This window comes from Mustelus asterias, unplaced genomic scaffold (genome assembly GCF_964213995.1).
Source record: "Mustelus asterias unplaced genomic scaffold, sMusAst1.hap1.1 HAP1_SCAFFOLD_2362, whole genome shotgun sequence".
Lineage (NCBI taxonomy): Eukaryota > Metazoa > Chordata > Chondrichthyes > Carcharhiniformes > Triakidae > Mustelus > Mustelus asterias.
Genome location: NW_027592307.1, coordinates 1 through 57,860, shown reverse-complemented (window position 1 = coordinate 57,860; position 57,860 = coordinate 1). Strand labels below are relative to the sequence as shown.

The following is a 57,860-nucleotide window of genomic DNA, read 5'->3' as shown; positions in this document are numbered from 1 at the left end:
GGCAGAAAGAGACAGAGCATCAATAAACTGGACACCACACTACACACCCCCAGGACAAACACACCCTCATCCCACTCCCGCAGCCTCCTGGCCCCTCCCCGGGGGGGGGGGCGCGGGGGAAGGGAGGGGGTGAGACCACCTCCCCCGCTGTCCTGACTCAGCCCCCTCGCCGCAGCAGCCGGGTTATTGGCAGCAGGAAGCCGCCTCGATCTCCCCCTTTCTATCGCCTTCCCCCCCAGTCACAAACCAGTAGCGAGAGGGGGGGGGGGGAGCAGAGCGGGCCAAAGGGGGGGGGGGGGCGAGAGCAGGGCCTTGGACTTTTTCGGTGAAATGTACGGAAAGTTGGCGCCAACTCCCTTGCACAGGGGACCTGTGAATGAGGCGGGCATGGGAGGGGGGTGTCAGACATGGGGAGGGCGCGGGGGTTGGGGGTATTAGGACAGCTCCCCGCGCAGTGTGTCAGAGGTTCACAGCATGGAAACAGGCCCTTCGGCCCAACTTGTCCATGCCACCCTTTTTTTTTTAAACCCCTAAGCTCGTCCCAATTGCCCGCGTTTGGCCCATATCCCTCTATACCCATCGTACCCATGTAACTGTCTAAACACTTTTTAAAAGACAAAATTGTACCCGCCTCTACTACTGCCTCTGGCAGCTCGTTCCAGACACTCACCACCCCCTGTGTGAAAAACTGCCCCTCTGGACCCTTTTGTATCTCTCCCCTCTCACCCTAAATCTATGCCCTCTAGTTTTAGACTCCCCTACCTTTGGGAAAAGATATTGACTATCTAGCTGATCTGTGCCCCTCATTATTTTATAGACCTCTATAAGGTCACCCCTCAGCCTCCTACGCTCCAGAGAAAAAAGTCCCAGTCTATCCAATCTCTCCTTATAACCCAAACCATCAAGTCCCGGTAGCATCCTAGTGAATCCTTTCTGCACTCTTTCTAGTTTAATAATATCCTTTCTATAATAGGGTGACCAGAACTGTACACAGTATTCCAAGTGTGGCCTTACCAATGTCTTGTACAACTTCAACAAGACGTCCCAACTCCTGTATTCAATGTTCTGACCAATGGAACCAAGCATGCCGAATGCCTTCTTCACCACTCTGTCCACCTGTGACTCCACTTTCAAGGAGCTATGAACCTGTACCCCGAGATCTCTTTGTTCTGTAACTCTCCCCAACGCCCGACCATTAACTGAGTAAGTCCTGCCCTGGTTCAATCTACCAAAATGCATCACCTCGCATTTATCTAAATTAAACTCCATCTGCCATTCGTCAGCCCACTGGCCCAATTGATCAAGATCCCGTTGCAATCCGAGATAACCTTCTTCACTGTCCACTATGCCACCAATCTTGGTGTCATAGAACATAGAACAGTACAGCACAGTACAGGCCCTTCGGCCCACGATGTTGGGCCGAACCTTTTCCGAAACCAAGATCAAGCTATCCCACTCCCTATCATCCTGGTGTGCTCCATGTGCCTATCCAATAACCGCTTGAAAGTTCCTAAAGTGTCTGACTCCACTATCACAGCAGGCAGTCCATTCCACACCCCAACCACTCTCTGAGTAAAGAACCCACCTCGTACATCCCTCCCATATCTCCCACCATGAACCTTCTGGTTATGCCCCCTAGTAACAGCTTCATCCACCCGAGGAAATAGTCTCTGAACGTCCACTCTATCTATCCCCCTCATCATCTTATAAACCTCTATTAAGTCGCCTCTCAACCTCCTCCGCTCTAAAGAGAAAAGCCCTAGCTCCCTCAACCTTTCCTCATCAGACCTACCCTCCAAACCAGGCAGCATCCTGGTAAATCTCCTCTGCACTCTTTCCAGTGCTTCCACATCCTTCTTATAGTGAGGTGACCAGAACTGCACACAATATTCCAAATGTGGTCTCACTAAAGTCCTGTACAGTTGCAGCATAACCCCACGGCTCTTAAACTCCAACCCCCTGTTAATAAAAGCTAACACACAAGAGGCCTTCTTCACGGCTCTATCCACTTGAGTGGCAACCTTCAGAGATCCGTGGACATGAACCCCAAGATCTCTCTGTTCCTCCACATTCATCAGAACTCTACCTTTGACCCTGTAATCCACATTTAAATTTGTCCTACCAAAATGAATCACCTCGCACTTATCAGGGTTAAACACCATCTGCCGTTTTTCGGCCCAGCTCTGCATCCTATCTATGTCTCTTTGCAGCCTACAACAGCCCTCCACCTCATCCACTACTCCACCAATCTTGGTGTCATCGGCAAATTTACTGATCCACCCTTCAGCCCCCTCCTCCAAGTCATTTATAAAAATCACAAAGAGCAGAGGACCCAACACTGATCCCTGTGGTACACCGCTGGTAACTAGTCTCCAGTGTGAAAATTTTCCATCCACCACCACCCTCTGTCTTCTACGAGATAGCCAGTTACTTATCCAATCGGCCAAATTTCCCTCTATCCCACACCTCCTTACCTTCTTCATGAGCCGACCATGGGGAACCTTATCAAACGGCTTCTAAAATCCATGTATATGACATCAACTGCTCTTCCTTCATCGACACACTTAGTTACCTCCTCAAAAAATTCTATCAAATTCGTGAGGCAAGACTTACCCTTCACAAATCCGTGTTGATTATCCCGGATTAAGCTGCATCTTTCTAAATGGTCGTAAATTCTATCCCTCGTCATCTGCAAACTTACTAACCATGCCTCCTATATTCTCATCCAAATCATGAAGATAAATGACAAATAACAGTGGGCCCAGCACTGATCCCCGAGGCACACCGCTGGTCACAGGCCTCCAGTTTGAAAAACAACCCTCTACAACAACCCTCTGGCTTCTTTCATCAAGCCAATTTTGCATCAATTTAGATATCTCACCCTGGATCCCGTGAGATTTAATCTTACGCAACAACCTACCATGCGGTACCTTGTCAAAGGCAACAAAGAACAAAGAATATTACAGCACAGGAACAGGCTCTTCGGCCCTCCAAGCCTGCACCGACCATGCTGCCCTGACTGAACTAAAACTCCCTACCCTTCCGGGGACAATATCCCTCTATTCCCATCCTATTCACGTATTTGTCAAGACGCCCCTTAAAACTCACTACCGTATCTGCTTCCACTCCCTCCCTCAGCAGCGAGTTCCAGGTACCCACCACCCTCTGTGTAAAAAATCTGCCTCGTACATCTCCTTTAAACCTTGCCCCTCGCACCTTAAACCTATGCACCCTAGTAATTGACTCTTCCACCCTGGGGAAAAAGCTTCTGACTATCCACTATCCATGCCCCTCATAATCTTCTAGACTTCTATCAGGTCGCCCCTCAACCTCCTTCGTTCCAGTGAGAACAAACCAAGTTTCTCCAACCTCTCCTCATAGCTAATGCCCTCCATACCAGGCAACATCCTGGTAAATCTTTTCTGTAACCCTCTCCAAAGCCTCCACATCCTTCTGGGAGTGCGGTGACCAGAATTGAACACTATATTCCAAGTGCGGCCTAACTAAGGTTCTATAAAGCTGCAACGTGACTTGCCAATTTCTAAACTCAATACCCCGGCCGATGAAGGCAAGCATGCCGTATGCCTTCTTGACTACCTTCTCCACCTGCGTTGCCACTTTCAGTGACCTGTGTACCTGTACACCCAGATCCCTCTGCCTATCAATACTCTTAAGGGTTCTGCCATTTACTGTATATTTCCGATCTGTATTAGACCTACCAAAATGCATTATCTCACAAGGCCTGGCTAAAGTCCATGTAGACAACATCAACTGCACTGCCCTCATCTCCCTTCTTGGTTCCCCCTTCAAAGAACTCAATAAAATTTGAGACACATGATATTCCACTCACAAAGCCATGCTGACTGTCCCTAATCAGTCCCTGCGTCTCTAAATGCCTCTCGATCCTGTCTCTCAAAATACCTTCCAACAACTTACCCACCACAGATGTGAGGCTCACCGGCCTGTAGTTCCCAGGCTCTTCCCCGCGGCCCTTTTTAAACAAAGTGTGAGGGGAGACGGTGGGAGTGGGGGCTCCCCCTGGGCTGGGGGTGAGTTGCAAGTGACCAGCCTGGGTGGAGGGGAGGGTTGTGAGACAGCGATTCCCCCAGGCGGAGGGCAAATTCCTGACGGGATTGGGGCGAGTTGGGGTGGGAGGGGAGGCTGGAACAGAGATCCCTGGTCGGGCGGGTGCTGGGGAAAGGGACAAGTTGACAGAGGTTCCCCTGGAGCAGGGGGTGGGGGGGGGGGAAGAGACGACACATCCCAGTGACACGGGGGTTGCTGAGGATGGAGGAAGGGTTCACGGGGAGTCCCGGTGTGTGCGTGCTGGGGGCAGGGAGGGGGAGGCTCAGGATTGAGGGGCCGGGGGGGAGGGGGACAGCGGGCGGACGCGCGCTGCTTTTACGTACATTGTTAATTTTGACTGTGAACTCCTTCTCGCGAACATGCTTCTTCACCTTGGTGAACTGGGACGAGGCCAGGTCCTCGTCGATGGTCAGGCTCCCGGGGGTCGGGACTGGGGAGTCCCCAGGACTGCCCATCAGTGAGGGGGGGCACGGGGCGTCCCCCACAACCACGGCGGACTCGCACGGAGCGCGCCCCGGAGTCGGCCAGCTGCCGGTCAGCACCGTCTGGCACAGAATGTCCAGCCGATTGATGAGGACACGGTCCTGTGGAGGAAGAAAGTATCGTCAGAGAGAGGTAGGCGGATAGTGCGGGGGTGGGGGGGGGGGGGGGGGGGGGGGAGAACGTAATGGTGGGTGATCGTGATACAGCGAGAGAGAGAGAGAGAGACAGCGAGAGAGAGAGAGAGAGAGAGAGACAGCGAGAGAGAGAGAGACAGCGAGAGAGAGAGAGAGAGAGACAGCGAGAGAGAGAGAGACAGAGAGCGAGAGCGAGAGACAGAGAGCAAGAGCGAGAGCGAGAGACAGAGAGCGAGAGCGAGAGACAGAGAGCGAGAGAGCGAGAGACAGAGAGCGAGAGCGAGAGACAGAGAGCGAGAGAGCGAGAGAGCGAGAGAGCGAGAGAGCGAGAGCGAGAGAGCGAGAGCGAGAGAGCGAGAGCGAGAGAGCGAGAGCGAGAGAGAGCGAGAGAGCGAGAGAGCGAGAGCGAGAGACAGAGAGCGAGAGCGAGAGACAGAGAGCGAGAGAGCGAGAGAGCGAGAGAGCGAGAGCGAGAGAGCGAGAGAGCGAGAGAGCGAGAGAGCGAGAGCGAGAGAGCGAGAGCGAGAGAGAGCGAGAGAGAGAGAGAGCGAGAGAGCGAGAGCGAGAGAGCGAGAGAGCGAGAGCGAGAGAGCGAGAGCGAGAGAGCGAGAGCGAGAGAGCGAGAGCGAGAGAGCGAGAGCGAGAGAGCGAGAGAGCGAGAGAGCGAGAGAGAGAGAGCGAGAGCGAGAGAGCGAGAGCGAGAGAGCGAGAGCGAGAGAGCGAGAGCGAGAGAGCGAGAGCGAGAGAGCGAGAGCGAGAGAGCGAGAGCGAGAGACAGAGAGCGAGAGACAGAGAGCGAGAGCGAGAGACAGAGAGAGCGAGAGCGAGAGAGCGAGAGCGAGAGAGAGCGAGAGCGAGAGAGCGAGAGAGCGAGAGAGCGAGAGAGCGAGAGAGCGAGAGAGCGAGAGAGCGAGAGAGCGAGAGCGAGAGAGCGAGAGCGAGAGCGAGAGCGAGAGAGCGAGAGCGAGAGAGCGAGAGCGAGAGAGCGAGAGCGAGAGAGCGAGAGCGAGAGAGCGAGAGCGAGAGAGCGAGAGAGCGAGAGCGAGAGAGCGAGAGCGAGAGAGCGAGAGCGAGAGAGCGAGAGACAGAGAGCGAGAGACAGAGAGCGAGAGACAGAGAGCGAGAGACAGAGAGCGAGAGACAGAGAGCGAGAGACAGAGAGCGAGAGACAGAGAGCGAGAGACAGAGAGCGAGAGCGAGAGAGCGAGAGACAGAGAGCGAGAGAGCGAGAGCGAGAGAGCGAGAGACAGAGAGCGAGAGACAGAGAGCGAGAGCGAGAGAGCGAGAGACAGAGAGCGAGAGACAGAGAGCGAGAGACAGAGAGCGAGAGACAGAGAGCGAGAGACAGAGAGCGAGAGACAGAGAGCGAGAGCGAGAGACAGAGAGCGAGAGCGAGAGACAGAGAGCGAGAGCGAGAGAGCGAGAGACAGAGAGCGAGAGACAGAGAGCGAGAGACAGAGAGCGAGAGACAGAGAGCGAGAGCGAGAGACAGAGAGCGAGAGCGAGAGACAGAGAGCGAGAGCGAGAGCGAGAGAGCGAGAGACAGAGAGCGAGAGCGAGAGAGCGAGAGACAGAGAGCGAGAGACAGAGAGCGAGAGACAGAGAGCGAGAGCGAGAGACAGAGAGCGAGAGCGAGAGACAGAGAGCGAGAGCGAGAGACAGAGAGCGAGAGCGAGAGACAGAGAGCGAGAGCGAGAGCGAGAGACAGAGAGCGAGAGCGAGAGCGAGAGCGAGAGACAGAGAGCGAGAGCGAGAGACAGAGAGCGAGAGCGAGAGACAGAGAGCGAGAGACAGAGAGCGAGAGCGAGAGACAGAGAGCGAGAGCGAGAGACAGAGAGCGAGAGCGAGAGACAGAGAGCGAGAGCGAGAGACAGAGAGCGAGAGCGAGAGCGAGAGCCAGAGAGCGAGAGCCAGAGCCAGAGAGCGAGAGCGAGAGCGAGAGCCAGAGAGCGAGAGCGAGAGCCAGAGAGCGAGAGCCAGAGAGCGAGAGCCAGAGAGCGAGAGCGAGAGCCAGAGAGCGAGAGCCAGAGAGCGAGAGCCAGAGAGCGAGAGCGAGAGCCAGAGAGCGAGAGCGAGAGCCAGAGAGCGAGAGCGAGAGCCAGAGAGCGAGAGCCAGAGAGCGAGAGCGAGAGCCAGAGAGCGAGAGCGAGAGCGAGAGCCAGAGAGCGAGAGCGAGAGCCAGAGAGCGAGAGCCAGAGAGCGAGAGCCAGAGAGCGAGAGCGAGAGCGAGAGCCAGAGAGCGAGAGCCAGAGAGCGAGAGCGAGAGCGAGAGCCAGAGAGCGAGAGCGAGAGAGAGAGCCAGAGAGCGAGAGCCAGAGAGCGAGAGCGAGAGCCAGAGAGCGAGAGCGAGAGCCAGAGAGCGAGAGCCAGAGAGCGAGAGCCAGAGAGAGAGCCAGAGAGCGAGAGCGAGAGCCAGAGAGCGAGAGCGAGAGCCAGAGAGCGAGAGCGAGAGCCAGAGAGCGAGAGCGAGAGCCAGAGCGAGAGCCAGAGAGCGAGAGCGAGAGCCAGAGAGCGAGAGCGAGAGCGAGAGCCAGAGAGCGAGAGCCAGAGAGCGAGAGCGAGAGCCAGAGAGCGAGAGCGAGAGCCAGAGAGCGAGAGCGAGAGCCAGAGAGCGAGAGCGAGAGCCAGAGAGCGAGAGCGAGAGCCAGAGAGCGAGAGCGAGAGCCAGAGAGCGAGAGCGAGAGCCAGAGAGCGAGAGCCAGAGAGCGAGAGCGAGAGCCAGAGAGCGAGAGCCAGAGAGCGAGAGACAGAGAGCGAGAGCGAGAGCGAGAGACAGAGAGCGAGAGCGAGAGACAGAGAGCGAGAGCGAGAGACAGAGAGCGAGAGCGAGAGACAGAGAGCGAGAGCGAGAGACAGAGAGCGAGAGACAGAGAGCGAGAGCGAGAGACAGAGAGCGAGAGCGAGAGACAGAGAGCGAGAGCGAGAGACAGAGAGCGAGAGCGAGAGACAGAGAGCGAGAGCGAGAGACAGAGAGCGAGAGCGAGAGACAGAGAGCGAGAGCGAGAGACAGAGAGCGAGAGCGAGAGCGAGAGCCAGAGAGCGAGAGCGAGAGCCAGAGAGCGAGAGCGAGAGCCAGAGAGCGAGAGCGAGAGCCAGAGAGCGAGAGCCAGAGAGCGAGAGCGAGAGCCAGAGAGCGAGAGCGAGAGCCAGAGAGCGAGAGCCAGAGAGAGAGCCAGAGAGCGAGAGCGAGAGCGAGAGCGAGAGCCAGAGAGCGAGAGCGAGAGCCAGAGAGCGAGAGCGAGAGCGAGAGCCAGAGAGCGAGAGCGAGAGCCAGAGAGCGAGAGCGAGAGCCAGAGAGCGAGAGCGAGAGCGAGAGACAGAGAGCGAGAGCGAGAGACAGAGAGCGAGAGCGAGAGACAGAGAGCGAGAGCGAGAGACAGAGAGCGAGAGCGAGAGACAGAGAGCGAGAGCGAGAGACAGAGAGCGAGAGCGAGAGACAGAGAGCGAGAGCGAGAGACAGAGAGCGAGAGCGAGAGCCAGAGAGCGAGAGCGAGAGCCAGAGAGCGAGAGCGAGAGCCAGAGAGCGAGAGCCAGAGAGCGAGAGCGAGAGCCAGAGAGCGAGAGCGAGAGCCAGAGAGCGAGAGCGAGAGCCAGAGAGCGAGAGCGAGAGCCAGAGAGCGAGAGCGAGAGCCAGAGAGAGAGCCAGAGAGCGAGAGCGAGAGCCAGAGAGCGAGAGCGAGAGCCAGAGAGCGAGAGCAAGAGCCAGAGAGCGAGAGCGAGAGCCAGAGAGCGAGAGCGAGAGCCAGAGAGAGAGCCAGAGAGCGAGAGCGAGAGCCAGAGAGCGAGAGCGAGAGCCAGAGAGCGAGAGCCAGAGCGAGAGCCAGAGAGCGAGAGCGAGAGCCAGAGAGCGAGAGCGAGAGCCAGAGAGCGAGAGCCAGAGAGCGAGAGCGAGAGCCAGAGAGCGAGAGCGAGAGCCAGAGAGCGAGAGCGAGAGCCAGAGAGCGAGAGCGAGAGCCAGAGAGCGAGAGCGAGAGCCAGAGAGCGAGAGCGAGAGCCAGAGAGAGAGCCAGAGAGCGAGAGCGAGAGCCAGAGAGCGAGAGCCAGAGAGCGAGAGCGAGAGCCAGAGAGCGAGAGCCAGAGAGAGAGCCAGAGCCAGAGAGCGAGAGCGAGAGCCAGAGAGCGAGAGCGAGAGCCAGAGAGCGAGAGCCAGAGAGCGAGAGCGAGAGCCAGAGAGCGAGAGCGAGAGCCAGAGAGCGAGAGCCAGAGAGCGAGAGCGAGAGCCAGAGAGCGAGAGCCAGAGAGCGAGAGCGAGAGCCAGACAGCGAGAGCGAGAGGCAGACAGCGAGAGCGAGAGACAGAGAGCGAGAGCGAGAGACAGAGAGCGAGAGCGAGAGACAGAGAGCGAGAGCGAGAGACAGAGAGCGAGAGCGAGAGCCAGAGAGCGAGAGCGAGAGCCAGAGAGCGAGAGCCAGAGAGCGAGAGCCAGAGAGCGAGAGCGAGAGCCAGAGAGCGAGAGCGAGAGCCAGAGAGCGAGAGCGAGAGCCAGAGAGCGAGAGCGAGAGCCAGAGAGCGAGAGCGAGAGCCAGAGAGAGAGCCAGAGAGCGAGAGCGAGAGCCAGAGAGCGAGAGCGAGAGCCAGAGAGCGAGAGCGAGAGCCAGAGAGCGAGAGCGAGAGCCAGAGAGCGAGAGCGAGAGCCAGAGAGCGAGAGCGAGAGCCAGAGAGCGAGAGCCAGAGAGCGAGAGCGAGAGCCAGAGAGCGAGAGCGAGAGCCAGAGAGCGAGAGCGAGAGCCAGAGAGCGAGAGCCAGAGAGAGAGCCAGAGAGCGAGAGCGAGAGCCAGAGAGCGAGAGCCAGAGAGCGAGAGCGAGAGCCAGAGAGCGAGAGCGAGAGCCAGAGAGAGAGCCAGAGAGCGAGAGCGAGAGCCAGAGAGCGAGAGCGAGAGCCAGAGAGCGAGAGCCAGAGAGCGAGAGCGAGAGCCAGAGAGCGAGAGCGAGAGCCAGAGAGCGAGAGCGAGAGCCAGAGAGCGAGAGCCAGAGAGCGAGAGCGAGAGCGAGAGCCAGAGAGCGAGAGCGAGAGCGAGAGCGAGAGAGCGAGAGCCAGAGAGCGAGAGCGAGAGCCAGAGAGCGAGAGCGAGAGCCAGAGAGAGAGCCAGAGAGCGAGAGCGAGAGCCAGAGAGCGAGAGCGAGAGCCAGAGAGCGAGAGCCAGAGAGCGAGAGCGAGAGCCAGAGAGCGAGAGCGAGAGCCAGAGAGCGAGAGCGAGAGCCAGAGAGCGAGAGCGAGAGCCAGAGAGCGAGAGCCAGAGAGAGAGCCAGAGAGCGAGAGCGAGAGCCAGAGAGCGAGAGCCAGAGAGCGAGAGCGAGAGCCAGAGAGCGAGAGCGAGAGCCAGAGAGCGAGAGCCAGAGAGCGAGAGCCAGAGAGCGAGAGCGAGAGCCAGAGAGCGAGAGCGAGAGCCAGAGAGCGAGAGCCAGAGAGCGAGAGCCAGAGAGCGAGAGCCAGAGAGCGAGAGCCAGAGAGCGAGAGCGAGAGCCAGAGAGCGAGAGCGAGAGCCAGAGAGAGAGCCAGAGAGCGAGAGCGAGAGCCAGAGAGCGAGAGCGAGAGCCAGAGAGCGAGAGCGAGAGCCAGAGAGCGAGAGCGAGAGCCAGAGAGCGAGAGCCAGAGAGCGAGAGCCAGAGAGCGAGAGCGAGAGCCAGAGAGCGAGAGCGAGAGCCAGAGAGCGAGAGCGAGAGCCAGAGAGCGAGAGCGAGAGCGAGAGCCAGAGCGAGAGCCAGAGCGAGAGCCAGAGAGCGAGAGCGAGAGCCAGAGAGCGAGAGCGAGAGCCAGAGAGCGAGAGCGAGAGCCAGAGAGCGAGAGCGAGAGGCAGACAGCGAGAGCGAGAGGCAGACAGCGAGAGCGAGAGGCAGACAGCGAGAGCGAGAGGCAGACAGCGAGAGCGAGAGGCAGACAGCGAGAGCGAGAGGCAGACAGCGAGAGCGAGAGGCAGACAGCGAGAGCGAGAGCCAGACAGCGAGAGCGAGAGGCAGACAGCGAGAGCGAGAGCCAGACAGCGAGAGCGAGAGCCAGACAGCGAGAGCGAGAGCCAGACAGCGAGAGCGAGAGCCAGACAGCGAGAGCGAGAGCCAGACAGCGAGAGCGCGAGCCAGACAGCGAGAGCGCGAGCCAGACAGCGAGAGCGCGAGCCAGACAGCGAGAGCGCGAGCCAGACAGCGAGAGCGCGAGCCAGACAGCGAGAGCGCGAGCCAGACAGCGAGAGCGCGAGCCAGACAGCGAGAGCGCGAGCCAGACAGCGAGAGCGAGAGCCAGACAGCGAGAGCGAGAGCCAGACAGCGAGAGCGAGAGCGAGAGCCAGACAGCGAGAGCGAGAGCGAGAGCCAGACAGCGAGAGCGAGAGCGAGAGCCAGACAGCGAGAGCGAGAGCGAGAGCCAGACAGCGAGAGCGAGAGCCAGACAGCGAGAGCGAGAGCCAGACAGCGAGAGCCAGACAGCGAGAGCGAGAGCCAGACAGCGAGAGCGAGAGCCAGACAGCGAGAGCGAGAGCCAGACAGCGAGAGCGAGAGCCAGACAGCGAGAGCGAGAGCCAGACAGCGAGAGCGAGAGCCAGACAGCGAGAGCGAGAGCCAGACAGCGAGAGCGAGAGCCAGACAGCGAGAGCGAGAGCCAGACAGCGAGAGCGAGAGCCAGACAGCGAGAGCGAGAGCCAGACAGCGAGAGCGAGAGCCAGACAGCGAGAGCGAGAGCCAGACAGCGAGAGCGAGAGCCAGACAGCGAGAGCGAGAGCCAGACAGCGAGAGCGAGAGCCAGACAGCGAGAGCGAGAGCCAGACAGCGAGAGCGAGAGCCAGACAGCGAGAGCGAGAGCCAGACAGCGAGAGCGAGAGCCAGACAGCGAGAGCGAGAGCCAGACAGCGAGAGCGAGAGCCAGACAGCGAGAGCGAGAGCCAGACAGCGAGAGCGAGAGCCAGACAGCGAGAGCGAGAGCCAGACAGCGAGAGCGAGAGCCAGACAGCGAGAGCGAGAGCCAGACAGCGAGAGCGAGAGCCAGACAGCGAGAGCGAGAGCCAGACAGCGAGAGCGAGAGCCAGACAGCGAGAGCGAGAGCCAGACAGCGAGAGCGAGAGCCAGACAGCGAGAGCGAGAGCCAGACAGCGAGAGCGAGAGCCAGACAGCGAGAGCGAGAGCCAGACAGCGAGAGCGAGAGCCAGACAGCGAGAGCGAGAGCCAGACAGCGAGAGCGAGAGCCAGACAGCGAGAGCGAGAGCCAGACAGCGAGAGCGAGAGCCAGACAGCGAGAGCGAGAGCCAGACAGCGAGAGCGAGAGCCAGACAGCGAGAGCGAGAGCCAGACAGCGAGAGCGAGAGCCAGACAGCGAGAGCGAGAGCCAGACAGCGAGAGCGAGAGCCAGACAGCGAGAGCGAGAGCCAGACAGCGAGAGCGAGAGCCAGACAGCGAGAGCGAGAGACAGACAGCGAGAGCGAGAGCCAGACAGCGAGAGCGAGAGCCAGACAGCGAGAGCGAGAGCCAGACAGCGAGAGCGAGAGCCAGACAGCGAGAGCGAGAGACAGACAGCGAGAGCGAGAGACAGACAGCGAGAGCGAGAGACAGACAGCGAGAGCGAGAGACAGACAGCGAGAGCGAGAGACAGACAGCGAGAGCGAGAGACAGACAGCGAGAGCGAGAGACAGACAGCGAGAGCGAGAGACAGACAGCGAGAGCGAGAGACAGACAGCGAGAGCGAGAGACAGACAGCGAGAGCGAGACAGACAGCGAGAGCGAGAGACAGACAGCGAGAGCGAGAGACAGACAGCGAGAGCGAGAGACAGACAGCGAGAGCGAGAGACAGACAGCGAGAGCGAGAGGCAGACAGCGAGAGCGAGAGGCAGACAGCGAGAGCGAGAGGCAGACAGCGAGAGCGAGAGGCAGACAGCGAGAGCGAGAGGCAGACAGCGAGAGCGAGAGGCAGACAGCGAGAGCGAGAGGCAGACAGCGAGAGCGAGAGGCAGACAGCGAGAGCGAGAGGCAGACAGCGAGAGCGAGAGGCAGACAGCGAGAGCGAGAGGCAGACAGCGAGAGCGAGAGGCAGACAGCGAGAGCGAGAGGCAGACAGCGAGAGCGAGAGGCAGACAGCGAGAGCGAGAGGCAGACAGCGAGAGCGAGAGGCAGACAGCGAGAGCGAGAGGCAGACAGCGAGAGCGAGAGGCAGACAGCGAGAGCGAGAGGCAGACAGCGAGAGCGAGAGGCAGACAGCGAGAGCGAGAGGCAGACAGCGAGAGCGAGAGGCAGACAGCGAGAGCGAGAGGCAGACAGCGAGAGCGAGAGGCAGACAGCGAGAGCGAGAGGCAGACAGCGAGAGCGAGAGGCAGACAGCGAGAGCGAGAGGCAGACAGCGAGAGCGAGAGGCAGACAGCGAGAGCGAGAGGCAGACAGCGAGAGCGAGAGGCAGACAGCGAGAGCGAGAGGCAGACAGCGAGAGCGAGAGGCAGACAGCGAGAGCGAGAGGCAGACAGCGAGAGCGAGAGGCAGACAGCGAGAGCGAGAGGCAGACAGCGAGAGCGAGAGGCAGACAGCGAGAGCGAGAGGCAGACAGCGAGAGCGAGAGGCAGACAGCGAGAGCGAGAGGCAGACAGCGAGAGCGAGAGGCAGACAGCGAGAGCGAGAGGCAGACAGCGAGAGCGAGAGGCAGACAGCGAGAGCGAGAGACAGACAGCGAGAGCGAGAGACAGACAGCGAGAGCGAGAGACAGACAGCGAGAGCGAGAGACAGACAGCGAGAGCGAGAGACAGACAGCGAGAGCGAGAGACAGACAGCGAGAGCGAGAGACAGAGAGCGAGAGCGAGAGACAGACAGCGAGAGCGAGAGACAGACAGCGAGAGCGAGAGACAGACAGCGAGAGCGAGAGACAGACAGCGAGAGCGAGAGACAGACAGCGAGAGCGAGAGACAGACAGCGAGAGCGAGAGACAGACAGCGAGAGCGAGAGACAGACAGCGAGAGCGAGAGACAGACAGCGAGAGCGAGAGACAGAGAGCGAGAGCGAGAGACAGAGAGCGAGAGCGAGAGACAGACAGCGAGAGCGAGAGACAGACAGCGAGAGCGAGAGACAGACAGCGAGAGCGAGAGACAGACAGCGAGAGCGAGAGACAGACAGCGAGAGCGAGAGACAGACAGCGAGAGCGAGAGACAGAGAGCGAGAGCGAGAGACGGACAGCGAGAGCGAGAGACGGACTGCGAGAGCGAGAGACGGACAGCGAGAGCGAGAGACAGACAGCGAGAGCGAGAGACAGACAGCGAGAGCGAGAGACAGACAGCGAGAGCGAGACAGACAGCGAGAGCGAGACAGACAGCGAGAGCGAGAGACAGACAGCGAGAGACAGACAGCGGGAGCGAGAGAGAGAGACACAGACAGCGAGATAGAGAGAGAGAGAGACAGACAGCGAGAGAGAGAGACAGCGAGAGCGAGAGACAGACAGCGAGAGAGAGAGAGACAGCGAGAAAGAGAGACAGAGCGAGAGAGCGAGAGAGAGAGAGAGAGACAGAGAGAGAGAGAGAGCGAGAGAGAGAGAGAGAGCGAGACAGCGAGAGAGAGAGAGCGAGACAGCGAGAGAGAGAGTGTCACGACAACAGAGGAGGAGAGTGGGCGGGTGGACATCGGTGGTGGAGAGAGTGAATGTTGTTGGTTAGCGTGTCGATCGATCGAGCGGGGGGGGGGGGGGGCTGCCTTGTCCCGGATGATGTCGAGTTTCTTTGCTGTGTGTCTGTGTCCGTGCCGAGGGTGCGGTTCTCTCTCTCCCTGCTGGGGAAAGCTGGGGAGTGGGACAGGCCGCTCCTTACCTTGGGCCAGTCTGACAGCGGGAAGCGGCGCTTGTCCTGGAGGAAGTCTCCGAGGCCTGGCTCCATGTCCTCGTTGAGGAACCCGTCCTGCGTCTCATCCCGAGAGGTGTTCACCGAGATCATACTCTCCTCGTCGTAGGTCTTCGAGTGCGACGGAGCTTCAGCTGGAACGGAGACAGAGTTCATCAGGGGGTCGAAGAGACCTGGGTGTCCTCGTGCTGAAAGTAAGCGCGCAGGTACAGCAGGCAGTGGAGTCATAGAGGGTTACAACATGGAAACAGGCCCTTTGGCCCAACTTGTCCATGCCGCCCTTTTTATTAAAAACCCCTAAGCTAGTCCCAATTGCCCGCGTTTGGCCCATATCCCTCTATACCCATCGTACCCATGTAACTGTCTAAACGCTTTTTAAAAGACAAAATTGTACCCGCCTCTACTACTGCCTCTGGCAGCTCGTTCCAGACACTCACCACCCTCTGTGAAAAAAGTGCCCCTCTGGACACTTTTGTATCTCTCCCCTTAAACCGATGCCCTCTAGTTTTAGACTCCCCTACCTTTGGGAAAAGATATTGACTATCGAGCTGATCTATGCCCCTCATTATTTTATAGACCTCTATAAGATCACCCCTCAGCCTCCTACGCTCCAGAGAAAAAAGTCCCAGTCTATCCAGCCTCTCCTTATAACTCAATCCATCAAGTCCCCGTAGCATCCTAGTGAATCCTTTCTGCACTCTTTCTAGTTTAATAATATCCTTTCTGTTTTAGGGTGACCAGAACTGCACACAGTCTTCCAAGTGTGGCCTTACCAATGTCTGGTACAACTTCAACAAGACGTCCCAACTCCTGTATTCAATGTTCTGACCAATGAAACCAAGCATGCCGAATGCCTTCTTCACCACTCTGTCCACCTGTGACTCCACTTTCAAGGAGCTATGAACATGTACCCCTCGATCTCTTTGTTCTGTAACTCTCCCCAACGCCCTACCATTAACTGAGTAAGTCCTGCCCTGGTTCAATCTACCAAAATGCATCACCTCGCATTTATCTAAATTAAACTCCATCTGCCATTCGTCAGCCCACTGGCCCAATTGATCAAGATCCCGTTGCAATCGGAGATAACTTTCCTCACTGTCCACTATGCCACCAATCTTGGTGTCATCTGCAAACTTACTAACCATGCCTCCTATATTCTCATCCAAATCATTGATATAAATGACAAATAACAGTGGACCCAGCACTGATCCCTGAGGCACACCGCTGGTCACAGGCCTCCAGTTTGATAAACAACTCTCTTCAATCACCTTCTGTCATCAAGCCAATTTTGTATCCATTCAGATACCTCACCCTGGATCTAGTGAGATTTAACCTCATGCAACAACCTACCATGTGGTACCCTGTCAAAGGCCTGGAATGTGTGGAATTCACTACCACAGCAAGTATTTGAGGCCAAAACGTGTGTGCTTTAGAGAAAGTGGAAGATAAATAAAGGGCTAACTCAGTAAATACGGGTTGGCATGGCTTGACAGGGCTTAGAGAGGATAGCATGAGTCGAATAAAATGGAGGCATTCAAAGAATGGAATGCTCGGGGGGAGCTATTGAAAGATGCACTAGACCTTCTCTATAAATTAGCCTAGAAAGGACTACCCACTCCTTACCACCCCATTATCAACGGTCGAAAGCTTCAAGTTTTTAGGTGTCCAGATCACCAACAACCTGTCCTGGTCCCCCCCATGCCGACACTATAGTTAAGAAAGCCCCACCAACGCCTCTACTTTCTCAGGAGACTAAGGAAATTTGGGCATGTCAGCTACGACTCTCACCAACTTTTACAGATGCACCACAGAAAGCATTCTTTCTGGTTGTATCACAGCTTGGTCTGGGGCTCCTGCTCTGCCCAAGACCGCAAGGATCTACAAAAGGGTCGTGAATGTAGCCCAATCCGTCACGCAAACCCAGCCTCCCATCCATTGACTCTGTCTACACTTCCCGCTGCCTCGGGGAAAAGCAGCCGGCATAATTAAGGACCCCACGCACACCCCGGACATTCTCTCTTCCACCTTCTTCCGTCGGGAAAAACATACAAAAGTCCGAGGTCACGTACCGACCGACTCAAGAACAGCTTCTTCCCTGCTGCTGCCGTCAGACTTTTGAATGGACCTACCTCGCATTAAGTTGATCTTTCTCTACGCCCTAGCTGTGACTGTAACACTACATTCTGCACTCTCTCCTTTCCTTCTCTCTGAACGGTATGCTTTGTCTGTATAGCGCGCAAGAAACAATACTTTTCACTGTAGTTAATATATGTAAGAATAATAAATCAAATCAAAATCAAAGGATAAATTGCAACGGTGCACCCAGAAGGTACAGTATCTGGGACACAAACTGTCCCACGACACTTAACTGAGTCACGAATCCAGTCTGTACAATGCATTCCCAAGCCCATGACTGTAAAACAAATGCAATCCTGATGAGGGATGACAGGATATTGGAGACAGTGGATTACTGGGATATGCTCAGTCGATCCAACCTCCTCCAGGATTGTACAGCCACAGAGCCCTTGCAGTGGTCCCTGAAAATGGAACAAGCCTTTCCAGCACTAAAACTGGCGTTATTATCTGCACCTGCCCTGAGTCTACCTAATTATGAAATGTCATATGTCTTATGCAGTCACAAAATTAATCGATGATACCAAGATTGGTGGCATAGTGGACAGTGAAGAAAGTTATCTCCAATTGCAAGGGATCTTGATCAATTGGGCCAGTGGGCTGACGAACGGCAGATGGAGTTTAATTTGGATAAATGCGAGGTGATGCATTTTGGTAGATTGAAACAGGGCAGGACTTACTCAGTTAATGGTCGGGCGTTGGGGAGAGTTACAGAACAAAGAGATCCAGGGGTACAGGTTCATAGTTCCTTGAAAGTGGAGTCACAGGTGGACAGAGTGGTGAAGAAGGCATTCGGCATGCTTGGTTTCATCGGTCAGAACATTGAATACGGGAGTTGGGACATCTTTTTTCCAGGGTGGAAGAGTCAATTACTAGGGGGGCATAGGTTTAAGGTGTGAGGGGCAAGTTTTAAAAGAGATGTACGAGGCAGATTTTTTACACAGAGGGTGGTGGGTGCCTGGAACTCGTTGCCGGGGGAGGTAGCGGAAGCGGATACGGTAGTGAGTTTTAAGGGGCGTCTTGACAAGCACATGAATGAGATGGGAATAGAGGGATACGGTCCCCGGAAGGGTAGGGGGTTTTAGTTAAGTCAGGTAGCATGGTCGGTGCAGGCTTGGAGGGGCCGAAGGGACTGTTCCTGTGCTGGAATTTTCTTTGTTCTTTGTCTTGTTGTACAAGACATTGGTGAGGCCACACTTGGAATACTGTGTACAGTTCTGGTCACCCTATTATAGAAAGGATATTATTAAACTAGGAAGAGTGCAGAAAAGATTTACTAGGATGCTACCGGGACTTGATGGTCTGAGTTATAAGGAGAGGCTGGATAGACTGGGACTTGTTTCTCTGGAGCGTAGGAGGCTGAGGGGTGATCTTATAGAGGTCTATTGTTCCTCATTGTTCCACAGGAGCAGGCTGAGGGTAAGGGAGCTTGTTTGTGCACTAATTTATTTATTTTTCAGTTAAATTTGTGAAAAAAATTGGAGGTTTTTTTTCAAAACAGGAAGTAGGCCCAGCAGCAGCCTGGGAAGGTTTTGGAGGGTTTAAAAGTAGGCCGCACCTTTGAGCGGGCAGCGTCGTTAGTGGGCAGCGGACTGAGCAGGGGACAGAGTGAGAGCTGAAGGGCTTTGGCTCAAAACGGGCTTCGGCGAGAACAGGCAGAGGCGAGAGTAGGTTTTTTTTTTCTTTTTCAGAAAGTTTATTCCTGTATTTCCCCAGAGTAAAAGAAAATATGCCAGGCAAGATGTTGGAATGCTCCTCTTGCAGGATGTGGGAGATCAGGGAGACCTCCGGTATCCCTGACGACAGCACCTGCAAAAGATGCATTCAGCTGCAGCTGCTAGCAAAGCGTGTTAGGGAACTGGAGAAGGAGCTTGATGACCTCCATCTAATTCGGGAGAATGAGACGTATATCGACAGTAGCTTTAGGGAGATAGTTACACCTAAGCAGCAGAGCACAGGAAATTGGGTTACTGTAAGGAGAGGAAATGGCAGTGTGAAAGGACAGGCAGAGCAGGGTTCCCCTGTGGCCATACCCCTCCACAACAGGTATACTGAATTGGATACTGTTGTGGGAGATGCTTTACCTGGGACAAGCTGCAACAGCCGGAACTCTGACACTGCGTCTGGTTCTACAGCGCAAAAGGGTGGGATGAAGAAGAGGAGAGCAGTAGTGATAGGGGACTCAATGGTCAGAGGTACGAACAGGAGGTTCTGTGGTCGGGACAGAGACTCCCGCATGGTTTGTTGCCTCCCAGGTGCCAAGGCCAGCGATGTCTCTGATCGCGTGCACAGCGTTCTAAAGTGGGAAGGTGATCAGCCAGATGTCGTGGTACACGTCGGTACCAATGACGTGGGAAGGAAGAGTGAGGAGGTCCTAAAGAGTGAGTACAAAGAGCTTGGAAGGAAGTTAAAAAGCAGGACCCCGAGGGTAGTAATCTCAGGATTGCTACCTGAGCCACATGCCAGGGAGGGCAGGAGTAGGATGCTTGGGCGGATAAACACATGGCTGAGGAACTGGTGCAGGGTGCAGGGTTTCCAATTCTTGGATCATTGGGACCTCTTCTGGGGCAGGTGGGACCCGTACAAGAGAGACGGGTTACACCTAAACTACAAGGGGACCAATATACTTGCAGGGAGATTTGCTAGTGTTATTGGGGAGCGTTTAGACTAGATTTGCAGGGGGGTGGGAACCAGAGTGCCAGAGCAGATAGTGGAGCAGGGGTAAAAAGACAGGTTAGTTCAAGCAAAATCACAAATGGAAGGGTAGAGTGTGGTGGAAATAATCTTTTGAGGTGTGTCTATTTCAATGCCAGGAGTATTGTGGGGAAGGCAGATGAGCTGAAGGCGTGGATAGACACATGGAAATATGACATTTTAGCCATTAGTGAAACTTGGCTACAGGAGGGACAGGACTGGCAGCTCAATGTTCCAGGGTTCCAATGTTTCAGGCGGGATAGAGGCAGAGGGATAAAAGGTGGGGGGGTGGCATTGTTGGTCAGGGAAAATGTTACAGCAGTACTCAGGCAGGATAGATTAAGGAGCTTGTCTACAGAGGCCCTATGGGTGGAGCTGAGAAACAGGAAAGGTATGACCACATTAATGGGCTTGTCTTATAGACCAGCCAATAGTCAGCGAGAATTGGAGGAGCAAATCAGCGGAGAGATAGCTGACAACTGCAAGAAACACAAAGTTGTGATAGTAGGGGATTTTAATTTTCCACATATAGATTGGGACTCGCATACTGTTAAAGGTTTAGACGGGGTAGAGTTTGTAAAATGTGTTCAGGAGAATTTTCTACATCAGTATATAGAGGTGCCAACTAGAGAGGATGCGATATTGGATCTCCTATTGGGAAATGAGTTAGGGCAGGTGATGGATGTGAGTGTGAGGGAACACTTTGGATCCAGTGATCATAATGCCATTAGTTTCAACCTGATCGTGGATAAGGATAGATCTGGTCCTCGGGTTGAAGTTCTGAACTGGAAAAAGGCCAAATTTGATGAAATGAGAAGGGATCTGGGAAGTGTGGATTGGCACAGGCTGTTCTCTGGTAAGGATGTAAATGGAAAGTGGGAGGCCTTCAAAGGAGAAATTTTGAGAGTGCAGAGTTTGTATGTTCCTGTCAGGATTAAAGGCAAAGTAAATAGGAATAAGGAACCTTGGTTCTCGAGGGAGATTGTAACACTGATTAAGAGGAAGAGAGAGTTGTATGAAATGTACAGGCAGCAAGGAACACATCAGATGCTCGAGGAGTATTAAAAAGTGCAAGAAGCTACTTAAGCGGGAAATCAGGAGGGCTAAAAGAAGACATGAGGTTGCTTTGGCAGACAGGGTGAAGGAAAATCCAAAGAGCTTCTATAGGTGTGTTAGGAGCAAAAGGATAGTGAGGGATAAAATTGGTCCTCTTGAAGACCAAAGTGGTAGACTGTGTATGGAACCAAAAGAGATGGGGGAGATACTAAATGGTTTTTTTGCATCCGTATTTACTGAGGAAACGGGCATGGAGTCTACGGAAATAGGGCAAACTGGTAGGGAGGTCATGGAACCTTTACAGATTAAAGGGGAGGAGGTGCTCGCTGTCTTGAGGCAAATCAGAGTGGATAAATCCCCAGGACCGGACAGGGTATTCCCACGGACCTTGAGGGAAGCTAGTGTTGAACTTGCAGGGGCCCTGGCAGACATATTTAAAATGTCAGTATTCACGGGGGAGGTGCCGGATGATTGGAGGGTGGCTCATGTTGTCCCGTTGTTTAAAAAAGGTTCCAAAAGAAATCCGGGAAATTATCGGCCAGTAAGTTTGACGTCGGTGGTGGGCAAGTTAATGGAAGGTGTGATAAGGGATAGGATCTACAAATATTTGGATAGACAGGGGCTTATTAGGGAGAGTCAACATGGCTTTGTGCGTGGTAGGTCATGTTTGACCAATCTATTAGAGTTTTTCGAGGAGGTTACCAGGAAAGTGGATGAAGGGAAGGCGGTGGATGTTGTCTACCTGGATTTCAGCAAGGCCTTTGACAAGGTCCCTCATGGGAGGTTAGTTAGGAAGGTTCAGTCGCTAGGTATACATGGGGAGGTAGTAAATTGGATAAGACACTGGCTCAATGGAAGAAGCCAGAGAGTGGTTGTGGAGGATTGCTTCTCTGAGTGGAGGCCTGTGACTAGTGGTGTGCCGCAGGGATCGGTGTTGGGTCCATTGTTGTTTGTCATCTATATCAATGATCTGGATGATAATGTGGTAAATTGGATCAGCAAGTTTGCTGATGATTGGAGGTGTAGTGGACAGTGAGGAAGGTTTTCAAAGCTTGCAGGGGGATTTGGACCAACTAGAAAATTGGGCTGAAAAATGGCAAATGGAATTTAACGCAGACAAGTGTGAGATATTGCACTTTGGAAGGACAAACCAAAGAAGAACGCACAGGGTAAATGGTAGGACTCTGAAGAGTGCAGTTGAACAGAGGGATCTGGGAATACAGGTACAGAATTCCCTAAAAGTGACGTCACAGGTGGATAGGGTCGTAAAGAGTGCCTTTGGTACATTGGCCTTTATAAATCGGAGTATCGAGTATAAAAGTTGGAGTGTTATGGTAACGTTATATAAGGCATTGGTGAGGCCGAGTTTGGAGTACTGTGTACAGTTTTGGTCACCTAGTTACAGGAAGGATGTAAATAAGATTGAAAGAGTGCAGAGAAGGTTCACAAGGATGTTGCCGGGACTTGAGAAGCTGAGTTACAGAGAGAGATTGAATAGGTTGGGACTTTATTCCCTGGAGCGTAGAAGATTGAGGGGAGATTTGATAGAGGTGTATAAGATTTTGATGGGTATAGATAGAGTGAATGCAAACAGGCTTTTTCCGCTGAGGCTCGGGGAGAAAAAAACCAGAGGGCATGGGTTAAGGGTGAAAGGAGAAAAGTTTAAAGGGAATATTAGGGGGGGCTTCTTCACGCAGAGAGTGGTGGGAGTGTGGAATGAGCTGCCGGATAAAGTGGTAAATGCTTTTAACATTTAACATTTTTAACATTTAAGAAAACCTTGGACGGGTTCATGGACGAGAGGGGTGTGGAGGGATATGGTCCAAGTGCAGGTCAGTGGGACGAGGCATAAAATGATTCGGCACAGACAAGGAGGGCCAAAAGGCCTGTTTCTGAGCTGTAATTTTCTATGGTTCTATGGTTTTCTATGGTCTATAAAATAATGAGGGGCACAGATCAGCTAGATAGTCAATATCTTTTCCCAAATGTAGGGGAGTCTAAAACTAGAGGGCATAGGTTTAAGGTGAGAGGGGAGAGATACAAAAGGGTCCAGAGGGGCAATTTTTTCAAACACAGGGTGGTGAGTGTCTGGAACGAGCTGCCAGAGGCAGTAGTAGAGGTGGGTACAATTTTTTTCTTTTAGAAAGTGTTTAGACAGTTACATGGGTACGATGGGTATAGAGGGATATGGGCCAAACGCGGGCAATTGGGATTAGTTTAAGGGTTTAAAAAAAGCAGCAGCATGGACAAGTTGGGCTGAAGGACCTGTTTCCATGCTGTAAACCTTTACGACTCGATGAGTCTCGGTCACTATGAAAACCTGGAACAGATCCACAAGAGACACCTTCCCCAATGTGGAAAGCACCATTCTTGCGGCTGAGTCTGTCTCCTATTCTGACTCAAGGAAAAATGCAGGAGGGTTACGCAGTACATACAGAACTCGAGGCTCCTTCCCACCCCATTATTAAAACATTTATTTATTAGTGTCACAAGTAAGGCTTACATTAACACTGCAATGAAGTTACTGTGAAAATCCCCTAGCCGCCACACTCCGGCACCTGTTCGGGTACACTGAGGGGGAATTTAGCACGGCCCAATGCACCCGAACCAGCACGTCTTTCGGACTGTGGGAGGAAACCCACGCAGACACGGGGAGAACGTGCAGACTGCGATTCCCGGCTTGGGTCACTGTCTGTGCGGAGTCTGCATGTTCTCCCCGAGTCTGCGTGGGTTTCCTCCGGGTGCTCCGGTTTCCTCCCACAGTCCGAAAGATGTGTCGGTGAGGTGGACTGGCAGTGCTAAATTCTCCCTTAGTGTACCCGAACAGTGGCGACGAGGGGGTTTTCACAGTAACTTCATTGCGGTGTTAACGTCAGCCTTACTTGTGACACTAATAAATGAACTAACTTTATCCACACGGTTCTCAGCCTTGTTGATGTGACACTGACTCCAGCTCAGGTCTGGGATACCGGCAGCGAGGCTGGGGAGGGAAGGGGAAGGGGAAGGGGAAGGGGAGGGGGGGGGGGGGAGGGAAGGGAGGAGGAGGAGAGTAAGGGAAATGTGCTCCACGGGGTAGGGAGGGTGATGCCCGATCCATGAGGCAGTGGGTGGGAGTGCACAGGAACAGGCCCTTCGGCCCTCCAAGCCTGCACCGACCATGCTGCCCCGACTGAACTAAAACCCCCTACCCTTCCGGGGACCGTATCCCTCTATTCCCATCCTATTCATGTACTTGTCCAGACGCCCCTTAAAACTCACTACCGTATCCGCTTCCACTCCCTCCCCCGGCAGCGAGTTCCAGGCACCCACCACCCTCTGTGTAAAAAATCTGCCTCGTACATCTCCTTTAAACCTTGCCCCTCGCACCTTAAACCTGTGTCCCCCTAGTAATTGACTCTTCCACCCTGGGGGAAAAAGCTTCTGACTATCCACTCTGTCCATGCCCCTCATAATCTTGTAGACTTCTATCAGATCTCCCCTCAACCTCCGTCGCTCCAGTGAGAACAAACCAAGTTTCTCCAACCTCTCCTCATAGCTAATGCCCTCCATACCAGGCAACATCCTGGTAAATCTTTTCTGTACTCTCTCCAAAGCCTCCACATCCTTCTGGTAGTGTGGCGACCAGAATTGAACACTATATTTCAAGTGCGGCCTAACTAAGGTTCTATAAAGCTGCAACGTGACTTGCCAATTTTTAAACTCAATGCCCCGGCCGATGAAGGCAAGCATGCCGTATGCCTTCTTGACTACCTTCTCCACCTGCATTGCCACTTTCAGTGACCTGTGTACCTGTACACCCAGATCCCTCTGCCTATCAATACTCTTAAGGGTTCTGCCATTTACTGTATATTTCCTATCTGTATTAGACCTTCCAAAATGCATTACCTCACATTTGTCCAGGTTAAACTCCATCTGCCATCTCTCCGCCCAAGTCTCCAACTGATCTATATCCTGCTGTATCCTCTGATGGTCCTCATTGCTATCCGCAAATCCACCAACCTTTGTGTCGTCCGCAAACTTACTCATCAAACCAGTTACATTTTCCTCCAAATCATTTATATATATTACAAACAGCAAAGGTCCCAGCACTGATCCCTGAGGAACGCCACTTGTCACAGCCCTCCATTCAGAAACGCACCCGTCCACTGCTACCCTCTGTCTTCTTTGACCAAGATGTGGAGTTGCTGGCGTTGGACTGGGGTAAACACAGTAAGAAGTTTAACAACACCAGGTTAAAGTCCAGCAGGTTTATTTGGTAGCAAAAGCCACACAAGCTGTCTTGTCTGGAGACAATACACATCTTTTTAGCCTGTCTTGATGCTCTCTCCACTCACATTGTTTTGTTTCTTAAAGACTTGATTAGTTGTAAGTATTCGCATTCCAACCATTATTCATGTAAATTGAGTCTGTGTCTTTATAAGCTCTGTTTGTGAACAGAATTCCCACTCACCTGAAGAAGGGGCTTAGAGCTCCGAAAGCTTGTGTGGCTTTTGCTACCAAATAAACCTGTTGGACTTTAACCTGGTGTTGTTAAACTTCTTACTGTTCTTTGACCAAGCCAGTTCTATATCCAACTTGCCAGCTCACCTCTGATCGCATGCGACTTCACCTTCTGCACTAGTCTGCCATGAGGGACCTTGTCAAAGGCCTGACTGAAGTCCATGTAGACAACACCCACTGCCCTAACCTCAATCATTTTCGTCACTTCCTCGAAAAACTCGATCAAGTTAGTGAGACAGGACCTCCCCTTCACAAAACCGTGTTGCCTCTCACTAATACGTCTATTTCCAAGTGGGAGTAAATCCTGTCTCGAAGAATCCTCTCCAATAATTTCCCTACCACTGATGTAAGGCTCACCGGCCTGTAATTACCCGGATTATTCTTGCGACCCTTCTTAAACAAAGGAACAACACTGGCTATTCTCCAATCCTCTGGGACTCCCCTGTAGACAGTGAGGATACAAAGATTTCTCTCAAGGCCCCAGCAATTTCCTCCCTTGCCTCTCTCAGTATTCTGGGGTATATCCCATCAGGCCCTGGGTCTACCTTAAATGTTTCTCAAGAACCCCAATACCTCCTCCTTTTTGATCTCAACATGACTCAAACTATCTACACACCCTTTCCCAGATTCATCATCCACCAAGTCCTTCTCTTTGGTGAATACTGACGCAAAGTATTCATTTAATACCTCACCCATTTCCTCTGGCTTCACGCATAGATTCCATTCCTTGTCCTCGAGTGGGCCAACCCTCTCCCTGGCTACCCTCTTGCTCTTTATATATGTATAAAAAGCCTTGGGATTTTCCTTAATCCTGCTGGCCAATGCTTTTCCATGACCCCTTTTAGCCCTCCTTCCTCCTTACTTAAGTTTCTTTTTACTTTCCGTGTATTCCACACTTGCTTCGTGTGTTCCCAGCCACCTAGCTTTGACAAATGCTTCCTTTTTCTCTTTGACTCGGCTCACAATATCTCTCGTTATCCAAGGTTCCCAAAACTTGCCAGACTTATCCTTCATCCTTACAGGAATGTGCCGGTCCTGAATCCCTATCAACTTACACTTGAAAGCCTCCCACATGCCAGATGTTGATTTGCCCTCAAACATCTGCCCCCAATCTACATTCTTCAGTTTCTGCCTAATATTTTTGTTATTTGGCCTTCCCCCAATTTAGCACCTTCACTTGAGGAATACGCTTATCTTTATCCATCAGTACCTTAAAGCTTACTGAATTGTGGTCACTGTTCCTGAACTGCTCCCCTACTGAAACATCGACCACTTGGCCGGGCTCATTCCCCAATACCAGGTCCAGTACGACCCCTTCCAAAGATCCAAAGATGTGCAGGTTAGGTGGATTGGCCATGCTAAATTGCCCCTTAGTGTCCAAAGATGTGCGGGTTAGGTGGATTGGCCATGCCGACACAATAGTTAAGAAAACCCACCAACGCCTCTACTTTCTCAGAAGACGAAGGAAATTTGGCATGTCCGTTACGACTCTCACCAACTTTTACAGATGCCCCATAGAAAGCATTCTTTCTGGTTGTATCACAGCTTGGTATGGGGCTCCTGCTCTGCCCAAGACCACAAGGAACTACAAAAGGGTCGTGAATGTAGCCCAATCCATCACGCAAACCAGCCTCCCATCCATTGACTCTGTCTACACTTCCTGCTGCCTCGGGGAAAAGCAGCCAGCATAAATAAGGATCCCCACGCACCCCGGACATTCTCTCTTCCACCTTCTTCCGTCGGGAAAAAGATACAAAAGTCTGAGGTCACGTACCGACCGACTCAAGAACAGCTTCTTCCCTGCTGCTGCTGTCAGACTTTTGAATGGACCTACCTCGCATTAAGTTGATCTTTCTCTACACCCTAGCTGTGACTGTAACACTACATTCTGCACCCTCTCCTTTCCTTCTCTATGAACGGTATGCTTTGTCTGTATAGCACGTGAGAAACAATACTTTTCACTGTATCCCAGTACATGTGACAATAATAAATCAAATCAAACCATGTTGCCTCTCACTAATAACTATAGGGTTCATGGTGGGAGATATAGGAAGGATATCAGAGGTAGGTTCTTTACGCAGAGAGTGGTTGGGGTGTGGAATGGACTGCCTGCAGTGATAGTGGAGTCAGACACTTTAGGAACATTTAAGCGGTTATTGGATAGGCACATGGAGCACACCAGGGTGATAGGGAGTGGGATAGCTTGATCTTGGTTTCAGATAAAGCTCGGCACAACATCGTGGGCCGAAGGGCCTGTTCTGTGCTGTACTGTTCTACGTTAATACGTCCACTAATTTCCAAGTGGGAATGAACCCTGTCTCGAAGAATCCTCTCCAATAATCTCCCTCGCACTGATGTAAGGCTCACCGGCCTGTAATTACCTGGATTATTCTTGCTCCCCTTCTTAAACAAAGCAACAACATTGTCTGTTCAATGTCAGGGATACTCACAGCCCGGTTTGTCATCGGGGTCCTTCTCATCGTCGCTGATGTCCGACAGGCTGGGGGAAGCGTCCGGCGAGGAGGACTTCTCCGATTCCGTGTCGGATTCCTTCTCCCAGTCCTCCGTCGCTGCCTGGGGCGCCCGCTTCTCCGCCGGCGGCCGGGGCTCGAACGGACTGTGGCGGTGGTGCCGGTAATCCCCCGGGCACAGCTCCGGCCGCGACGCCAGACCGACCGTGCAGCCGTAATCCTCCTCCAGGCCGCGGTGGTCGGCCAGGGCCGGGCTCCTCTCGGGCGGGTTGGCTGGCAGCGGGAGGGCCAGGGGCAGGGGCGAAGCAGTCCTGGCGGCCTGGTACTGGGGCAGCAGCGGGGTGGAGCTCCGGGAGGCCGCCTGATGGCTCTGCAGGTAACTCAGGCGGCAGGAGCGGAAGGAGAGCTCGGGGTCGCTCATCAGGTGGCAGTCGGTGCGGCTCACTCCGTGCCGGGCGGCGCCACTCAGCAGCTCCAGGTCGTGGCGCCCGTTCTCCCACCATTCCGGCAGCTCGGGCGAAGGCTGGCACAGTCGCAGGTGGTCCTCCAGCTGCGGGTGGCACAGCACCTGCTCCCTCACCTTGCGCAGCAGCTCAATCCGGTACAAGGTCCGCGTGGCACGCTCCTCCGTCACCTGCTTCACCAGCATGGACATTTCCGGATACTCTGCAGGCAGACAGCAAGCCAGAGGGGGCACAGAGGGAGGGAGGGAGGGAGGGAGAGGTGGACACAGAGAGAGAGAGGGAGGGAGGGCGAGAGAGGTGGACACAGAGGGGGAGGGGGGAGGGAGGGGGGAGGGAGGGGGGGAGGAGGGGGGAGGGAGGGGGGGAGGGGGGGAGGGGGGGAGGGAGGGGGGGGAGGGAGGGAGGGAGGGAGGGCGAGAGAGGCGGACACAGAGAGGGAGGGAGAGGGGGAGGGGGGAGGGAGGGGGAGAGGGAGGGAGGGGGGAGAGGCGGACACAGAGAGAGGGAGGGGGAGGAGGGAGGGAGGGAGGGAGGGAGGGAGGGAGGGAGGGAGGGAGGGAGGGAGGGAGGGAGGGGCGGACACAGAGAGGGGGGAGAGCGAGAGAGGCGGACACAGAGAGGGAGGGAGGGAGGGGCAGACAGAGGAAGGGAGGGAAGGCGAGAGAGGCGGACATAGATGGAGGGAGGGCAAGAGCAGCGGACACAGAGAGAGGGAGGGAGGGAGGGTGAAAGTGGTGGACACAGAGGGAGAGAGGGTGAGAGCGACAGGCACAGAGAGGGAGGGAGGGCAAGAGCGGCGGAGCCGGAGAGAGGGAGGGAGTGAGAGAGAGAGAGAGAGAGAGCAACAGACACAGAGGGAGGGAGGGAGAGAGGGCGGGCGAGAGTGACGGACACAGAGGGAGGGAGGGTGAGAGAGATACTCATTAATCTCCACAGCATCACAGGACACCAGGCCAAGGCTCAGGGTCAGAGACCACCCCTCACATTCCCCCCTCGTACCTTCTCCCTCCTCCAGGGGCAGGCCGCACACTCGCCGACACATGGCCATGAACATCTGGAAATACTTGGTGAGGGTCTCGTCCGTCTTCCTGTCCAGCCGGGCGATGCTCCGGAACCTTCCCCACTGGTACTGCCGCGTCTGGGTGTCGAACTCCACCCCGAAGGTCGACACCACCCTGTAAAAGTCCGACTCCTCCCGGCCCGTCCACCTGTCGGGGGAGAGAGAGGGGGGTCCATCCGTCACACACAACCTTCTGGGTGGAAACTGTGGGGGGGTGTGGGAACGCCCAGAGAGAGTGGGATGGCTTTCCCCAGGGACAACATCCCCCACTGCCCAGGGGAGGGAGCCCCCGCAGAGGGCCTGAGGCCTTTCCCCAGGGACAACATCCCCCACCGCCCAGGGGAGGGAGCCCCCGCAGAGGGCCTGAGGCCTTTCCCCAGGGACAACATCCCCCACCGCCCAGGGGACGGAGCCCCCGCAGAGGGCCTGAGGCCTTTCCCGGGGACACCACTCACCACCGCCCAGGGGAGAGAGCCCTCCCCGGAGGGCCTGAGGCCTTTCCCCAGGGACACCACTCACCACCGCCCAGGGGAGGGAGCCCCCACAGAGGGCCTGAGGCATTTCCCCAGGGACAACATCCCCCACTGCCCAGGGGAGGGAGCCCTCCCAGAGGGTGTGAGGCCTTTCCCCGGGGAAGCACAGTATGGCACACCACTCCCCTGGGGCAAGCCCCGAAGAGGACATGGTGCCTTCGTCCCCCCACCCCCAGGGAGCACCGAGAGGGCACAAGACCCCCCCCTTCTCCCACCCCCCCCACTGCCGCAGGGCACACCCCCACCTCCCCGGGGAGAGCACTGAGAGGGAGGCACAACACCTTCCCCGGGGAGGTGGAAGCAACAAAGGGGGCACAGCGCCCTCCTTCCCCTCCCGCACTGGGGAACTCCAAGAGAGCACAGAGCACCCACCTCGGGCCCCGAGGGGGTCATGGCACCCTCCCCCAGGGAGGAATAACGGGGCACGCGTCACTTGCGCCCCCTCCACAGGGAGCCCCGAGGGGTCATGACACCATCCCCCAGGGGGGAACAAGGAGTCACACGCCACCTCCCCGCTCCCCCCCACTCCCTCCCCGGGCAGCACTGAGAGGGCGCGATGCCTTGCCCCCTCTGCATTGCCCCAGGGAGGCACCACGAGAGCTTGACCAGAAAGCGCCAGGAAAGCACGACCCTTGCCCCCTGCAACCAGGGTAGCAAGGGTCAAAGAGTCATACAGGTTTACAGCATGGAAACAGGCCCTTCGGCCCAACTTGTCCATGCTACCCTTTTTTTTTTAAACCCCTAAGCTAGTCCCAATTGCCCGCGATTGGCCCATATCCCTCTACACCCATCGTACCCATGTAACTGTCTAAACACTTTTTAAAAGGCAAAATTGTACCCGCCTCTACTACTGCCTCTGGCAGCTCATTCCAGACACTCACCACCCTCTGTGTGAAAAATTGCCCCTCTGGACACTTCTGTATCTCTCCCCTCCGACATAAAACCTATGCGCTCTAGTTTTAGACTCCCCTCCCTTTGGGAAAAGATGTTGACTATCTAGCTGATCTGTGCCCCTCATTCTTTTATAGACCTCTATAAGATCACCCCTCAGCCTCCTACGCTCCAGAGAAACAAGTCCCAGTCTATCCAGCCTCTCCTTATAACTCAATCCATCAAGTCCCGGTAGCATCCTAGTGAATCCTTTCTGCACTCTTTCTAGGTTAATAACAGGGCGGTGGGGGGGGGGGTCTGACAGAGAGAAGGGTGGTGGGTGATTGGGGGACGATTGGGGGGGTGCAGGTGAACTCCCAGGATGGGCGAGGGGCAGCCACTCCACTCACACCCCTGCAGCTCTGTCCCTGACAAATAAACCCCCCCCTTCCCAGACTGGCACCGACAATGAGAGAAGGGGGGACAAGAGAGAGAGAGAAGGGGGATGGGAAAGAGAGAGAGAGAGAGAGAAGGGGGGTGGGGCAGAAAGAGAGGGTGAGAGAAGGGGGGGACGAGAGAGATAGAGAAACTGGGGGAACGAGAGAGAGAGAGAGAGAGAGAGAAGGGGGGGCAGAAAGAGAGGGAGAGAGAAGGGGGGACGAGAGAGATAGAGAAACGGGGGGAACGAGAGAGAGAGAGAGAGAGAAGGGGGGGCAGAAAGAGGGAGAGAGAAGGGGGGACGAGAGAGATAGAGAAACGGGGGGAACGAGAGAGAGAGAGACAGAGAAGGGGGGGTGAGAAAGAGAGAAGGGGGGAAAAAGAGGGGGAGAGAAGGGGGGGGGGATGAGAGAGAGAGAGAGAAGGGGGAACGAGAGAGAGAGAGAGAAGTGGATGAGAGAGAGAGAGAGAGAGAGAGGGAGAGAAGGGGGACGAGAGAGAGAGAGAATGGGGTGAGAAAGAGAAAAGGGGGGTGAGAAAGAGGGGGAGAGAAGGGGGGGGATGAGAGAGAGAGAAGGAGGATGAGAGAGAGAGAGAGAAGGGGGGACGAGAGAGAGAGAAAGGGGGGGAACGAGAGAGAGAGAGAAGTGGATGAGAGAGAGAGAGAAGGGGAACGAGAGAGAGAGAGAGAGAGAGAAGGGGAACGAGAGAGAGAGAGAGAGAGAAGGGAGACGAGAAAGAGAGAGAAGGGGAACGAGAGAGAGAGAGAGAGAGAGAAGGGGGTGAGAAAGAGAAAAGGGGGTGAGAAAGAGAGAGAGGAGGGGGGACGAGAGAGAGAGAAAAGGGGGGGAAACGAGAGAGAGAGAGAGAGAGAAGGGGGTGAGAAAGAGAGAGAGGGGGTGAGAAAGAGAAAGAGGAGGGGGGACGAGAGAGAGAGAAAAGGGGGGGAAACTAGAGAGAGAGAGAGAGAAGGGGGTGAGAAAGAGAGAGAGAGGGGGTGAGAAAGAGAAAGAGGAGGGGGGACGAGAGAGAGAGAAAAGGGGGGGAAAACGAGAGAGAGAGAGAGAGAGAGAGAGAGAAGGGGGTGAGAAAGAGAGAGAAGGGGGGACGTGAGAGAGAGAAGGGGGGGGTGAGAGACAGAAGGGGCGAGAGAACGGGGAAGGGGATGGGAAGACGACACCACCAGTCCACTGAATACCATTGGCCCGTTCCGCACTCGCCCTCCCACACACGGGATGTTGGGGACACTATCAGTCCACGGACTGCCTCCTCCGCCAGGCTGCCACCCTCCCACACGCGGGACGGTGGGGGGGACGGGTGAGACTATCAGTCCACGGACTGCCTACTCCGCCAGGCTGCCACCCTCCCACACGCGGGACGGTGGGGGGGACGGGTGAGACTATCAGTCCACGGACTGCCTACTCCGCCAGGCTGCCACCCTCCCCCCCCCGCCCTTACTTTTGCTGCTTTTCTCGCCTTGCCATATCTTTCAGTTTGAACGCAGCCTCACAGCGGCGCCGCCTCCGGTCGCCCTTCTCCGCCGCCTCCATCTTCTGCTGCTCCTGCTTGTACGAGCGCTGGTAAGCTGTGACCAGCCGGCGCAGGCGGGCCGTCAGCACGGAGGGCGTGGGCCAGTGCCGAGCTCGGCTATGCACGCCAACACCTGGGGGACAGGAGAGAGAGAGAGGCGAGAGTCAGAGAGAGAGGGGCGAGAGTCAGAGAGGCGAGAGTCAGAGAGAGAGAGAGAGGCGAGAGTCAGAGAGAGAGAGAGAGGCGAGAGAGAGAGGCGAGAGTCAGAGAGAGAGAGAGGCGAGAGTCAGAGAGAGAGAGAGGCGAGAGTCAGAGAGAGAGAGAGGCGAGAGTCAGAGAGAGAGAGAGGCGAGAGTCAGAGAGAGAGAGAGGCGAGAGTCAGAGAGAGAGAGAGGCGAGAGTCAGAGAGAGAGAGAGAGGCGAGAGAGAGAGGCGAGAGTCAGAGAGAGAGAGAGGCGAGAGTCAGAGAGATGGGCGAGAGTCAGAGAGAGATGAGCGAGAGTCAGAGAGAGAGAGAGAGAGGCGAGAGTCAGAGAGAGAGAGAGGGGCGAGAGTCAGAGAGAGAGAGAGAGAGAGGCGAGAGTCAGAGAGAGAGAGAGAGAGGCGAGAGTGAGAGAGAGAGAGAGAGGCGAGAGTGAGAGAGAGAGAGAGGGGCAAGAGTCAGAGAGAGAGAGAGAGGGGCAAGAGTCAGAGAGAGAGAGAGAGGGGCAAGAGTCAGAGAGAGAGAGAGAGGGGCGAGAGTCAGAGAGAGAGAGAGAGGCGAGAGTCAGAGAAAGAGAGAGAGGCGAGAGTCAGAGAGAGAGAGAGGCGAGAGTCAGAGAGAGAGAGGGGCGAGAGTCAGAGAGAGAGAGAGGCGAGAGTCAGAGAGAGAGAGAGGGGCGAGAGTCAGAGAGAGAGAGAGAGGGGCGAGAGTGAGAGAGAGAGAGAGGCGAGAGTCAGAGAGAGAGAGAGGGGCGAGAGTCAGAGAGAGAGAGAGAGAGGCGAGAGTCAGAGAGAGAGAGAGAGAGGGGCGAGAGTCAGAGAGAGAGAGGCGAGAGTCAGAGAGAGAGAGAGGGGCGACAGTCAGAGAGAGAGAGAGGCGAGAGTCAGAGAGAGAGAGAGGCGAGAGTCAGAGAGAGAGAGAGGGGCGAGAGTCAGAGAGAGAGAGAGAGGGGCGAGAGTCAGAGAGAGAGAGAGGCGAGAGTCAGAGAGAGAGAGAGAGAGGCGAGAGTCAGAGAGAGAGAGAGCGAGAGTCAGAGAGAGAGAGAGAGAGGGGCGAGAGTCAGAGAGAGAGAGAGGCGAGAGTCAGAGAGAGAGAGAGGCGAGAGTCAGAGAGAGAGAGAGAGGCGAGAGTCAGAGAGAGAGAGAGAGAGTCAGAGAGAGAGAGAGAGGCGAGAGTCAGAGAGAGGGGCGAGAGTCAGAGAGAGGGGCGAGAGTCAGAGAGAGGGAGAGAGGGGCGAGAGTCAGAGAGAGAGAGGGGGCAAAAGTCAGAGAGAGAGGGACGAGAGTCAGAGAGAGGGAGGCGAGAGTCAGAGAGAGGGAGCGAGCGAGTCAGAGAGAGAGAGAGAGAGCGAGTCAGAGAGAGAGAGAGAGAGAGAGAGCGAGTCAGAGAGAGAGAGAGAGAGCGAGTCAGAGAGAGAGAGAGAGCGAGTCAGAGAGAGAGAGAGAGCGAGTCAGAGAGAGAGAGAGAGAGCGAGCGAGTCAGAGAGAGGGAGGGAACACATCACTGATTCAAATTGCGGGAGTGAGAGAGAGAGGGAGAGAGAAAGAGAGCTGGATTCCGTAAAAGAGCAAGACAGTGGGATTAGTTTGCGGATTGACAGGGGTGTGGAGAGAGAGCGGGGCAGTGGGATTAGTTTGGGATTGATACAGGGCTATGGGGAGAGCGCGGGGTAGTGGGATTAGTTTGGGATTGATACAGGGCTATGGGGAGAGCGCGGGGTAGTGGGATTAGTTTGGGATTGATACAGGGCTATGGGGAGAGCGCGGGGTAGTGGGATTAGTTTGGGATTGATACAGGGCTGTGGGAAGAGCGCGGGGCAGTGGGATTAGTTTCGGATTGATACAGGGCTGTGGGGAGAGAGAGCGGGGCAGTGGGATTAGTTTGGGGATTGATACAGGGCTGTGGGGAGAGAGAGCGGGGCAGTGGGATCAGTTTGGGATTGATACAGGGCTATGGGGAGAGAGTGGGGCAGTGGGATGAGTTTGGGATTGATACAGTGCTATGGGGAGTGAGCAGGGCAGTGGGATTAGTTTGGGGATTGATACAGGGCTATGGGGAGAGCGGGGCAGTGGGATTAGTTTGGGGATTGATACAGGGCTATGGGGAGAGAGCAGGGCAGTGGGATTAGTTTGGGGATTGATACAGGGCTATGGGGAGAGAGTGGGGCAGTGGGATGAGTTTGGGATTGATACAGTGCTGTGGGGAGTGAGCGGGGCAGTGGGATTAGTTTGGGGATTGATACAGTGCTGTGGGGAGAGGGCGGGGCAGTGGGATTAGTTTGGGGATTGATACAGGGCTATGGGGAGAGAGCAGGGCAGTGGCATTAGTTTGGGATTGATACAGGGCTGTGGGGAGGGAACGGGGCAGTGGGATTAGTTTGAGGATTGATACAGGGCTATGGGGAGAGTGCGGGCAGTGGGATTAGTTTGGGGATTGGTACAGGGCTATGGGGAGAGAGTGGGGCAGTGGGATTAGTTTGGGGATTGGATACAGGGCTATGGGGAGAGAGCGGGACAGTGGGATTAGTTTGGGATTGATACAGGGCTGTGGGAAGAGCGCGGGGCAGTGGGATTAGTTTCGGATTGATACAGGGCTGTGGGGAGAGAGAGCGGGGCAGTGGGATTAGTTTGGGGATTGATACAGGGCTGTGGGGAGAGAGAGCGGGGCAGTGGGATCAGTTTGGGATTGATACAGGGCTATGGGGAGAGAGTGGGGCAGTGGGATGAGTTTGGGATTGATACAGTGCTATGGGGAGTGAGCAGGGCAGTGGGATTAGTTTGGGGATTGATACAGGGCTATGGGGAGAGCGGGGCAGTGGGATTAGTTTGGGGATTGATACAGGGCTATGGGGAGAGAGCAGGGCAGTGGGATGAGTTTGGGGATTGATACAGGGCTATGGGGAGAGAGTGGGGCAGTGGGATGAGTTTGGGATTGATACAGTGCTGTGGGGAGTGAGCGGGGCAGTGGGATTAGTTTGGGGATTGATACAGGGCTATGGGGAGAGAGCAGGGCAGTGGCATTAGTTTGGGATTGATACAGGGCTGTGGGGAGGGAACGGGGCAGTGGGATTAGTTTGAGGATTGATACAGGGCTATGGGGAGAGTGCGGGCAGTGGGATTAGTTTGGGGATTGATACAGGGCTATGGGGAGAGCGGGGCTGTGGGATTAGTTTGGGGATTGGTACAGGGCTATGGGGAGAGAGTGGGGCAGTGGGATTAGTTTGGGGATTGATACAGGGCTATGGGAAGAGAGCGGGACAGTGGGATTAGTTTGGGGATTGATACAGGGCTATGGGGAGAGCGGGGCAGTGGGATTAGTTTGGGGATTGGTACAGGGCTATGGGGAGAGTGCGGGCAGTGGGATTAGTTTGGGGATTGGTACAGGGCTGTGGGGAGAGAGCGGGGCAGTGGGATTAGTTTGGGGATTGGATACAGGGCTACGGGGAGAGAGAGCGGGGCAGTGGGATTAGTTTGGGGATTGATACAGGGCTACGGGGAGAGAGCGGGACAGTGGGATTAGTTTGGGGATTGATACAGGGCTGTGGGGAGAGAGCGGGGCAGTGGGATTAGTTTGGGGATTGGATACAGGGCTGTGGGGAGAGAGCGGGGCAGTGGGATTAGTTTGGGGATTGATACAGGGCTGTGGGGAGAGAGCGGGGCAGTGAGATTAGTTTGGGGATTGATACAGGGCTATGGGGAGAGAGCGGGGCAGTGGGATTAGTTTGGGGATTGATACAGGGCTATGGGGAGAGAGAGCGGGGCAGTGGGATTAGTTTGGGATTGATACAGGGCTATGGGGAGAGAGCGGGGCAGTGGGATTAGTTTGGGGATTGATACAGGGCTATGGGGAGAGAGTGGGGCAGTGGCATTAGTTTGGGATTGATACAGGGCTGTGGGGAGGGAACGGGGCAGTGGGATTAGTTTGAGGATTGATACAGGGCTATGGGGAGAGTGCGGGCAGTGGGATTAGTTTGGGGATTGGTACAGGGCTATGGGGAGAGAGTGGGGCAGTGGGATTAGTTTGGGGATTGATACAGGGCTATGGGAAGAGAGCGGGACAGTGGGATTAGTTTGGGCATTGGTACAGGGCTGTGGGGAGAGAGCGGGGCAGTGGGATTAGTTTGGGGATTGGATACAGGGCTACGGGGAGAGAGCGGGACAGTGGGATTAGTTTGGGGATTGATACAGGGCTGTGGGGAGAGAGAGGGGCAGTGGAATTAGTTTGGGGATCGGATACAGGGCTACGGGGAGAGAGCGGGACAGTGGGATTAGTTTGGGGATTGATACAGGGCTACGGGGAGAGAGCGGGACAGTGGGATTAGTTTGGGGATTGATACAGGGCTGTGGGGAGAGAGCGGGATAGTGGGATTAGTTTGGGGATTGATACAGGGCTGTGGGGAGAGAGCGGGGCAGTGGGATTAGTTTGGGGATTGATACAGGGCTGTGGGGAGAGAGCGGGGCAGTGGGATTAGTTTGGGGATTGATACAGGGCTATGGGGAGAGCAGGGCAGTTGGATTAGTTTGGGGATTGATACAGGGCTATGGGGAGAGAGAGCGGGGCAGTGGGATTAGTTTGGGGATTGATACAGGGCTATGGGGAGAGTGCAGGGCAGTGGCATTAGTTTGGGATTGATACAGGGCTATGGGGAGAGTGCGGGCAGTGGGATTAGTTTGGGGATTGGTACAGGGCTATGGGGAGAGAGTGGGGCAGTGGGATTAGTTTGGGGATTGATACAGGGCTATGGGGAGAGAGAGCGGGGCAGTGGGATGAGTTTGGGATTGGATACAGGGCTATGGGGAGAGAGCGGGGGCAGTGGGATTAGTTCGGGGATTGATACAGGGCTATGGGGAGAGTGCGGGCAGTGGGATTAGTTTGGGGATTGGTACAGGGCTATGGGGAGAGAGTGGGGCAGTGGGATTAGTTTGGGGATTGATACAGGGCTATGGGGAGAGAGAGCGGGGCAGTGGGATGAGTTTGGGATTGATACAGGGCTATGGGGAGAGAGCGGGGCAGTGGGATTAGTTTGGGATTGATACAGGGCTCGGGGGGGAGAGTGGGGCAGTGGGATTAGTTTGGGGATTGATACAGGGCTATGGGGAGAGAGCGGGGCAGTGGGATTAGTTTGGGGATTGATACAGGGCTCTGGGGGAGAGCTGGGCAGTGGGATTAGTTTGGGGATTGATACAGGGCTATGGGGGGAGAGCGGGATAGTGGGATTAGTTTGGGGATTGGTACAGGGCTATGGGGGGGAGAGTGGGGCAGTGGGATTAGTTTGGGGATTGATACAGGGCTGTGGGGGGGAGAGCGGGGCAGTGGGATTAGTTTGGGGATTGATACAGGGCTATGGGGGGAGAGTGGGGCAGTGGGATTAGTTTGGGGATTGATACAGGGCTATGGGAAGAGAGCGGGATAGTGGGATTAGTTTGGGGATTGATACAGGGCTATGGGAAGAGAGCGGGATAGTGGGATTAGTTTGGGGATTGATACAGGGCTGTGGGAAGGGAACGGGGCAGTGGGATTAGTTTGGGGATTGATACAGGGCTGTGGGGAGAGAGCGGGGGCAGTGGGATTAGTTTGGGGATTGATACAGGGCTATGGGGAGAGAGTGGGGCAGTGGGATTAGTTTGGGGATTGATACAGGGCTATGGGAAGAGAGCGGGATAGTGGAATTAGTTTGGGGATTGATACAGGGCTGTGGGGAGAGAGCGGGGCAGTGGGATTAGTTTGGGGATTGATACAGGGCTGTGGGGAGAGAGCGGGATAGTGGGATTAGTTTGGGGATTGATACAGGGCTGTGGGAAGGGACAGTGAACACTGTGGAGACTCACCCATCAAGACTTCTTTCCGCATCTCACCATCATCACCGTCCACAGAGATGTCCTCATCCAGCGCCATCACATCCCCCTGAACACAAAGTAAACACGCTAAACAAACACAGAAAGCAAGAACCTCTCCTGTCCCAACCTAACCAGGGGCGCTGAGACTAACTGCTCTGGCCCAGTCGCAATCTGCATCTGACCTTCAGGCTCTGAAGGGTGAAAGGTTGCCGAGTGACCCCGCACTGGGATGACTCTCGCCCCGGTGACCTGCCGTTCCCCGGTGACCTGCCGCTCCCCGTGTTGTGCCTCAGGTCTCCACACAGCGTGTTGAGAAGCAGAGATTAACTCACGTGCACCCAGAGCTGGGTCACAGGACGCAGCCTGCTGCATCGGTATTAGCATGGCAACTCATCACTGGCACACACGGGAAAACGGGGCCTCCCGACCCTGACTGGACACAAGGCAGGAACAGGAGCTCCGACACTGACTGAACCCTGACTCTCAGTCCCCTCTCTCTCTCAGGGAGATATCTGTACACTGACTGGTGTCTCTCAGTCCTCTCTCTCTCTCAGGGAGATATCTGTACACTGACTGGTGTCTCTCAGTCCCCTCTCTCTCTCAGGGAGATATCTGTACACTGACTGGTGTCTCTCAGTCCTCTCTCTCTCTCTCTCTCTCTCAGGGAGATATCTGTACACTGACTGGTGTCTCTCAGTCCCCCCTCTCTCTCTCAGGGAGATATCTGTACACTGACTGGTGTCTCTCAGTCCCCCCTCTCTCTCAGGGAGATATCTGTACACTGACTGGTGTCTCTCAGTCCCCTCTCTCTCTCTCTCAGGGAGATATCTGTACACTGACTGGTGTCTCTCAGTCCCCTCTCTCTCTCTCAGGGAGATATCTGTACACTGACTGGTGTCTCTCAGTCCCCTCTCTCTCTCAGGAAGATATCTGTACACTGACTGGTGTCTCTCAGTCCCCTCTCTCTCAGGGGGATATCTGTACACTGACTGGTGTCTCTCAGTCCCCTCTCTCTCTCTCAGGGAGATATCTGTACACTGCCTGGTGTCTCTCAGTCCTCTCTCTCTCAGGGAGATATCTGTACACTGACTGGTGTCTCTCAGTCCCCTCTCTCTCTCTCAGGGAGATATCTGTACACTGACTGGTGTCTCTCAGTCCCCTCTCTCTCTCAGGGAGATATCTGTACACTGACTGGTGTCTCTCAGTCCCCTCTCTCTCTCAGGGAGATATCTGTACACTGACTGATGTCTCTCAGTCCCCCCTCTCTCCCAGGGGGATATCTGTACACTGACTGGTGTCTCTCAGTCCCCTCTTTCTCAGGGAGATATCTGTACACTGACTGGTGCCTCTCAGTCCCCTCTCTCTCTCTCTCAGGGAGATATCTGTACACTGACTGGTGTCTCTCAGTCCCCTCTCTCTCTCGGAGATATCTGTACACTGACTGGTGTCTCTCAGTCCCCTCTCTCTCTCTCTCTGGGAGATATCTGTACACTGACTGGTGTCTCTCAGTCCCCTCTCTCTCTCTCAGGGAGATATCTGTACACTGACTGGTGTCTCTCAGTCCCCTCTCTCTCGGGGATATCTGTACACTGACTGGTGTCTCTCAGTCCCCTCTCTCTCGGGGATATCTGTACACTGACTGGTGTCTCTCAGTCCCCTCTCTCTCTCGGGGATATCTGTACACTGACTGGTGTCTCTCAGTCCCCTCTCTCCCAGGGAGATATCTGTACACTGACTGGTGTCTCTCAGTCCCCTCTCTCTCGGGGATAGCTGTACACTGACTGGTGTCTCTCAGTCCCCTCTCTCTCTCGGGGATATCTGTACACTGATTGGTGTCTCTCAGTCCCCTCTCTCTCGGGGATATCTGTACACTGACTGGTGTCTCTCAGTCCCCTCTCTCTCTCTCAGGGAGATATCTGTACACTGACTGGTGTCTCTCAGTCCCCTCTCTCTCGGGGATATCTGTACACTGACTGGTGTCTCTCAGTCCCCTCTCTCTCGGGGATATCTGTACACTGACTGGTGTCTCTCAGCCCCCTCTCTCTCGGGGATATCTGTACACTGACTGGTGTCTCTCAGTCCCCTCTCTCTCAGGGAGATATCTGTACACTGACTGGTGTCTCTCAGTCCCCTCTCTCTCTCTCAGGGAGATATCTGTACACTGACTGGTGTCTCTCAGTCCCCTCTCTCTCGGGGATATCTGTACACTGACTGGTGCCTCCATCCTCTCCCTCAGTGAACCATCTCCGACATCAGCCCAGGCAACGCCTGAACCCCAGATTCTGGTGGCCTTGGGAATAAACGCACTCACATCTTCATCACGTTGTTCTCTCCCCAGGATGATTGGTTTGTACTCTGGATCCTCCATATCTCTTTCGAAATCTCCACTGGAAGAGACAACACCCGATTAAATCATGGTCCAGATGGCCACCTGTACAGATACCCGACACGTGGGGCGCGGGGAGGAGATGTGGCCCTGGGATAGGGCCTGGGTGGGGTTGTGGTCGGTGCAGACTCGATGGGCCGAATGGCCTCCTTCTGCACTGTAGGGTTTCTATGATTTCGGTGGTGGCTGAATGAGCAAGTCCAGTCGGGGAAGCCAGACTCCGACTGACAGACTTAAAAGCGAAGGGGAATCAGACTCCGATCGATGGGTTAACTGTCAGCGAGGGAGAAATCCGGACTCAGATCAATGGGTTAACGGTCAGCGAGGGAGAAATCCGGACTCCGATCAATGGGTTAATGGTCAGTGAGGGGAAATCGGACTCCGATCGATGGGTTAATGGTCAGCGAGGGGGGAATCGGACTCCGATCAATGGGTTAATGGTCAGCGAGGGGGGAATCGGACTCCGATCGATGGGTTAACGGTCAGCGAGGTAGAAATCCGGACTCCGATCGATGGGTTAACTGTCAGCGAGAGGGGAAATCGGACTCCGATCGATGGGTTAATGGTCAGCGAGGGGGAATCGGACTCCGATCGATGGGTTAATGGTCAGCGAGGGGGGGATCAGACTCCGATCGATGGGTTAACGGTCAGCGAGGGGGGGATCAGACTCCGATCGATGGGTTAACGGTCAGCGAGGGGGGAATCAGACTCCGATCGATGGGTTAACGGTCAGTGAGGGGGGAATCAGACTCCGATCGATGGGTTAACGGTCAGCGAGGGGGGGAATCAGACTCCGATCGATGGGTTAATGGTCTGCGAGGGGGGAATTAGACTCCGATCGATGGGTTAATGGTCAGCGAGGGGAAATCAGACTCCGATCGATGGGTTAATGGTCAGCGAGGGGGGAAATCGGACTCCGATCGATGGGTTAACGGTCAGCGAGGGGGGAATGAGACTCCGATCGATGGGTTAACGGTCAGCGAGGGGGAATCGGACTCCGATCGATGGGTTAACGGTCAGCGAGGGGGGAATCAGACTCCGATCGATGGGTTAATGGTCAGCGAAGGGGGGAATCAGACTCCGATCGATGGGTTAACGGTCAGCGAGGGGGGAATCAGACTCCGATCGATGGGTTATCGGTCAGTGAGGGGGGAATCAGACTCCGATCGATGGGTTAACGGTCAGCGAGGGGGGAATCAGACTCCGATCGATGGGTTAATGGTCAGCGAGGGGGAATCAGACTCCGATCGATGGGTTAATGGTCAGCGAGGGGGGAATCAGGACTCCGATCGATGGGTTAATGGTCAGCGAGAGGGGGAATCAGACTCCGATCGATGGCGTTAATGGTCAGCGAGGGGGGAATCAGGACTCCGATCGATGGGGTAATGGTCAGCGAGGGGGGATCAGACTCCGATCGATGGGTTAACGGTCAGCGAGGGGGGAATCAGACTCCGATCGATGGGTTAATGGTCAGCGAGAGGGGGAATCAGACTCCGATCGATGGGTTAATGGTCAGCGAGGGGGGAATTAGACTCCGATCGATGGGTTAATGGTCAGTGAGAGGGAATCAGACTCCGATCGATGGGTTAACGGTCAGCGAGGGGGGAATTAGACTCCGATCGATGGGTTAACGGTCAGCGAGGGGGGAATTAGACTCCGATCGATGGGTTAATGGTCAGTGAGAGGGAATCAGACTCCGATCGATGGGTTAATGGTCAGTGAGGGGGAATCGGACTCCGATCGATGGGGTTAACGGTCAGCGAGGGGGGAATCGGACTCCGATCGATGGGTTAATGGTCAGCGACGGGGGGAATCAGACTCCGATCGATGGGTTAATGGTCAGTGAGGGGGAATCGGACTCCGATCGATGGGGTTAATGGTCAGCGAGGGACACAGACGTTTGCCTACCCGTCTCCGATGTCTCCAAAATTGTCGGTCCCCCTCTGTTCCGCTGCAATCGCTTTCTCATCTGGCCGGCCCACCAGCTCCAGAAAGCAGAGCGCAGGGTCCGCACGCATGGTGTTATACTTCTCGTAGCCTGTCACGCAACGGAGAATGCAGTCAACGCGGATAAGACACTGCCACCAACTGAGCCATCTTTGATTTGATTTATTGTCACATGTATTAACATCGTGAAAAGTATTTTTTGTTGCGCGCTATACAGACAAAGCATACTGTTCATAGAGAAGGAAAGGAGAGGGTGCAGAATGTAGTGTTACAGTCACAGCTAGGGTGTAGAGAAAGATCAACTTAATGCGAGGTAGGTCCATTCAAAAGTCTGACAGCAGCAGCAGGGAAGAAGCTGTTCTTGAGTCGGTCGGTACGTGACCTCAGACTTTTGTATCTTTTTCCCGACGGAAGAAGGTGGAAGAGAGAATGTCCGGGGTGTGTGTGGGGTCCTTAATTATGCTGGCTGCTTTTCCCGAGGCAGTGGGAAGTGTAGACAGAGTCAATGGATGGGAGGCTGGTTTGCGTGACGGATTGGGCTACATTCACGACCCTTTTGTAGTTCCTTGCGGTCTTGGACAGAGCAGGAGCCCCAGACCAAGCTGTGATACAACCAGCTCCGCCATTCAATCCTGGCTGATATTTTTCCCATCCCCATTCTCCTGCCTTTTCCCCATAACCCCCTGATCCCCTTATTAATCAAGAACCTATCTATCTCTGTCTTAAAGACACTCAATGACCCGGCCTCCACAGCCTTCTGCGGCAAAGAGTTCCACACATTCACCACTCTCTGGCTGGAGAAATTCCTCCTCATCTCTGTTTTAAAGGATCGTCCCTTTAGCCTGAGGTTGTGCCCTCTGGTTCTAGTTTTTCCTACCAGTGGAAACATCCTCTCCACGTCCAGTCTATCCAGGCCTCGCAGTATCCTGTAAGTTTCAATAAGATCCCCCCCTCATCCTTCTAAACTCCATCGAGTACAGACCCAGAGTCCTCAACCCGTTCCTCATACGACAAGCTCTTCATTCCAGGGATCATTCTTGTGATCCTCCTCTGGACCCTTTCCAAGGCCCAGCACATCCTTCCTTAGATACGGGGCCCAAAACTGCTCACAATTCTCCAAATGGGGTCTGACCAGAGCCTTATACAGCCTCAGAAGTCCATCCCTGCTCTTGTATTCTAACCCTCTTGACAGAGTCATAGAGGTTTACAGCATGGAAACAGGCCCTTCGGCCCAACTTGTCCATGCTGTCCCTTTATTTTAAACCCCTAACCTAAACCCAATTACCCGCGTTTGCCCCATATCCCTCTATACCCATCATACCCATGTAACTGTCTAAACGCTTTTTAAACGACAAAATTGTACCCGCTTCTACTACTGCCTCTGGCAGCTCGTTCCAGACACTCACCACCCTCTGAAATAATTGCCCCTCTGGACACTTTTGTATCTCTCCCCTCTCACCATAAACCTATGCCCTCTAGTTTTAGACTCCCCTACCTTTGGGAAAAGATATTGACTATCTAGCTGATCTGTGCCCCTCATTATTTTATAGACCTCTATAAGATCACCCCTCAGCCTCCTATGCTCCAGAGAAAAAAGTCCCAGTCTATCCAGCCTCTCCTTATAACTCAGACCATCAAGTCCCGGTAGCATCCTAGTAAATCTTTTCTGCACTCTTTCTAGTTTAATAATATCCTTTCTATAATAGGGTGACCAGAACCGTACACAGTATTCCAAGTGTGGCCTTACCAATGTCTTGTACAACTTCAACAAAATGTCCCAACTCCTGTATTCAATGCTCTGACTGATGAAACCAAGCATGCCGAATGCCTTCTTCACCACTCTGTCCACCTGTGACTCCACTTTCAAGGAGCTATGAACATGTACCCCGAGATCTCTTTGTTTTGTAACTCTCCCCAACGCCCGACCATTAACTGAGTAAGTCCTGCCCTGGTTCAATCTACCAAAATGCATCACCTCGCATTTGTCTAAATTAAACTCCATCTGCCATTCGTCAGCCCACTGGCCCAATTGATCAAGATCCCGTTGCAATCCGAGATAACCATCTTCACTGTCCACTATGCCACCAATCTTGGTGTCATCTGCAAACTTACTAACCATGCCCCCTATATTCTCATCCAAATCATTAATATAAATGACAAATAACAGTGGACCCAGCACTGATCCCTGAGGCACACCGCTGGTCACAGGCCTCCAGTTTGAAAAACAACTCTCTACAACCACCCTCTGGCTTCTTTCATCAATAAGAGTTCTACAGGTTTATTTGGTAGCAAATACCATAAGCTTTCGGAGCGCTGCTCCTTCGTCAGATGGAGTGGAAATGTGCTCTCAAACAGGGCACAGAGACACAAAATCAAGTTACAGAATACTGATTAGAATGCGAATCCCTACAACCAGCCAGATCTTAAAGATACAGACAATTTGGGTAGAGGGAGCATTAAGCACAGGTTAAAGAGATGTGTATTGTCTCCAGACAGGACAGCCTGCAAGTCCAGGAGGCAAGCTGTGGGGGTTACTGATAATGTGACATTCTTTCATCGAGCCAATTTTGTATCCATTTAGATACCTCACCCTGGATCCCGTGAGATTTAACCTGAAGCAACAACCTACCATGCGGTACCTTGTCAAAGGCCTTGCTAAAGTCCATATGAACAACATCAACTGCACTGCCCTCACCTACCTTCTTGGTTACCCCTTTAAGAAACTCAATCAAATTTGTGAGACATGATTTTCCACTCACAAAGCCACGCTGACTGTCCCTAATCAATCCTTGTGTCTCTAAATGCCTGTAGACCCTGTCTCTCAAAATACCTTCCAACAACTTAGTCACCACAGATGTGAGGCTCACCGGCCTGTAGTGCCCAGGCTTTTCCCTGCAGCCCTTTTTTTTTTAAGGTGAATTAGTCAGCGCACTGGCCCAACTGATCAAGATCAACTTCACAAACTCAACTATAACAGAGAGAGATGACATGATCGAGGTGAGCCAAGGTATGGGAATGGGCAAGAGGGCGGAGGGGGGGGCTGGCGGCTGCAGTCACTCACCGTGTTTGAACACTCCTATCAGCAGCGACTTATCAGCTTCTTCATCCCACCAGTCTGCAGGGACCTCCATTGTGTCGACCTCTGGGATCCAGACGTCAATATCACTGCGGGAGAGAGAGGCAGAATCAGAGTGAATATCACTGCGGGAGACAGAGGCAGCGTCAGTGTGAATATCACTGCGGGAGAGAGAGGCAGCGTCAGTGTGAATATCACTGCGGGAGAGAGAGGCAGCGTCAGTGTGAATATCACTGCGGGAGAGAGAGGCAGAATCAGAGTGAATATCACTGCGGGAGAGAGAGGCAGAATCAGAGTGAATATCACTGCGGGAGACAGAGGCAGCGGGTCAGTGAATATCACTGTGGGAGACAGAGACAGAATCAGAGTGAATATCACTGCGGGAGACAGAGACAGAATCAGAGTGAATATCACTGCGGGAGACAGAGGCAGCGTCAGTGTGAATATCACTGCGGGAGACAGAGGCAGCGTCAGAGTGAATATCACTGCGGGAGACAGAGGCAGCGTCAGTGTGAATATCACTGCGGGAGACAGAGGCAGAGTCAGAGTGAATATCACTGCGGGAGACAGAGGCAGCGTCAGTGTGAATATCACTGCGGGAGACAGAGGCAGCGTCAGTGTGAATATCACTGCGGGAGACAGAGGCAGCGTCAGTGTGAATATCACTGCGGGAGACAGAGGCAGCGTCAGAGTGAATATCACTGCATGAGACAGAGGCAGCGTCAGAGTGAATATCACTGCGGGAGACAGAGGCAGCGTCAGAGTGAATATCACTGCGAGAGACAGAGGCAGCGTCAGAGTGAATATCACTGCGGGAGACAGAGGCAGCGTCAGAGTGAATATCACTGCGGGAGACAGAGGCAGAATCAGAGTGAATATCACTGCGGGAGAGAGAGGCAGCGTCAGTGTGAATATCACTGCGGGAGACAGAGGCAGCGTCAGTGTGAATATTACTGCGGGGGACAGAGGCAGCGTCAGTGTGAATATCACTGCGGGAGACAGAGGCAGCGGTCAGTGTGAATATCACTGCGGGAGACAGAGGCAGCGGTCACTGTGAATATCACTGCGGGAGACAGAGGCAGCGGGTCAGTGAATATCACTGCGGGAGACAGAGACAGAATCAGAGTGAATATCACTGCGGGAGACAGAGGCAGCGTCTGAGTGAATATCACTGCGGGAGACAGAGGCAGAATCAGAGTGAATATCACTGCGGGAGACAGAGGCAGCGTCAGTGTGAATATCACTGCGGAAGACAGAGGCAGCGTCAGAGTGAATATCACTGCATGAGACAGAGGCAGCGTCAGAGTGAATATCACTGCGGGAGACAGAGGCAGCGTCAGAGTGAATATCACTGCGAGAGACAGAGGCAGCGTCAGAGTGAATATCACTGCGGGAGACAGAGGCAGCGTCAGAGTGAATATCACTGCGGGAGACAGAGGCAGAATCAGAGTGAATATCACTGCGGGAGAGAGAGGCAGCGTGAATATCACTGCGGGAGAGAGAGGCAGAGTCAGTGTGAATATCACTGCGGGAGACAGAGGCAGCGGGTCAGAGTGAATATCACTGCGGGATACAGAGGCAGGGTCAGAGTGAATATCACTGCGGGAGAGACAGGCAGCGTCAGAGTGAATATCACTGTGGGAGACAGAGGCAGCGTCAGTGTGAATATCACTGCGGGAGACAGAGGCAGGGTCAGAGTGAATATCACTGCGGGATACAGAGGCAGGGTCAGAGTGAATATCACTGCGGGAGACAGAGGCAGCGGGTCAGAGTGAATATCACTGCGGGAGACAGAGGCAGAATCAGAGTGAATATCACTGCGGGAGAGAGAGGCAGAATCAGAGTGAATATCACTGCGGGAGAGGGAGGCAGCGTCAGTGTGAATATCACTGCGGGAGAGAGAGGCAGCGTCAGTGTGAATATCACTGCGGGAGAGAGAGGCAGCGGGTCAGTGTGAATATCACTGCGGGAGAGAGAGGCAGCGTCAGTGTGAATATCACTGCGGGAGAGAGAGGCAGCGTCAGAGTGACTATCACTGCGGGAGAGAGAGGCAGCGGGTCAGTGTGAATATCACTGCGGGAGACAGAGGCAGAATCAGAGTGAATATCACTGCGGGAGACAGAGGCAGCGTCAGAGTGAATATCACTGCGGGAGACAGAGGCAGCGTCAGAGTGAATATCACTGCGGGAGACAGAGGCAGCGTCAGAGTGAATATCACTGCGGGAGACAGAGGCAGCGTCAGAGTGAATATCACTGCGGGAGACAGAGGCAGCGTCAGAGTGAATATCACTGCGGGAGACAGAGGCAGCGTCAGAGTGAATATCACTGCGGGAGACAGAGGCAGAATCAGAGTGAGTATCACTGCGGGAGACAGAGGCAGAATCAGAGTGAGTATCACTGCGGGAGACAGAGGCAGAATCAGTGTGAATATCACTGCGGGAGACAGAGGCAGCGTCAGTGTGAATATCACTGCGGGAGAGAGAGGCAGCGTCAGAGTGAATATCACTGCGGGAGACAGAGGCAGCGTCAGAGTGAATATCACTGCGGGAGACAGAGGCAGCGTCAGAGTGAATATCACTGCGGGAGACAGAGGCAGCGTCAGAGTGAATATCACTGGGGGAGAGAGAGGCAGCGTCAGTGTGAATGTCACTGCGGGAGACAGAGGCAGCGGGTCAGAGTGAATATCACTGCGGGAGACAGAGGCAGCGTCAGTGTGAATATCACTGCGGGAGAGAGAGGCAGCGGTCAGTGTGAATATCACTGCGGGAGACAGAGGCAGCGTCAGTGTGAATATCACTGCGGGAGACAGAGGCAGAGTCAGAGTGAATATCACTGGGGGAGAGAGAGGCAGAATCAGAGTGAATATCACTGCGGGAGACAGAGGCAGCGTCAGTGTGAATATCACTGCGGGAGACAGAGGCAGAGTCAGAGTGAATATCACTGGGGGAGAGAGAGGCAGAATCAGAGTGAATATCACTGCGGGAGACAGAGGCAGCGTCAGTGTGAATATCACTGCGGGAGACAGAGGCAGGGTCAGTGTGAATATCACTGCGGGAGAGAGAGGCAGCGGGTCAGAGTGAATATCACTGGGGGAGAGAGAGGCAGCGGGTCAGAGTGAATATCACTGGGGGAGAGAGAGGCAGAGTCAGTGTGAATATCACTGCGGGAGAGAGAGGCAGCGTCAGAGTGAGTATCACTGCGGGAGACAGAGGCAGCGGGTCAGAGTGAATATCACTGCGGGAGACAGAGGCAGCGGGTCAGAGTGAATATCACTGCGAGAGACAGAGGCAGCGTCAGTGTGAATATCACTGCGGGAGAGAGAGGCAGCGTCAGTGTGAATATCACTGCGGGAGAGAGAGGCAGAATCAGAGTGAATATCACTGCGGGAGACAGAGGCAGCGGGTCAGTGAATATCACTGCGGGAGACAGAGGCAGCGTCAGAGTGAATATCACTGCGGGAGACAGAGGCAGCGTCAGAGTGAATATCACTGCGGGAGACAGAGGCAGCGTCAGAGTGAATATCACTGCGGGAGACAGAGGCAGCGTCAGAGTGAATATCACTGCGGGAGACAGAGGCAGGGTCAGAGTGAATATCACTGCGGGAGACAGAGGCAGGGTCAGAGTGAATATCACTGCGGGAGAGAGAGGCAGCGTCAGTGTGAATATCACTGCGGGAGACAGAGGCAGAATCTGAGTGAATATCACTGCGGGAGAGAGAGGCAGCGTCAGCGTGAATATCACTGCGGGAGACAGAGGCAGCGGGTCAGAGTGAATATCACTGCGGGAGACAGAGGCAGCGGGTCAGTGAATATCACTGCGGGAGACAGAGACAGAATCAGAGTGAATATCACTGCGGGAGAGAGAGGCAGCGTCAGTGTGAATATCACTGCGGGAGACAGAGGCAGAGTCAGAGTGAATATCACTGCGGGAGACAGAGGCAGCGGCCAGTGTGAATATCACTGCGGGAGACTGAGGCAGAGTCAGTGTGAATATCACTGCGGGAGACAGAGGCAGCGTCAGAGTGAATATCACTGCGGGAGAGAGAGGCAGAATCAGAGTGAATATCACTGCGGGAGACAGAGGCAGAATCAGAGTGAATATCACTGCGGGAGACAGAGGCAGCGTCAGTGTGAATATCACTGCGGGAGACAGAGGCAGAATCAGAGTGAATATCACTGCGGGAGACAGAGGCAGCGTCAGTGTGAATATCACTGCGGGAGAGAGAGGCAGAATCAGAGTGAATATCACTGCGGGAGACAGAGGCAGCGTCAGAGTGAATATCACTGCGGGAGACAGAGGCAGCGTCAGTGTGAATATCACTGCGGGAGACAGAGGCAGCGTCAGTGTGAATATCACTGCGGGAGACAGAGGCAGCGTCAGTGTGAATATCACTGCGGGAGACAGAGGCAGAATCAGAGTGAATATCACTGCGGGAGAGACAGGCAGCGTCAGTGTGAATATCACTGCGGGAGACAGAGGCAGCGTCAGTGTGAATATCACTGCGGGAGACAGAGGCAGAGTCAGTGTGAATATCACTGCGGGAGACAGAGGCAGAGTCAGAGTGAATATCACTGCGGGAGACAGAGGCAGAGTCAGTGTGAATATCACTGCGGGAGACAGAGGCAGCGTCAGAGTGAATATCACTGCGGGAGACAGAGGCAGCGTCAGAGTGAATATCACTGGGGGAGAGAGGCAGCGTCAGTGTGAATATCACTGCGAGAGACAGAGGCAGCGTCAGAGTGAATATCACTGCGGGAGACAGAGGCAGAATCAGAGTGAATATTACTGCGGGAGACAGAGGTAGAATCAGAGTGAATATCACTGGGGGAGAGAGGCAGCGTCAGTGTGAATATCACTGCGGGAGAGAGAGGCAGCATCAGTGTGAATATCACTGCGGGATACAGAGGCAGCGTCAGTGTGAATATCACTGCGGGAGAGAGAGGCAGCGTCAGAGTGAATATCACTGCGGGAGACAGAGGCAGCGTCAGAGTGAGTATCACTGCGGGAGAGAGAGGCAGCGTCAGTGTGAATATCACTGCGGGAGAGAGAGGCAGCGTCAGAGTGAATATCACTGCGGGAGACAGAGGCAGCGTCAGAGTGAATATCACTGCGGGAGAGAGAGGCAGGGTCAGTGTGAATATCACTGCGGGAGACAGAGGCAGCGTCAGAGTGAATATCACTGCGGGAGACAGAGGCAGCGTCAGTGTGAATATCACTGCGGGAGAGAGAGGCAGCGTCAGAGTGAATATCACTGCGGGAGACAGAGGCAGCGTCAGTGTGAATATCACTGCGGGAGACAGAGGCAGCGTCAGTGTGAATATCACTGCGGGAGAGACAGGCAGAATCAGTGTGAATATCACTGCGGGAGACAGAGGCAGCGTCACAGTGAATATCACTGCGGGAGACAGAGGCAGAATCAGCGTGAGTATCACTGCGGGAGAGACAGGCAGAATCAGTGTGAATATCACTGCGGGAGACAGAGGCAGCGTCAGAGTGAATATCACTGCGGGAGAGAGAGGCAGAGTCAGTGTGAATATCACTGCGGGAGACAGAGGCAGAATCAGAGTGAATATCACTGCGGGAGACAGAGGCAGAATCAGAGTGAATATCACTGCGGGAGACAGAGGCAGCGTCAGTGTGAATATCACTGCGGGAGACAGAGGCAGCGGGTCAGAGTGAATATCACTGCGGGAGACAGAGGCAGCGGGTCAGAGTGAATATCACTGCGGGAGACAGAGGCAGCGTCAGTGTGAATATCACTGCGGGAGACAGAGGCAGCGGGTCAGAGTGAATATCACTGCGGGAGACAGAGGCAGCGGGTCAGAGTGAATATCACTGCGGGAGACAGAGGCAGCGTCAGTGTGAATATCACTGCGGGAGACAGAGGCAGCGGGTCAGAGTGAATATCACTGCGGGAGACAGAGGCAGCGGGTCAGAGTGAATATCACTGCGGGAGACAGAGGCAGCTGGTCAGTGTGAATATCACTGCGGGAGACAGAGGCAGGGTCAGAGTGAATATCACTGCGGGAGAGAGAGGCAGCGTCAGAGTGAATATCACTGCGGGAGACAGAGGCAGAATCAGAGTGAATATCACTGCGGGAGACAGAGGCAGAATCAGTGTGAATATCACTGCGGGAGAGGGAGGCAGAGTCAGAGTGAATATCACTGCGGGAGACAGAGGCCGCGTCAGAGTGAATATCACTGCGGGAGACAGAGGCAGCGTCAGAGTGAATATCACTGCGGGAGACAGAGGCAGAATCAGAGTGAATATCACTGCGGGAGACAGAGGCAGCGGGTCAGAGTGAATATCACTGCGGGAGACAGAGGCAGCGTCAGTGTGAATATCACTGCGGGAGACAGAGACAGAATCAGAGTGAATATCACTGCGGGAGACAGAGGCAGCGGGTCAGAGTGAATATCACTGCGGGAGACAGAGGCAGAGTCAGAGTGAATATCACTGCGGGAGACAGAGGCAGCGTCACGGTGAATATCACTGCGGGAGACAGAGGCAGCGTCAGTGTGAATATCACTGCGGGAGACAGAGGCAGAGTCAGAGTGAATATCACTGCGGGAGACAGAGGCAGCGTCAGAGTGAATATCACTGCGGGAGACAGAGGCAGAGTCAGAGTGAATATCACTGCGGGAGACAGAGGCAGCGTCACAGTGAATATCACTGCGGGAGACAGAGGCAGAATCAGAGTGAATATCACTGCAGGAGAGAGAGGCAGAATCAGAGTGAATATCACTGCGGGAGACAGAGGCAGCGGGTCAGAGTGAATATCACTGCGGGAGAGAGAGGCAGCGTCAGAGTGAATATCACTGCGGGAGAGAGAGGCAGAATCAGTGTGAATATCACTGCGGGAGACAGAGGCAGAGTCAGTGTGAATATCACTGCGGGAGAGAGAGGCAGAATCAGAGTGAATATCACTGCGGGAGACAGAGGCAGCGGGTCAGAGTGAATATCACTGCGGGAGACAGAGGCAGCGTCAGTGTGAATATCACTGCGAGAGACAGAGGCAGAGTCAGTGTGAATATCACTGCGGGAGAGAGAGGCAGAGTCAGAGTGAATATCACTGCGGGAGACAGAGGCAGCCTCAGAGTGAATATCACTGAGGGAGACAGAGGCAGCGTCAGAGTGAATATCACTGCGGGAGACAGAGGCAGAGGGTCAGAGTGAATATCACTGCGGGAGACAGAGGCAGAGTCAGTGTGAATATCACTGCGAGAGAGAGAGGCAGAATCAGGGTGAATATCACTGCGGGAGAGAGAGGCAGAATCAGGGTGAATATCACTGCGGGAGACAGAGGCAGAATCAGAGTGAATATCACTGCGGGAGAGAGAGGCGGAATCAGTGTGAATATCACTGCGGGAGACAGAGGCAGAGTCAGTGTGAATATCACTGCGGGAGAGAGAGGCAGAATCAGAGTGAATATCACTGCGGGAGACAGAGGCAGCGTCAGTGTGAATATCACTGCGGGAGACAAAGGCAGCGTCAGAGTGAATATCACTGCGGGAGACAGAGGCAGGGTCAGAGTGAATATCACTGCGGGAGACAGAGGCAGGGTCAGAGTGAATATCACTGCGGGAGAGAGAGGCAGCGTCAGTGTGAATATCACTGCGGGAGACAGAGGCAGAATCTGAGTGAATATCACTGCGGGAGAGAGAGGCAGCGGGTCAGAGTGAATATCACTGCGGGAGACAGAGGCAGCGGGTCAGTGAATATCACTGCGGGAGACAGAGACAGAATCAGAGTGAATATCACTGCGGGAGAGAGAGGCAGCGTCAGTGTGAATATCACTGCGGGAGACAGAGGCAGAGTCAGAGTGAATATCACTGCGGGAGACAGAGGCAGCGGCCAGTGTGAATATCACTGCGGGAGACTGAGGCAGAGTCAGTGTGAATATCACTGCGGGAGACAGAGGCAGCGTCAGAGTGAATATCACTGCGGGAGAGAGAGGCAGAATCAGAGTGAATATCACTGCGGGAGAGAGAGGCAGCGTCAGAGTGAATATCACTGCGGGAGAGAGAGGCAGAATCAGAGTGAATATCACTGCGGGAGAGAGAGGCAGAATCAGAGTGAATATCACTGCGGGAGACAGAGGCAGCGTCAGAGTGAATATCACTGCGGGAGACAGAGGCAGAATCAGAGTGAATATCACTGCGGGAGAGAGAGGCAGCGTCAGTGTGAATATCACTGCGGGAGAGAGAGGCAGAATCAGAGTGAATATCACTGCGGGAGACAGAGGCAGCGTCAGAGTGAATATCACTGCGGGAGACAGAGGCAGCGTCAGTGTGAATATCACTGCGGGAGAGAGAGGCAGCGTCAGAGTGAATATCACTGCGGGAGACAGAGGCAGAGTCAGTGTGAATATCACTGCGGGAGACAGAGGCAGCGTCAGTGTGAATATCACTGCGGGAGACAGAGGCAGAATCAGAGTGAATATCACTGCGGGAGACAGAGGCAGAGTCAGTGTGAATATCACTGCGGGAGAGAGAGGCAGAATCAGAGTGAATATCACTGCGGGAGACAGAGGCAGCGTCAGTGTGAATATCACTGCGGGAGACAGAGGCAGAATCAGAGTGAATATCACTGCGGGAGAGACAGGCAGCGTCAGAGTGAATATCACTGCGGGAGACAGAGGCAGAATCAGAGTGAATATCACTGCGGGAGACAGAGGCAGCGTCAGTGTGAATATCACTGCGGGAGACAGAGGCAGAATCAGTGTGAATATCACTGCGGGAGACAGAGGCAGCGTCAGTGTGAATATCACTGCGGGAGACAGAGGCAGAATCAGAGTGAATATCACTGCGGGAGAGACAGGCAGCGTCAGTGTGAATATCACTGCGGGAGACAGAGGCAGAGTCAGTGTGAATATCACTGCGGGAGACAGAGGCAGCGGGTCAGAGTGAATATCACTGCGGGAGACAGAGGCAGCGTCAGTGTGAATATCACTGCGGGAGACAGAGGCAGCGTCAGTGTGAATATCACTGCGGGAGACAGAGGCAGCGTCAGTGTGAATATCACTGCGGGAGACAGAGGCAGAATCAGAGTGAATATCACTGCGGGAGACAGAGGCAGCGTCAGAGTGAATATCACTGCGGGAGACAGAGGCAGAATCAGAGTGAATATCACTGCGGGAGACAGAGGCAGCGTCAGAGTGAATATCACTGGGGGAGAGAGGCAGCGTCAGTGTGAATATCACTGCGGGAGACAGAGGCAGCGTCAGAGTGAATATCACTGCGGGAGACAGAGGCAGAATCAGAGTGAATATTACTGCGGGAGACAGAGGTAGAATCAGAGTGAATATCACTGGGGGAGAGAGGCAGCGTCAGTGTGAATATCACTGCGGGATACAGAGGCAGCGTCAGTGTGAATATCACTGCGGGAGAGAGAGGCAGCGTCAGAGTGAATATCACTGCGGGAGACAGAGGCAGCGTCAGAGTGAGTATCACTGCGGGAGAGAGAGGCAGCGTCAGTGTGAATATCACTGCGGGAGACAGAGGCAGCGTCAGAGTGAATATCACTGCGGGAGACAGAGGCAGCGTCAGAGTGAATATCACTGCGGGAGACAGAGGCAGCGTCAGTGTGAATATCACTGCGGGAGACAGAGGCAGAATCAGAGTGAATATCACTGCGGGAGACAGAGGCAGCGGGTCAGAGTGAATATCACTGCGGGAGACAGAGGCAGCGTCAGTGTGAATATCACTGCGGGAGACAGAGGCAGGGTCAGAGTGAATATCACTGCGGGAGACAGAGGCAGAATCAGAGTGAATATCACTGCGGGAGACAGAGGCAGCGTCAGAGTGAATATCACTGCGGGAGACAGAGGCAGCGTCAGTGTGAATATCACTGCGGGAGAGAGAGGCAGCGTCAGAGTGAGTATCACTGCGGGAGACAGAGGCAGCGTCAGAGTGAGTATCACTGCGGGAGACAGAGGCAGCGTCAGTGTGAATATCACTGCGGGAGACAGAGGCAGCGGGTCAGAGTGAATATCACTGCGGGAGACAGAGGCAGCGTCAGTGTGAATATCACTGCGGGAGAGAGAGGCAGCGTCAGTGTGAATATCACTGCGGGAGACAGAGGCAGCGTCAGAGTGAATATCACTGCGGGAGACAGAGGCAGCGTCAGAGTGAGTATCACTGCGGGAGACAGAGGCAGGGTCAGTGTGAATATCACCGCGGGAGACAGAGGCAGCGTCAGTGTGAATATCACTGCGGGAGACAGAGGCAGGGTCAGTGTGAATATCACCGCGGGAGAGACAGGCAGAATCAGAGTGAATATCACTGCGGGAGACAGAGGCAGCGTCAGTGTGCATATCACTGCGGGAGACAGAGGCAGCGTCAGAGTGAATATCACTGCGGGAGACAGAGGCAGAGTCAGAGTGAATATCACCGCGGGAGAGAGAGGCAGAGTCAGAGTGAATATCACTGCGGGAGACAGAGGCAGAGTCAGAGTGAATATCACCGCGGGAGAGAGAGGCAGAGTCAGTGTGAATATCACTGCGGGAGACAGAGGCAGCGTCAGTGTGAATATCACTGCGGGATACAGAGGCAGAGTCAGAGTGAATATCACTGCGGGAGACAGAGGCAGCGTCAGAGTGAATATCACTGCGGGAGACAGAGGCAGAGTCAGAGTGAATATCACCGCGGGAGAGAGAGGCAGAGTCAGAGTGAATATCACTGCGGGAGACAGAGGCAGAGTCAGAGTGAATATCACCGCGGGAGAGAGAGGCAGAGTCAGTGTGAATATCACTGCGGGAGACAGAGGCAGCGTCAGTGTGAATATCACTGCGGGAGACAGAGGCAGAGTCAGAGTGAATATCACTGCGGGAGACAGAGGCAGCGTCACAGTGAATATCACTGCGGGAGACAGAGGCAGAATCAGAGTGAATATCACTGCGGGAGAGAGAGGCAGAATCAGAGTGAATATCACTGCGGGAGACAGAGGCAGAATCAGGGTGAATATCACTGCGGGAGACAGAGGCAGAGGGTCAGAGTGAATATCACTGCGGGAGAGAGAGGCAGAATCAGTGTGAATATCACTGCGGGAGACAGAGGCAGAGTCAGTGTGAATATCACTGCGGGAGAGAGAGGCAGAATCAGAGTGAATATCACTGCGGGAGACAGAGGCAGCGGGTCAGAGTGAATATCACTGCGGGAGACAGAGGCAGCGTCAGTGTGAATATCACTGCGAGAGACAGAGGCAGAGTCAGTGTGAATATCACTGCGGGAGAGAGAGGCAGAGTCAGAGTGAATATCACTGCGGGAGACAGAGGCAGCGGGTCAGAGTGAATATCACTGCGGGAGACAGAGGCAGAATCAGAGTGAATATCACTACGGGAGACAGAGGCAGCGTCAGTGTGAATATCACCGCGGGAGAGACAGGCAGAATCAGAGTGAATATCACTGCGGGAGACAGAGGCAGCGTCAGAGTGAATATCACTGAGGGAGACAGAGGCAGCGTCAGAGTGAATATCACTGCGGGAGACAGAGGCAGAGGGTCAGAGTGAATATCACTGCGGGAGACAGAGGCAGAGTCAGTGTGAATATCACTGCGAGAGAGAGAGGCAGAATCAGGGTGAATATCACTGCGGGAGAGAGAGGCAGAATCAGGGTGAATATCACTGCGGGAGACAGAGGCAGAATCAGAGTGAATATCACTGCGGGAGACAGAGGCAGAGGGTCAGAGTGAATATCACTGCGGGAGACAGAGGCAGAGTCAGTGTGAATATCACTGCGAGAGAGAGAGGCAGAATCAGGGTGAATATCACTGCGGGAGACAGAGGCAGAAGAGTCAGAGTGAATATCACTGCGGGAGACAGAGGCAGAGGGTCAGTGTGAATATCACTGCGGGAGACAGAGGCAGTGTCAGAGTGAATATCACTGCGGGAGACAGAGGCAGAGTCAGTGTGAAATCACTGCAAGTGAATATCACGCGGGAGACAGAGGCAGCGTCAGTGTGAATATCACTGCTGGAGACAGAGGCAGCGTCAGAGTGAATATCACCAGTGTGAATATCACTGCTGGAGACAGAGGCAGCGTCAGAGTGAATATCACTGCGGGAGACAGAGGCAGCGTCAGTGTGAATATCACTGCGGGGGGAGAGAGAGGCAGCGGGTCAGAGTGAATATCACTGCGGAGAGTGTCGGGGGGCGCGGGGAGCAAGAGG

The 57,860-nt window shown here is 54.6% G+C and overlaps 1 protein-coding gene and 1 non-coding gene across 2 annotated transcripts; both read right to left on the bottom strand.

The window, feature by feature from the left end:
* Window positions 1–4,409: 4,409 nt before the first annotated feature.
* Window positions 4,410–45,780, bottom strand: LOC144489622 (chromodomain-helicase-DNA-binding protein 8-like; the record flags this gene model as incomplete). The annotated part of the gene is made up of 9 exons (XM_078207477.1): window positions 4,410–4,670; window positions 14,465–14,628; window positions 27,328–28,014; window positions 28,812–29,020; window positions 32,172–32,376; window positions 38,274–38,349; window positions 40,594–40,669; window positions 42,577–42,706; window positions 45,677–45,780. Coding segments are annotated over 9 exons (1,912 nt in total), but the record flags the coding sequence as incomplete, so codon positions are not given.
* On the bottom strand, window positions 38,567–38,684 carry LOC144489623 (small nucleolar RNA U6-53/MBII-28). Its single transcript, XR_013497005.1, has one exon. It is a non-coding gene; the product is annotated as a small nucleolar RNA U6-53/MBII-28 (small nucleolar RNA).
* Window positions 45,781–57,860: the final 12,080 nt, after the last annotated feature.